The sequence below is a fragment of the Cololabis saira genome, chromosome 24 (genome assembly GCF_033807715.1).
Source record: "Cololabis saira isolate AMF1-May2022 chromosome 24, fColSai1.1, whole genome shotgun sequence".
NCBI lineage: Eukaryota > Metazoa > Chordata > Actinopteri > Beloniformes > Belonidae > Cololabis > Cololabis saira.
The window spans coordinates 24,019,993-24,092,081 of NC_084610.1; the positions used below are offsets into that span (position 1 = coordinate 24,019,993).

The window sequence follows — 72,089 nt, forward strand, 5'->3', positions numbered from 1 at the left end:
AATATTTTTTTCTTTTTGAAGCAACTTCTTTTTTGATTAAATGATAAAGACACAAATGTCCTACCCATAACAATATGGCCTAAACACAAAAAACACTACTTCAATCAAAAAAGTTGCTTCAAACAAAAAAACTTAACTTTTATCAAAGAAAACATTTCCAATCAAAGAAAAACGCATTTTTTCAAATGCATTTTTTTGAGTCTCAAATATGTTTTTGCATTCAAACACTTTTTTTCTTTGATTGAACATTTTTTTTTTATTAAAGTGAAATTTTTTTAAATTGAAAATATATTTTTTGATTGAAGCAATCTTTTTTTTTGATTGAACAATTAAGAAACAAATCTACCTCCATAGAAAAGGTCCATTGGGCCAAAATCAGTATGTCATATCCAAAAAGTGCATGTGTATGTGTATGTGTATATATATATATATATATATATATATATATATATATATATATATATATATATACATATATATATATACATACTTTGGTTTTTTGTATAGAAATTGAATAAATTTTGATCATAATGAAATCTTCTTTTAGGGGGTAGGATTTAATAAGTTCCTACTCCTTTTTTCGAGCAAGTTAATTATGATGGATGCATGTTATATATATATATATATATATATATATATATATATATATATATATATATATATATATATATATATATATATATATATATATATATATATATATATATATATTTTTTATTTTATTTTATTTTATTTTTGTTTCCTTATTTACATGTATTTATTATTGATTATTATTGTTTTTTTTATTAATGTTTCATGTTTGAAATAAAAATTTAAATTGAAATCAATGGAAACTAGTGGTCCTAAATCAGAGCTGGGTGGAGCTCCAGGGGGCGTGGCCTGGCCTTAGCCACGCCCCCTGCAGAGCTGCTGCCACACCCAGGTTTTCCAGCTGTAACAGGACACCAAACCCGCGGAGTTCACTCCACCCGAGACCCGAGGATCCAGGAATACCCCCCACGTCAGGCCGAGACCCGAAACCAACCCTAAACCCCTCAAACCCGCGTCCAGGATGAAGTTTTATCTGCTTTTTCTGCTGTTTTTGGTCCCAGCGTTCCGGGCGCAGGACTTCGGTGAGTTCACGGCCCCGAGCCCGCTCAGGAATTTCCACACTTTCCATGTCCGCTCCGCGGCGCCGCTGTAATTCACGCCTCTTACTTTTCAAACTCACGCAGGAAATCCAACTCGCGTTAATAATAAAGTCTTTCAGAGGTAAATGAAGCTGTAGAAACAGACCGAGCCGACATCGTCCCCTCGGATTCAGTTTGGAGCCGTTTCCCACGTCTGCGGAGGCTTTAATGAGCGGTGTTTGGTTTTTCCGACGGTCCGTGAAGGGGACAGAACATGTAATACTGAACAAGGAGTTAAAAGAGAGAAAAAGTTGGTCTGTTTTTGGGTTTAAATGCACCAAAGTTCGTGTTTTAAAGTTCGGATTGTTGATTAAACTTGTTAAACACTCTCTTAAAAACGTGTTGCGTCTTTCAAACCGTCTTTATGTAAAGTACCCATCATGCATTTTGTTGTTTTGTTGTTAAACTCTCATAAAACACTTATTATAAACACTATTACACACTTATAAACACTTATAAACTCTTAAACACGTATAAACATCACATGAGATAGAAAGTCAGCAGAGATTTGGAGGATTTTGTTTTTATCCACTTTTTTTTTTTTTTTTTTGGAAACAAAGTGAAATATTTTCCAGGTCTGGAAAGAATTAGTGTTTGGGTCGCGTGAGGAGAATCAGAACCAGAATCATCAGAACTAAACTGGTGGGTCGTATGAGGAGAATAATCAGAACTACAGACTTATTTGGGAGGAAATCTGATTAAACTGCTGCTTTTCAAACTTCAGATTAAACCACGAGTCCTGATTCTGTCAAAGTTTCTGATGTTTCTGGGTTTATGAAATCAGGGTCAACTCATTTTTAAAGTCAGGATTTGTGAGGTTTTAAATCCGGGATTTGCAAGGTTTTGATTTTTTAATTCAGGATTTGTGAGGTTTTAAAGTCGGGATTTCTGAAGTTTAAGATTCAGGTTTTAAATTAAGGTTTATTGAGATTTTAAATTCAAGATTTGTGAGGTTGTAAAATTCAGGATTTCTGAGGTTTTAAATTGGGTTTTGTGAGGTTTTAAAGTCGTGATTTGTGAGCTTTACATTCAGAATTAAACATTAAACATCAGTAGTGAGAGGGTTGTTTTATGAACATCATGTTGATTTTATCTACTTTTATTCTAGGAGTTTTTAATCAGTATTGTCTTGTTTTTAAATCGTATTTCTACTTTTATTGTAGTGTTTTGTTTGTGATGTTTTATTTTTTGTGAAGCATCTTGTGACATTCCGTAGTCTGTGAAAGGAGCTATAGAAATAAACTTTACTTAATATTTCTGAGGTTTTAAAGTCGGGATTCGTGAGGTTTTAAAGTCGAGATCTGTGAGGTTTTATATTCAGAACTTGAGGTTTTAAATTCAGGACTTGAGGTTTCAAATTCAAGTGTTCTAAGGTTTCAAATTCCGGTTTTATACGTTTTTTAATTCAGGTGTTCAGAGGTTTTAAATTCAAGTTTTCTGAGCTTTTAAACCCAGGATTTGTCAGGTTTTTAAATCCTGGATTTGTAAGGTTTTAAAGTCGGGATGTCTGAAGTTTTAAATTCAGGTTTTCTGAGGTTTTAATTCATTATGCAGGAGCTTTTAAAGTCAGGATATATGAGGTTTTAAATTCAGGACTTCTGAGCTTTTGAATTCAGGATATATGAGGTTTTAAATCCAGGATTTCTGAAGTTTTAAATTCAGGTTATATGAGCTTTTAAAGTCAGGATTTTCAAGGTTAAACTAAAAGAATGGTGTTTGAAGACTAAAAACAGAAGTGGTTGTCGTTGGTTTCCACGGAGGAAACGGGAAGTGATTGACAGCTGTGATTGACAGCTGTGATTGACAGCTTTGATTGACAGCTGTGATTGACAGCTGTGATTGACAGCTGTGATTGACAGCTGGGGGCATCAGTGAAATAATTCACCACATTATTCGAGTAAAACTGACATTAACAGAGAAACATGAAGCTGCTGCAGGACTGAAGCTCAAACTTCCCGTTTTTAGCTCAACTTTTATCTAAAAAAACCTCAGAAATTACCACAAATAAGAGCCAGACAGACTTGAGAAACCACAGGATGTGAGGAGTCGAACCCCAGACTTCCTGAATGATGCAGGGCGAGGGTTGCTGGTTCAACACTGCAGAGGAAAGGCTGCAGGGCTGCAGGGTTGCTGGTTCAACGCTGCAGAGGAAAGGCTGCAGGGCTGCAGGGTTGCTGTAGTGCAGGAGATAACCAAAACAATCGTTCAGTTTGTGATACAAGCATGAAATTTGGTACACACATTAGCCAAAGATATTCCAAAAATAATTGGACGTGGAGCCATCGTGAATTTTCAACATGGCGCCCATGGCAGCCATTTTTCAAAATGGCCGCCAGAAACAAGTGTTTTCTAATGAGTGATTAGTTGAAATGAGTTGCCAGTTTGCCCTGGCTCTTTTTTTCCCTCTTTTTTCCTCTTTTTTCCATATTTTTTCCTATTTTTTTCCTCTTCTTTTTCCTCTTTTTTCATCTTTTCATCTTTCATCTCTCTTTCATCCCTCTTTTTTTCCTCGGCTCCACGTCCATATCTTTTGGGGGTGGAGAAAAAAAATATGAAAAAATATTTAAAAAAATATGGAAGAAATATGAAAAAAAGAGGAAAAAAAGATGAAAAAAGATGAAAAAAATATGGCAAAAGAGGAAAAAAAGAAAGAAAGGAGAAAAAGATGAAAAAAGAAAAGCTGAAAAAAGAGGAAAAAAAGGAGAACAAGATGAAAAAAGAGAAAAAAGATGAAAAAATAGGAAAAAAATATGGAAAAAAGAGAAAGAAAGAGGAGAAAAAGATCAAAAAAGAGGAAAAAAAGAGGAAAAAATAAAAAAAAATATGGAAAAAATAGGAAAAAAAGAGAAAGAAAGAGGAGAAAAAGATGAAAAAAGAGAAGCTGAAAAAAGAGGAAAAAAAGAAAAAAAGAGGAAAAAAGAGGAAAAAAAGAAAAAAAGAGGAAAAAAGAGAAGCTGAAAAAAGAGGCTAAAAAGGAGAAAAAGATGAAAAAAGGAGAAAAAATAGAAAAAAAATATGGAAAAAAGAGAAAGAAAGAGGAGAAAAAGATCAAAAAAGAGGAAAAAAAGAGGAAAAAATACAAAAAAAGAGAAAGAAAGGAGAAAAAGATGAAAAAAGAGAAGCTGAAAAAAAGAGGAAAAAAAGATGAAAAAATAGGAAAAAAATATGGCAAAAAGAGGAAAAAAAGAGGAAAAAAGGAGAAAAAGATGAAAAAGATGAAAAAAAGAGGAGTGTAGACTCATTAGAAAACAGTTGTGTCCATGTTGAAAATTCCCGATGGCTCCACGTCCATATCTTTTGGGGAAACCTTTGGCTATTTGTACCAAATTTCATGCTTGAATCACAAACTGAACCATTCCTACACATTTTACAGATAAACAGCTGGACTGCTGGTTGAAGCTGCAGGGCTGCAGGATTAGAGCTGCAGGGCGAGGGTTGCTGGTTGAAAGCTTCAAGGCTGCAGGGCGGGCCTGCCAGGCCTGCAGTCACCGTGTTAACATCACGCTCTCAGTTTGAAGTAGATGGATGTTTCTATCATGACTCACAGCCGAGGGTGGAGCTGAAACTCATGTTTCTGCCACAATAATCCCCTGAAACGTTTGAGCTTAAGCAGAAAGAAAGAGGCCGTTAAAGAATAAACCTGCAGCGTTTGAGCTGAAGCAGAATAAAGGAGGCCGTTAGAAGAATAAACCTGCAGCGTTTGAGCTGAGAGCAGAATAAAGAAGAATAAACCTGCAGCGTTTGAGCTGAAGCAGAAATAAAAGAAGCCGTTAAAGAATAAACCTGCAGCGTTTGAGCTGGTTTCAGAGGAAACAGGAAGTGGTCGTGTTGAATCATCCGACTGCACGCGATGCTTCTAAAAACGCAATAATCTGCTTTACATAAACTACCTCATATTGTGCAATATTCTTTCTTTCATTCATTCATTTTCATAGTGTATATATATTTATATTGCCTGTTTCCTGTTTTGTTTTTACAGCCTTTTACATGGGTGCACTTTTATGGAGCTGCTGCTTAATCTCATTATAATATAATGAAAATCAAGGCTTTCTATTCTATTTTATTTTGTTTTGATTTGCTACAAATGAAACTTTTCAACTTAAAAAAGGGCAGTTTGTCTGAAAGTCATCGTTAGTGGAGCATTAACGCGCACAAACAAGCCGGCTGAAGTTCTGGTTCATTTGTTTGGGTTAGTAACGGGTTAGTAACGGGTTATCTGCACATATTTCTGCATTTTTATTCCTTTCAGGGATAAAAGAAGGTTTTAAAACTGTTATAAAACCTAGAAAATAAAAGCCTTCGCTATAGGCCTGTGTTGAAAAAAATACATTTTCAGATTCTAAATCGATTCTCATATTAATTTCAAAAAATCTGAATCTGATTAAAACATTTTTTATTTATTTATTTTTATTATCATTATTTTTTGTATTATTTTTTATTATAATTTTTTCATCATTGCATTACAACTTTTGGTATTTTTTAGTTTTTGCCCAAAAAAGGAATGTTTTGTTGGACACGAGAATAACTGGTTCCATGTTTTTGTCTTTAACTATGTTTAAAGGTATGAAAACATTAAAGTGTTAGGTTATAATTGCATAAATTGTCTATATTTCATTACTTTATATACTGTCTTGGGGGTTACATTTGCATAAAATGCTTAAAAAAAAACAAATTTCTCAAAAATTAAAAATAAAAAAAAGACCGAAAATGGAGTAACTAAAAACGGTATGTGGGAAAAACTAAAAGCTGATTGCTGTCCTGGATGTGTTTGGTAATTCTGACTTACATGATGTTTCTGCAAAGCATTCTGGGAGCTGATTGGTCCTTACAGCATCTTTAGCTGCAATACTTGCTGTTTAATCTCAATATAATACTAGTATTAATATGTTGCAGAACTACAGTCATATCATTCATGCAACAGCTGAAAAAACAGTTTTATTAACACTAATATATCAATATCGGATCGAATCGTGACAGTCGATTCTGAATCTTAAGAATGGGAATCAAATCTTGACATGTGAACTGATCTCCAGCTCTGCTGCCTGTTATTGTTGATGCAGGCTTTTATTTTGAAGGTTTTTTGAAGTTTTGGGGGTTTTCCCGGGGAGAGAGAGAGTAACTAAGGACGTCCTGCGGCCTGAGCTCGTCTCACGACACTAGAGGAACTAGAAAAGCCCAGGTTTAGTCAGAGCGGTGACTCAGAGCAGCATCAGTCAGCGTTGCCATGGCAACCAGGAAACAAGCTGCAACAGCCAAACACAGAGCACATGCGTTTCCATGACGACGCTAAAAAGTTAGAAAAGAAACCAAGGCCCCGTTTCCACGTATCAGAAACGGTGGTGTTTTCATGCGTTTTGTTCGTTCATTTACACGAAAACGAAGCTCAAAGTCTCCAAAAACTATAATTCCTGAAAACTCCGGCCAAAGTGTAGATTTTTAAAACCTCCGTCTTCACGTTTGCTTGTAAACGGAGAGAAACGGACATTTAGGCTTCAGAACGTCACATTATGAGACAGAAACGTCGCCACACTGCAAAAACTCAAAATCTTAACAAGAATATTTGTCTTATTTCTAGTTAAAATGTTTCATTTTTAGTAAAAAAAAAAATCTCATTACACTTTAAACAAGAGTCATCACTGGAAAAGAGTGATAATTTACTTGAAACAGGTGAAAATTGTCAAATAACAAGTTATTTATCTGGTGATGACTCTTGTTTTAAGTGTAATGAGTTTTTTGACTGAAAATGAGACATTTTAACTAGAAATAAGACAAATATTCCTGGTAAGATTTTGAGTTTTTGCAGTGTCATGAGTGGGACCTGTGTTTACAATTTGTTTGTAACCGTCAGAAAGTCGAAATTTTGAGAAAAGAGTCGAAATTTTGAGAAAAAAGTCGAGAAAAAAGTCAAAATCTTGAGAAAAAAGTTGAAATTTTGAGAAAAAAGTTGAAATTTTGAGAAAAAAGTCGAGAAAAAAGTTGAAATTTTGAGAAAAAAGTTGAAATTTTGAGAAAAAAGTTGAAATTTTGAGAAAAAAGTCGAGAAAAAAGTCTAAATTTTGAGAAAAAAGTCAAAATTTTGAGAAAAAATTCAAAATTTTGGTATTTTGATGGTATTTTTAAAAACGTAGAGGGGGAAGTATCCGTTTTTGTGGAAACGTGGCCTAAAAGGAGGTGTATATTTATCTGTTGTGGGAGTTAAACCATGGAATGACGCTAACCTAGATTTACGAACGTGCAGCTCATTTTCGGTTTACAAAATAAAGATTTGTAGAGAAATCTTTGAAAGCTACAAATGTTAATGTTTTTGTTTGTTGCTGTTCTCTGATATTTATATATATAAAAAAATGTCTTTACTAACAGGGTTCATACGTTTTGAAAAAACCTGGAAAAGTCATGGAATTTGAAAATATAATTTTCAAGGCCTGGAAAAGTTTTGGAAACACAAATTCACCCCAAAAGTTTTGGAAAAGTCATGGAATTTATTTTTCTCACTTAATGATAACATTTAGTAATAACAGCCTATAAGGTAGATTTAAAATGGATGAATAAATATTTCGTATAGAAAAGTCGGGTATCTTGCACATCATGCAGATCAGTTATTATTACAGTTATTACAGTTATTTTATATTAGATTACTATACTTTAAACAAATGTTTAATTTGTATAAAACCATAATTGTCATTAGATCTCCACTGTGGTGACTTTTTACATAGTTTTATTCCTATATTTCATTCATACATTGATATTTTAGAGGTCATATACAGGACTGTCTCAGAAAATTAGAATATTGTGATAAAGTCCTTTATTTTCTGTAATGCAAAAATGTCATACATTCTGGATTCATTACAAATCAACTGAAATATTCAAGCCTTTTATTATTTTAATATTGCTGATCATGGTTTACAGCTTAAGAAAACTCAAATATCCTATCTAAAAAAATTAGAATATTCTGGGAATCTTAATCTTAAACCGTAAGCCATAATCAGCAATATTAAAATAATAAAAGGCTTGTAATATTTCAGTTGATTTGTAATGAATCCAGAATGGATGACATTTTTGTTTTTTTAAATTGCATTACAGAAAATAAAGAACTTTATCACAATATTCTAATTTTCTGAGACAGTCCTGTATGTGTAAACCTTATTGGTTTTCTGGTTTAGTTTTGCTATTGTTTGTATGTTTGTACGTAGGACAGGCGTTAATATAAGCACTATGTTTCTGCCTGTTGCTTTTTCACTCACTATTTATAATGATAATGTTTGTGTTAATGTTTGTAGTGTGATGTGACAGAATAAAGAATTTCAATCAATCTAAAACTGCTGTGATGTCTCTGACCCCGGTGTGTCTGTCCCGCAGGGTTCGACCTGTCGGACGCCCTGGACGACGGTCCCAGTGAGTGACGTCTCCTCCTCCCTCCTTCTACCTCCTCCTTCAGCACGGTGATGTAGAATAAAGTGAAATAAATGCTGATTCATGTGTGGTTTTTTCTGCAGCTGAACCTCCCAAACCCAAAGAGGAGCCCAAGGCCCCGGGGCCCAAAGACGACGGTCTGTATCCAAACCCCCCACCCACACACGTAAACATTACAAACGTTACTGTCACGCAGAGCTGAGGCTGCCTGTCGTGGAGGCTCCGCCCCCAAAAGGGGGCGTGGCCTGGAGTTCCATCTGATCTGGAAAACATCTGAACATGTAGCCTGTAAACCGGTTAAAGTTCTCTATTTTCGGCACTATAAGGCTCATTTAAAGGGGATTTATTATATTTATTTATACATGCGGTGCGGCCGAAATGTACGGAAGAGTATCAGGGCCAGGCAGGGGAAAAATACAAATAATAGTTTGGTGGAGGAAGATTTTTTTTTCATTATACACTTCGAGAAAAAAGTACAAATGTTGAAAAAAAAGTCGAAATGTTGAGAAAAAAAATCAAAATTTCATGAATAAAGTCGAAATGTTGAGAAAAAAGGCGAAATTTCAACTTTATTCTTGAAATTGTATTTCAACATTAATTTCCACTTTTTTCTCAAAGTGCAGAATAAAAAAAAAAATCTTCCCCTCAAATATTTCTGGTAACAGGAGTTGTTACCATGGTAACAACTCCTGTTACCAGCAGCAGTACCAGCTGTTACCATGGTAATTCTGGTGTTTCAAATCCAGCATATATATCATTCTTAGATACTTGCATTCTTAGATACTTAAAACAAAATGTAGAACTCTGGACTGAAAATGAACATATGTATTACATTATTTGTCAAGTATTACATTATCAGTTTTGGAGAAAAAAAAGAAAATGTAATAAATTCCCAATAAGGTATTACATTATCAGTAAAAATGTTATTACAATATCAGTCAGGATATTTCATTACATTATTGGTGAAGTTATGACATTGTTGGATTTTATTACATTTTCAGCAAATCATTACATTATAGGAAATTATTACATTATAGGAGCTACAGGGACTCTTACCTGCACCACTCTTTATTAGTTATTGTGAACGCGTTGAATAAAGTTAAACTTATCTGGCTCTCTTGTTTCTCTTTATATACGTTTTATCATCTTATATCTTGTGTTTTATCAGTTTTCTGCTCTTCTGTTCCTCAGGTGAGCTGGACCTTCTGGACGCTTTTGAACCAGGTAAATAATCATCACATCCTGCTCATAAAACGTTTTAAACGTAACATTTCCTCCTCTTTAGAGGGTTGATTGTTGAAACCAGGAGCCGACTAATCGGAACGGGAGTCCCATAATTATTATTATTATTATTATTATTATTATTATTATTATTATTATTATTATTATTATTATTATTATTATTATTATTATTATTATTATTATTGTTCGGCTGCACACGTGCAGAGATAGGAAGAAGGCGACGCCTCACTCTCAAGTTTATTTATAAAGCACTTGAGTCGTAAAAAGTAATAACTGTTGACATTAGTCGATGATTAAATTGTCCGGCTATCTAATCATGCACGCCTATTTCAGATATTTCTCCTTTTGGACATAAATAATGACTTGGCTGACCTAAATAAGGTCATAAAAAACTAATTAGCATCCCATAAATAATTGGAACAAACACGGCTCTATTTCATAAAACATTTCTAACCAAAAACTCATCTCAATTATAACATTTCTAATAATTAATTCTAATAAAAAGGTAAAGTGTACTCTAAAGTTTTATCTAAATAATTTAAATTGACATTAAACTCAGTTAATTCATACCAAATATTCAATAAATCATTAATTGGTTGTGGTTTGTTGCGCAACATTCAGCCTATTCAAAAGTCCCATAGACGTTTAGGCGTAAACTAGGAAACATTAACAAAAAGCATATTTACGGGACAAATCTACAAAAACCAAAGCGTTTATTCAAAACTATAAACATTTAATATTAATTCGGCTACAATTTAACACACAAACAAATTATGTTTCAATGTATATGACCATTATTAAGAGTGACAACCGTGCTAATCAATACAGGCTTTGAATGAACGTCAGTCTGACCCGCCACAATAAAAGCTGAATCGTTTATGTACCATAAGTTACAGCAGATAAAAATATAACTGCAGTTGGTTCAAACCGAGTCAACGCTTGAGTTTAGGTCAAATAACAAACAATGGTTTTTATTGTCTAAATCCACATTATCCTTCCAGATGAGCCGCAGCCGGAAAAACCCAAGAAACCGACGCCTGGAGGTTCCGGTAGGTCCAATTCACGTTTACATTTACACTCCAGTTTGGTGAAGACGGTACGGAGGAGTATCAGGGCCATGAAGGAGAAAGTTTGAGAAAAAAGTTGAAATGTTGAGAAAGATTTCGACTTTATTCACGAAATTTTGACTTTATTCACGAAATTGTACTTCAACATTAATCTCAACATTTCAACTTTTTTCTCGACATTTTGACTTTTTTCTTGAAGTGCAAAAACTCAAAATCTTACCAGGAATATTTGTCTTATTTCTAGTTAAAATGTCTAATTTTTTGTCAAAAAATCTCATTGCATTTAAAACAAGAGTCATTACCATAAAAATAACTTATTTGACAATTCTCACCTGTTTCAAGTAAATTTTCACTTAAAACAACAAGCAAAAAAAATCTTGTTCCACTGGCAGATTTTTCTACTTATTTTAAGTGAAAATCTACTTGAAACAGGTGAAAATTGTTGTTTTTTCCAGTGATGAGTCTTGTTTTAAGTGTAATGAGATTTGTTTTGACTAAAAATTAGACATTTTAACTAGAAATAAGACAAATATTCTTGTTAGGATTTAGATTTTTTGCAGTGCATTTCGACTTTTTTCTCGACATTTCGACGTTTTTCCCGAAATTGTACTTCAACATTAATCTTGACATTTCGACTTTTTTCTCAACATTTTGAATTTTTTCTTCGACATTTCAACTTTATTCACGAAATTTCAACTTTTTTCTCAACATTTCAACTTTTTTCTCGAAATCGCACTTCGACATTAATCTCGACATTTCGACTTTTCTCGACAAACTGCAAAAACTCAAAATCTTACCAGGAATATTTGTCTTATTTCTAGTTAAAATGTCTCATTTTTAGTAAAAAAAAATCTCATTACACTTAAAACAAGACTCATTCCCAGAAAAATAACTTATTTGACAATTTTCACCTGTTTCAAGTAAATTTTCACTTGAAATAAGTAGAAAAATCTGCCAGTGGAACAAGATTTATCTTCTTATTACAAACAAAAACATCTTGTCCCACTGGCAGATTTTTCTACTTATTTTAAGTAAAAATCTACTTGAAACAGGTGAAAATTGTTGGTTTTTCCAGTGATGAGTCTTGTTTTAAGTGTATTGAGATTTTTTTGACTAAAAATGAGACATTTTAACTAGAAATAAGACAAATATTCTTGTTAAGATTTAGATTTTTTGCAGTGCATTTTGACGTTTTTCTCTACATTTCAACTTTTTTCTTGAGATCGTACTTCAACATTAATCTCGACCTTTTCGACTTTTTTCGCAACATTTCGACTTTTTTCTCGACATTTCGACTTTTTTTCTCGACATTTCGACTTTTTTTCTCAACATTTTAACTTTTTTCTCGACATTTCGACTTTTTTTCTCGACGTTTCAACTTTTTTCTCGACATTTCGACTTTTTTTCTAAACATTTCAACTTTTTTTCTCGACATTTCGACTTTTTTCTCAACATTTCGACTTTTTTTCTCAACATTTTAACTTTTTTCTCGACATTTCGACTTTTTTTCTCGACATTTCAACATTAATCTCGACGTTTCAACTTTTTTCTCGACATTTCAACTTTTTTCTCGACATTTCGACTTTTTTTCTCAACATTTTAACTTTTTTCTCGACATTTCGACTTTTTTTCTCGACGTTTCAACTTTTTTCTCGACATTTCGACTTTTTTTCTAAACATTTCAACTTTTTTTCTCAACATTTCGACTTTTTTTCTCAACATTTCGACTTTTTTTCTAAACATTTCAACTTTTTTCTCGACATTTTGACTTTTTTCTCGACATTTCGACTTTTTTCTCGACATTTCAACATTAATCTCGACATTTCAACTTTTTTTCTCAACATTTCAACTTTTTTTCTCAACATTTCGACTTTTTTTCTCAACATTTCGACTTTTTTTCTAAACATTTCAACTTTTTTCTCGACATTTCGACTTTTTTCTCAACATTTCGACTTTTTTTCTCAACATTTCGACTTTTTTTCTAAACATTTCAACTTTTTTCTCGACATTTTGACTTTTTTCTCGACATTTCGACTTTTTTCTCGACATTTCAACATTAATCTCGACATTTCAACTTTTTTTCTCAACATTTCAACTTTTTTTCTCAACATTTCGACTTTTTTTCTCAACATTTCGACTTTTTTTCTAAACATTTCAACTTTTTTCTCGACATTTTGACTTTTTTCTCGACATTTCGACTTTTTTCTCGACATTTCAACATTAATCTCGACATTTCAACTTTTTTTCTCAACATTTCAACTTTTTTTCTCAACATTTCGACTTTTTTTCTCAACATTTCGACTTTTTTTCTAAACATTTCAACTTTTTTCTCGACATTTTGACTTTTTTCTCGACATTTCGACTTTTTTCTCGACATTTCAACATTAATCTCGACATTTCAACTTTTTTTCTCAACATTTCAACTTTTTTTCTCGACATTTCAACTTTTTTTCTCGACATTTCGACATTTCGACTTTTTTTCTCGACATTTCGACTTTTTTCTCGACATTTCAACTTTTTTTCTCAACATTTCCACCTTTTTCTCAACATTTCAACTTTTTTTCTCAACATTTCAACTTTTTTTCTCAACATTTCAACTTTTTTCTCAACATTTCGACTTTTTTCTCAACATTTCGACTTTTTTTCTTAACATTTCAACTTTTTTTCTTAACATTTCATCTTTTTTCTCAACATTTCGACTTTTTTCTTAACATTTCAACTTTTTTTCTCAACATTTCATCTTTTTTCTCGACATTTCGACTTTTTTCTCGACATTTCGACTTTTTTCCCGACATTTAAACTTTTTTCTCAACCTTTCGACTTTTTTCTCAACATTTCGACTTTTTTTCTCAACATTTTGACTTTTTTCTCGACATTTCAACTTTTTTCTCTGCATTTCAACTTTTTTCTCTGCATTTCAACTTTTTTCTCGACATTTCAACTTTTTTCTCTGCATTTCAACTTTTTTCTCTGCATTTCGACTTTTTTCTCGACATTTCCACTTTTTTCTCGAAGTGCACAATGAAAAAAAAATCTTCCTCCTCTAAAATATTATTTTTATTTTTCTCCTGCCTGGCCCTAATACTCTTCTATAAGATGGAGATTTCACTGAGAAACATCTGTTAATATAGTTGCTCTACTGAGCATGTGCGGTTTTGTTGCTCTACTGAGCATGTGCAGATATTGTTGCTCTACTGAGCATGTGCAGATATTGTTGCTCTACTGAGCATGTGCAGATATTGTTGCTCTACTGAGCATGTGCAGCTCTCAGCAGAGATGGGAACAAGGCGACGCCTCACTCTTGACTGTAATTAAATCATGACTGATTTATGGTTCCAGCTTGTTTAGTTTGGTTTAAACAGACTTTAATTTAGGTCAAACAACAAACTAACAATGGTTTATTGTCTAAATCCCCGTCATCTCTGCAGAAGATCAGCCGGAAAAACCCAAGAAACCCAGTTCTGGAGACTCTGGTAAGTCCTGCCTTGTGATGTCACTTCTGTTCTCACGCGCTCTTTTGTTTAAAAGGGAATAAATCATTAAATTATGTGGAATTGGGACTTTTTTTTACTATTTTTTCTGAAGTATTAGGACTTATATCATTAAACTCCAGTCAGAACTTTACCAGCTTTAAAAAAACTAAATTCAGGACAAAATTAATGGAACGTTGTGTTTCTGTGAAAGGAAACAGTTTGTGGAACAATCTGGATACAGAAGCCAAAGAATGCAAATCAGACATTACATTTAAAAGAATAATAAAAGCCAGTTTGATGAAGAAATATCATGATAATTGTTAAGTTAGGTGGATTTTATTTTTTTCCTCTCTTTTTAGCACCATTGTCCTATTTTTTTTCTTTGAATCAAAAAAAGAATTCAACTATCTGTGTTTGACGACAGCTATTTTGTGTTATTTTATAACTTTGTTGTAGTTTTGTTTTTTTTGTTTTTTTTTTTAAATTACGTTTATTGGACTTTTTTCTCGACATTTCAACTTTTTTCTCAAAATTTCAACTTTTTTCTCTACATTTTTTTTTTTAAATTACGTTTATTGGAAAGTGTTTTTTTTTTAAATTACGTTGATTGAACTTTTTTCTCGACATTTCGACTTTTTTTCTCGACATTTCAACTTTTGTCTCAAGATTGTACTTAAATATTAATCTTGACATTTCGACTTTTTTTTTTAAATTTTAACTTTTTTCCCGAATTTCAACTTTTTCTCGACATTTTGACTTTTTTCAACATTTTTTTTTTAAAATTACGTTTATTGGAAAGTGTTATTTTTTTAATTACGTTTATTAGACTTTTTTCTCGACATTTCGACTTTTTTTCTCGACATTTCGACTTTTGTCTCAAGATTGTACTTAAACATTAATCTCGACATTTCTACTTTTTTCTCGACATTGTTTTTTTAAATTACGTTTATTGGAAAGTGTTTTTTATTGCGTAATTTTTTTTTTTTTTTTTAATTACGTTTATTGGAAAGTGTTTTTTTTTTAATTGCATTATTTATTTATTTATTTTTTTTAAATTACGTTTATTGGATGGTGTTTTTTTTTTATTGCGTAATTTGTAATTTTCTTTTTATTATTACATTAATTGAAATGTGATTTCTTAGGAAAAAGGGACAGATAAAATAAGCTTCTTTCTGTTCCCTTTCATTCAAGGAAAGAGATTTGCTGTAATTATATTGAACTGTTTTGTTTTTCTTTAAATGAATGAAATAAAGAAATAAAGAAGCTTTAATCCGGTTAACTGTATAATAATAAAAGTAGACGGGTTTTGGGGGGTCCAGTACGTATTGACGATGCTCTGATTGGTTTATTCTTTAATTTATTCTCGTCCTGCAGGAGGATTCGGGTTCGACCTGGAGGACGCGCTCAAACCAGGTAACGTAATGTGATCAAATCAAACTTTATTTATATAGCGCTTTTCATACAAATAAAAAATGCAACGCAAAGCGCTTTACATAAAACATTCTCGTAATTTTACGACTTTATTCTCATAAATTACGACTTTTATTCTCATAAATGACGACTTTATCCTCGTAAAATTACGACTTTATTCTCATAAATTTCGACTTTATTCTCATAAATTTCGACTTTATTCTCATAAATTACGACTTTATTCTCGTAAAATTACGACTTTATTCTCATAAATTACGACTTTATTCTCATAAATTACGACTTTATCCTCGTAAAATTACGACTTTATTCTCATAAATTACGACTTTATTCTCATAAATTTCGACTTTATTCTCATAAATTACGACTTTATTCTCATAAATTACGACTTTATTCTCATAAATTTCGACTTTATTCTCATAAATTACGACTTTATTCTCGTAATATTACGACTTTATTCACGTAATTTTACGACTTTATTCACGTAATTTTACGACTTTATTCTCGTAATTTTACGACTTTATTCTCGTAATATAACGACTTTATTCTCATAATTTTACGACTTTATTCTCGTAATATTATGACTTTATTCACATAAATTACGACTTTATTTTCGTAATATTACGACTTTATTCTAGTAAATTACGACTTTATTCTAGTAAATTACAACTTTATTCTTGTAATATTACGACTTTATTCTCGTAAATTACAACTTTATTCTCATAAATTACGACTTTATTCCCATAAATTACAACTTTATACTCGTAATTTTACGACTTTATTCTCGCAATTTTATTTTTGTCTTAGTTTGGCCCTAATACTCTGTCGTGCGTTACATACATACATGCGGTTTGTTGTAACAAAAGACTTGATCTTTTTTTATTTAAAATTTTTTTTTATTATTTCTTTAAATTTATTTATTTCTTTATTTTTTTTTAAAGACTTGATCTAATATCATCAATCTTGCTCCTGAAGTGGTCATGGTGAGCCGTTACTCACGCTGCGTTTGTGTCCTCAGGTCCCACCGAGAAACCAGACAAACCTGCCGTGAAGCCGCCGCCGGGCGGAGGAGGTGAGTGGATTCCTGCAGGTTCAGAAGAACCGGAACATGTGGAGACTGGTCTAGTCCTGGTCCTGATGTGACCTGATCCCCTGGTTCCGTTCTTTCCTCCAGGAGGGGGCAGCTTCGACGACTCGGACCTGTTTGACGTCAGCGAGGGCGGCTACAAGCCCGACGCCGGCGGCAAGAAGCCCAACTCTGGAGGATCGGGAGGATCTGGAGGATCGGGAGGATCTGGAGGATCTGGAGGATCAGGAGGTAAGACGTCACTCACCGGCTCCAGCAGGGGGCAGCGCTGAGCTCTGCACGTCCTTTATGACGGGGCTCGGCAACCTGCGACCCTTTAGCGCCGCCCTAGTGGCTTCTGGAGCTTTTTAGAAAATGTTTTTCCTTTTTTTTTCTTTTTTCTTTCCTTTTTTTCTTCTTTTTTTCCTTCTTTTTCCATTTTTTTCTATTTTTTCTTACTTTTTCCTTATTAATCTCGATATTTCGACTTTTTTCCTCAACATTTCAACTTTTGTCTCAAAATTTCGACTTTTTCCTCGATATTTCGACTTTTTTGTTTTTAACTTTTTAAGCACAAATCACATTTGAATACTTACATTTTTTTTCATTTTTTTTTTCTTGTTTTTTTTTTTCTTTTTTTCTCCCTTTTCCATTTAGTTTTTCTTAATTGTTTTTCCCTTTTTCATTTTTTTTCCTTTTTTATTTTTCCTTTTTTTCATTTTGTTTCTTTACTTTTTTTCTTTTTTCCTTTTTTTCCCATTTTTTTCAATTTTTTCTTACTTTTTCCTTTCCTTTTTAATCTCTATATTTTGACTTTTTTCTCTCGACATTTTGACTTTTTTCTCGACTTTTTCTCGACATTTTGACTTTTGTCTCAAGAAACTAATACTAAAATGTAGATTACAAAATAAAAACTGCTAAAAGTGTCTTCATTCTTCAGATCTCAGGAATGATTGTTTTTAACTTTTTAAGCACAAATCACATTTAAATACTTACATTTTCTTTTCATTTTTTTTCTTTTTTTCTCCCTTTTCCATTTAGTTTTTCTTAATTGTTTTTTCATTTTTTTCCCTTTTTTTCCCCCTTTTTTTCTTTTTTCCATTTTGTTTCTTTATTTTTTTTCCTTTTTTTCGTCTTTTTTCCCCATTTTTTCTATTTTTTCTTACTTTTTCCTTTCCTTTTTAATCTCGATATTTTGACTTTTTTCTCTCGACATTTTGACTTTTTTCTCAACATTTCGACTTTTGTCTCAAATTCGACTTTTTTCTCGACATTTCGACTTTTTTCTCGACTTTTTCTCGACATTTCCATTTAGTTTTTCTTAATTTTTTTTCCCATTTTTTTCTATTTTTTCTTACTTTTTCCTTTCCCTTTTAATCTTGATATTTTGACTTTTTTCTCGACATTTTGACTTTTTTCTCGACTTTTTCTCGACATTTCCATTTAGTTTTTCTTAATTTTTTTTCCCATTTTTTTCTATTTTTTCTTACTTTTTCCTTTCCCTTTTAATCTTGATATTTTGACTTTTTTCTCTTGACATTTTGACTTTTTTCTCGACATTTTGTCTTTTTTCTCGACATTTTGACTTTTGTCTCAAGAAACTAGACTAAAATGTAGATTACAAAATAAAAACTGCTAAAATGTGTCTTCATTCTTCAGATCTCAGGAATGATTGTTTTTAACTTTTTAAGCACAAATCATATTTGAATACTTACATTTTCTTTTCATTTTTTTCTTGTTTTTTTTCTTTTTTCTCCCTTTTCCATTTAGTTTTTCTTAATTTTTTTTTCCTTTTTCATTTTTTTTCTTTTTTCATTTTTTTTCTTTTCCCTTTTTTTCTTTTTTCCATTTTGTTTCTTTATTTTTTTCCTTTTTTTCAAATTTCTTTTCCAAAACTAGAACTCTGACTAAAACTAAACAAAAATTGACAATTCTGACTAAAAATAAGACTAAATGCTCAGACTTTTAGTCGACTGAAACTTGACTCGACTAAAAGGAGAATGAACGAGAATAAAACTAATAAAAACTAAAATAATAGCTGGACCTAAAGACTAAAACTGAAACTGAAACAGGCTAAAAACAACACTAGTATCAGCTTCACTCGGAGTCCTGATTACTGTAAAAACCGCAGGATTGCAGCTCTAACGAGAACCACATGGTTGCCGTGACAACAGAGGAGCCGCTCGTTAACTGCAGCTCCGCTCACAGAAACTCTGCTGAACTTAATTTATTTTTATTTAACCTTTATTTAACCAGGTCCCGTTGAGATACAATGACCTCTTTTCCGAGGGAAGCCTGAGAAACATTAAAGTGCAACAATTAAAATCAGACACCAACTCACTCAATGAAATAAATAAATAAATAAAATACTCAAGATAAATAAAAATGTGTGCTAAATTAAAACACAAGATTAAGAATTTATATTAAAACAATAAGTGTGAAAAGTAGCTGCTGTACGACGGAGTATTAGGGCCAAATTAAGACAAAAACAATTGGAAATTACGAGAATAAAGTCGTAAAATTTTGAGAATAAAGTCGTAGTAATACGAGAATAATCTCGTAATATTACGAGAATAAAGTCATAATGTTATGAGAATAAAGTGGTAATATTACGAGAATAAAGTCATAATATTACGAGAATAAAGTCATAAAATTACGAGAATAAAGTCGTAATATTACGAGAATAAAGTCGTAATATCATGAGAATAAAGTCGTAATATCATGAGAATAAAGTCGTAATATCATGAGAATAAAGTCGTAATATCATGAGAATAAAGTCGTAATATCATGAGAATAAAGTCGTAATATCATGAGAATAAAGTCGTAATATTATGAGAATAAAGTCTTAAAATTATGAGAATAAAGACGTAATATTACGAGAATAAAGTCGTAATATCATGAGAATAAAGTCGTAATATTATGAGAATAAAGTCGTAAAATTATGAGAATAAAGACGTAATATTATGAGAATAAAGTCGTAATATTATGAGAATAAAGTCGTAATATCATGAGAATAAAGTTGTAAAATTACAAGAATAAAGTCGTAAAATTACAAGAATAAAGTCGTAATATCATGAGAATAAAGTCGTAATATTACGAGAATAAAGTCGTAATATTATGAGAATAAAGTCGTAATATTATGAGAATAAAGTCGTAATATTACGAGAATAAAGTCATAAAATTAAAAGAATAAAGTCGTAATATTACGAGAATAAAGTCGTAATATTAAGAGAATAAAGTCGTAATATTAAGAGAATAAAGTCGTAATATTACGAGAATAAAGTCGTAAAATTACGAGAATAAAGTCGTAGAATTTCGAGAATAAAGTCGTAAAATTTTGAGAATAAAGTCGTAATTTTACGAGAATAAAGTCGTAATATTACGAGAATAAAGTCGTAAAATTAAGAGAATAAAGTCGTAATATCATGAGAATAAAGTCGTAATATTACGAGAATAAAGTCGTAATATTATGAGAATAAAGTCGTAATATTATGAGAATAAAGTCGTAATATTACGAGAATAAAGTCATAAAATTAAAAGAATAAAGTCGTAATATTACGAGAATAAAGTCGTAATATTAAGAGAATAAAGTCGTAATATTAAGAGAATAAAGTCGTAATATTACGAGAATAAAGTCGTAAAATTACGAGAATAAAGTCGTAGAATTTCGAGAATAAAGTCGTAAAATTTTGAGAATAAAGTCGTAATTTTACGAGAATAAAGTCGTAATATTACGAGAATAAAGTCGTAAAATTAAGAGAATAAAGTCGTAAAATTACGAGAATAAAGTCGTAATATTACGAGAATAAAGTCGTAATATTACGAGAATAAAGTCGTAATATTACGAGAATAAAGTCGTAAAATTAAGAGAATAAAGTCGTAAAATTACGAGAATAAAGTCGTAAAATTACGAGAATAAAGTCGTAATATTACGAAAATAAAGTCGTAATATTACGAGAATAAATTCGTAATATTACGAGAATAAAGTCGTAAAATTACGAGAATAATCTTGTAATATTACGAAAATAAAGTCATAATGTTACGAGAATAAAGTCGTAAAATTACGAGAATAAAGTCGTAATATTACGAGAATATCTTGCAATTTTACGACTTTATTCTCATAATATTACGACTTTATTTTCGTAATTTCCAATTTTTTTTGTCTTAGTTTGGCCCTAATACTCCGTCGTACTGCTGCAAGATAATTCATACGGCTTTTAAAGTTTCCAACAGTGATGAACTTAAAACAGCTGGTTCTGAATGCACCTTTGGCACATTTAGCAGATATAAATCATTGGAACGTGAGCAGTAATTGCTGTGGGTTCTGTAAATGTAGCTGCATAAATATGTGGGAGTAGACGGAGGATTGTTTTATAGATAAAAGTGTTTCTAAACCTTCTGTTTCCTGTCCTGCAGGCCATGGAGGAGGAAACCCGGCCAACGGCCCCCACGGTACGTCCTGATGGATTTATCAATTCTGTTAAAAAACACTTGTTTTTTTGTTTTTTTAACAATATCTTTATTGAATTTTTTATTCACACACACACAGGATATTATTATAAAAGGTATGGAAGAGTATCAGGGCCAGGCAGGAGAAAAAATATTTGAGAGGGGAAGATTTTTTTTTATTGTGCACTTTGAGAAAAAAGTCGAAATGACGGAAAAAAAGTTGAAATGTCGCGATAAAAGTTGAAATTTCGAGAAAAAAGTCGAAATGATGAGAAAAAAGTTTAAATTTCAAGATTGTTGAAATACAATTTCGAGAAAGAAATCGAAATTTCAAGAAAAAAGTTTAAATGTCGACAATGTTCAATTACGATTTCGAGAAAAAAGTCAAAATGTTGAAGAAAAAAGTCAAAAATTCTTGAATAAAGTTGAGATTATTGAGAAAAAAGGCGAAATTTCAACTTTATTCTTGAAATTGTATTTCAACATTAATCTCGACATTTCGACTTTTTTCTTGAAGTGCAAAATAAAAAAAAATCTTTCCCTCTCTAACATTTTTTCGAAGACTATTTTTTCTAAGAAGATTTTTTTAAGACTTTTCATTTTTTGCGGCTCCAGACATATTTGTTTTTTGTGTTTTTGGTCCAATATGGCTCTAAAACATTTTGGGTTGCTGACCCCTGCTCTAGCACATTAAAGATATACCTAAACAAAACTTACACTTTTGATGTCGCCCAAGACCCTTCCTAGGTTCACCACTACTCTGATATTTAGGTTTCCTGCCCTGCATTTTCCTCACGTGGAAGCACCTATAACTCCTTTTTTAATGAATTGTTTGAACGGTTTCCAGATTTCCTCGTACTTCCCGAGTTTGTTATTCTCTCCATTGACACACATTGTGGCATAACCTTGATCCAAGCACCGATTGTAGGTGTTTTCTTCCAGTTAAGAGTGATAATCCCTTTTGCCTGCAATAGCAACAGGAATAACAACGTAGGCTCCATTGGAATATTAATACAGGATAAACATGGTTTTATTAATTACCCCTTTCCAGAATTTTTTTATTTAGTCACATTCCCATTTGGACACAAATGTGCACAAATATTCCCTGAACCTCACTGCATTAGAAACAACTGTCAGGTATATTACTGTTATATTTATTTAATTTGACAGGAGTTTGGTTGACATGTTTAGTTAAACGACTAGTTAACTGGTTGACCCCCGTGACCCCTGTTGACCTCTGTTGACCTCTGGGGTCATTGTGAACCCTTAGTGACTCACCTGTGTCTCTGTTCCCTCAGGTGGCGGTGAAGAACCTCAAGGTAAGCAGTTCCTCTTCATCCGGCCGCCGTAGTTCACTGATACCTGAAACCTACGAGCCTACGATCTTTGAGTCGTAGGCTCCAGTTTTGGCAGAGATTGGTGCTTTTGCAGAATCATGTGCCTCTGAGACGATGACGGAGCTGAGAAACCGGCCCCACATGGGGCCGTTCATGGGTTTATGTTGGATCAATGTGAATTTATGCTCCAGTTCAAGGGGGAACTCACTTACTGGTCCAGGATAAGAGTCTTATATCCACTTTGGCCCCAAGTGGGCCTGCGTGGAACCAGCTGATGGGCCCGTTTGTCATTTTTAGATTTAAAACACACATACGGCGCACCGACCCAAAAGGCGCAGTCTACAGACACGGAGCTGCACACACGCGCGGCGCAAAACACACAGACAAGCACACAAGTGTGCTTATTTAAAAATAGAGCGGGAGCAAAACTTAGTTTGATTGTATTTTATTTCAGTTTTTACATTAATCAAGCGCGGACCCCGTCTTTGAAGCGAAAGCACCAAGACGGACCTCCATGAAAATGTTCAATTTTAATTTCTTCCGCCAGCGCTACTGCTTTCAGTTTGAGGATGGTCTCATTCACGTCTGCAACTCACGGGTGCTTCACACGCCCCCTTCTCCCTTTACCGTTGTCATGGTGGCCGTCCTCCTTACATTACCGTAATACAGGTAATAGATACGGCGCACCGTTTCATTGGGCGCGCAGCACATTTTTAAAAAGAAAAAAGAATTTTATGTGCGCCTTATGGTCGCGAAAATACGGTACATCTCAGATAGTTCTTGTCACAAACCGTCCCACCAGCACGTCTTCCACCGAGGAGACAGAGTCGTGGAATCTGGGGCATTTCCAGGTCTATAGTAGACTTGTAGTCAAGACCGCCTAAACCAAGACCAGACCAAGACCAGAGAGTATCAAGACCAAGACCAAAACAGACCAAGCCCAAGACTAGTTCAACTCAAGACTGAGACAAGACTTTATCAAGACATTATCAAGACCAGAGAGTAACAAGACTGAGATGAAGACCATTTCCGCTCCAGACCAAGACCAAAACTCGTTCAGCTCAAGACCGTTCCTCAGATCCAGTTGTCCCGACCAAGACCCTGCGATGCCTAAACTCACCAGACCCAGTGATGTCAACACTGACCTTGAATTCTCCGGCGGGGCTCCATCTAACGTGGTTACCGCGTCTCTAGGCAACCGTCAATTAACCCCCCGCCCCGTGAAGTGTTGTCCTCCTTCCTGTCTTGTGTTGTCCTGACCTTCCCGGGTCACGTGGCCATTGTTGGCTCTCCCCGATGGATTTCTCTTCACTGGGAACTTCCTGTTTTCTCTGAGAGGAGGGAGTGGGGGCTTCTGTTCCAACCCGTTGTTGTATCGTAGCCAGAATTCACAGCTCTGCGTGTTAGGGGGTTTTCCTGTTAACAGTCCTTTAACTCTCTGATCAGGTGTTTTCCTGGTGCTAGTCCAGCGGTCGGCAACCCAACATGTTTTAGATCCATATTGGACCAAAAACACAAAAAACTAATATGTCTGGAGCCGCAAAAAATTAAAAGTCTTGTATCAGCCTTAGAATGAAGAAACACATGCTGCATGTTTCTATATTAGTTAGAACTGGGGGAGGTTTGTTTTTCATTATGCACTTCGAGAAAAAAGTTGAAATGTCGAGAAAAAAGTAGGAATGTCGAGAAAAGTAAAAATGTTGAGAAAAGTCGAAATTTTGAGAAAAGTCGAAATGTTGAGAAAAAAGTCGAAATGTTGAGAAAAAAGTCAAAATGTTGAGAAAAAAGTCGTAATGTCGAGAAAAAAGTCAAAATGTCGAGAAAAAAAGTCGAAATTTCGAGAAAAAAGTCAAAATGTCGAGAAAAAAGTCAAAATGTCGAGAAAAAAGTCAAAATGTCGAGAAAAAAGTTGAAATGTCAAGATTAATGTTGAAGTACAATCTTGAGAAAAAGGTCGAAATGTCGAGAAAAAAGTCAAAATTTCGAGAAAAAAGTTGAAATTGCAAGAAAAAAGTCAAAATGTCGAGACTAAAAAAGGAAAAAAGAAAAAAAGAGAAAAAAAGAAAAAAGAAAAAGAAGAAAAAAAAGAAAAAAGGAAAAAAAAGAAAGAAAAAAGGAAAACATTTTTTTTTTTTTAAAGCTCCAGGAGCCACTAGGGCGGCGCTAAAGAGCTGCAGGTTGCCGACCCCTTTACTACAACCTCCTTTAGCTCTGATCAGGTGTTTTTCTTCTGTTGGGGATCGTTGTCTGGTGGTTTCCTGTCGTTGCCGGTCTCCCCTCGGCTCGAAAAAAGTCGAAATGTCGATGAAAAGTCGAAATGTTGAGAAAAAAAGTCAAAATTTCCAGAAAAAAGTAGAAATGTTGAAAAAAAAAGTTGAAATGTCGAGAAAAAAGTTGAAATGTCGAGAAAAAAGTCGAAACGTCGAGAAAAAAGTCAAAATTTCAAGAAAAAAGTCGAAATGTCGAGAAAAAATTTCGAAATGTCGAGAAAAAATTTGAAATGTTGAGAAAAAAGTTGAGAAAAAAGTTTAAATGTCGAGAAAAAAGTCGAAATGTCGAGAAAAAATTTGAAATGTTGAGGAAAAGTCGAAATGTCGAGAAAAAAGTCAAAATGTTGAGAAAAACGTTGAGAAAAAAGTCGAAATGTCGAGAAAAAAGTCAAAATGTCAATAAAAAAGTCGAAATGTCAATAAAAAAGTCGAAATGTCGAGAAAAAAATTCGAAATGTCGAGAAAAAAATTCGAAATGTTGAGAAAAAAGTTGAGAAAAAAGTCGAAATGTCAAGAAAAAAGTCGAAATGTCAAGAAAAAAGTCGAAATGTAGAGAAAAAAAGTCGAGAAAAAAGTCGAAATGTTGAGAAAAAAGTTGAAAAGTCGAGGAAATATTCAAAATTTCGAGAAAAAAGTCAAAATGTCGAGATTAAAAAGGAAAGGAAAAAAGAAAAAAAGAAAAAAGGAAAAAAGAGAAAAAAAAAGGTCAAACATTTTTGAAAAATCTCCAGGAGCCACTAGGGTGGCGCTAAAGAGCCACATGCGGCTCTGGAGCCGTGGGTTGCCGACCCCTGATCTAGAACCTCCTTTAGCTCTGATCAAGTGTATTTCTGCTGTTGGGGATTGTCCTCTGTAGCCGCCCCGGGTCTGGTTCCTCTGGTGGCTTCCTGTAGTTGCCGGTCTCCCCTCGGCTCTAGCCGCCCCGGGTCTGGTTTCTCTGGTGGTTTCCTGTAGTTGCCGGTCTCCCTCGGCTGCAGCCGCCCCGGGTCTGGTTCCCCCGGCTAAAACCCTGCTCCGATTGTGTCGTTGCAGGTCCAGACCTCCTGTGGGGCCAGATCCTGAAGCAGCTTAGTGCTCTCATGCCAGAGGAGGCGTATGTGTGGATGTCCCAGTTAAAGCAGATCCTGACGCCGCTGTTAGAGCGGGCCGTGGACTTCCTGAGGGCCCTGCCCTGAGCTCCCGGCCCTTTGGCTCCCGGCCCGTTTACCTCGCTCTCAGATCGTTTTACGAATGCTGGGATGTCGTAGTCCGGGTCGAAAAGCTAAAATCCGTTAAAAATACTGTAAATGTGTTGAAACTTTCCATGAGAATTATATGAAATTGATGGGAATTAGTTGGACGTTAGTGGGGGCAGAGTCCCTTGTTTACATTCCACAAGGGAGATTGTGACTGGAGCGATCGGCCAAATCGCTCTGTCAAGGCCAGATTATAGAATCAACATTTATATTGCAAAGAACAGACAGACTCAGTAATTTTCCGTCTGCCTTCAGTCTCTGGTTCATCAATGGCGACTCCAAACAGACGAATTTGTGATCAATTCCCGCCAAGCCGAGCTTTCAGATTTGAAATGTGATGGTTTTACCGTGTCGGCCTGAATATAAGAGTGTTTTTTGCATTGAAATAAGACTGAAAAAGTTGGGGTCGTCTTCCGTTCGGGGTCTAGACCAGGGGTCGGCAACCCGCGGCTCTAGAGCCACATGCTTTTTCTCTCCAATATATTGTTATAATCATTTGTTTCAGATTATTTTCTGTATAAAAATTTAATTTGGTGTTCAAAAAGTCTTTTTTCAAACTTGAGTCTTGAAAAAGAGGGGGTCGTCTTATAATCAGGGTCGTTTTATATTTGGGCCAATATGGTAATGCAGATTATACCGACAGAAAGCTCTGAAGTTCCCATTAAAGACTATTCTCTCAGGTTTCTCTTAATTCCCATGGAAAGTTTCCGTCTTTGATGGTTGTGCCGGCGAAAGCCGGACAGTTACTGGGGACGTAATGTCAGTCGTTGGGTTTACTCTCCGTTCGTTGGGTTTGCTCTCCGTTCGTTGGGTTTGCTCTCCGTTCGTTGGGTTTACTCTCCGTTCGTTGGGTTTACTCTCCGTTCGTTGGGTCTACTCTCCGTTCGTTGGGTCTACTCTCCGTTCGTTGGGTCTACTCTCCGTTCGTTGGGTCTACTCTCCGTTCGTTGGGCCTACTCTCCGTTCGTTGGGCTTACTCTCCGTTCGTGGGGTTTACTCTCCGTTCGTTGGGTTTACTCTCCGTTCGTTGGGTTTACTCTCCGTTCGTTGGGTTTACTCTCCGTTCGTTGGGTTTACTCTCCGTTCGTTGGGTTTACTCTCCGTTCGTTGGGTTTACTCTCCGTTCGTTGGGTTTACTCTCCGTTCGTTGGGTTTACTCTCCGTTCGTCGGGTTTACTCTCCGTTTGTCGGGTTTACTCTCCGTTCGTCGGGTTTACTCTTCGTTCGTTGGGTTTACGGGTGTAGAAGTGTTTCTGTCCCACGTTGAGGCCGTGAAGTCATTGACTACGTTTACATGCAGTCAGAATTGGGGTTATTGCTAATATTCCGGTTACTGAAACATTGGGAATATTCCGTTTCCATGGTAATTAATCATTTGGGATATCAGGATCAAACCAGCGACGCACGGAGAACGTCATGACACAATTCCCACCATTTCTTCTTCTTCTTCCTGTATCCAAATTCAAAACAAATGCTGCTTCGCGCAACTTTTCTCTCACCTTCTTGTAAATCTTCTATCCCGGTACTTTCTACCGTCTACAAATGCAGAAATGTTCATATCCTTCATTACATTTATGAAGTGATTAGTCTCCTCCTGGTCTTGTTTCTCCGTGTTTATAAGAACTTCCTGGACTCAAAAGACCAGGATTCCTTGTGAACAGAGCATGTGCAGAAAACAACTTCATGTTCCGTTTGATGGGGATATTCCGTTTGGCGTTTACATGACCCAATATTCAGGTTTTAAAAGGAGTAACCCAGGGCTCATATTGGGGTTTTTTAAAAACCGGAATATGAGCAAATTCCAGTTATTCAAAGGGGTTATTGGTGTTTACATGGCCGTGTAACCGGGTTATTGCTAATATTCCGGTTAGAAAAGGGTTATTGATGCTGGAAACGCAGTCATTGGGTCAGCTCTTAGTCCAGGAAATATTCAAAATTTCGTGAAAAAAGTTGAAATGTTGAGAAAAGTCAAAATGTCGAGAAAAAAGTCGAAATGTCGACAAAAAAGTCGAAATGTCGAGAAAAAAGTCGAAATTTCGAGAAAAAGGTTGAAATGTTGAGAAAAGTCAAAATGTCGAGAAAAAAGTCGAAATGTCGAGAAAAGTCGAAATGTCAAGAAAAAAGTCGAAATGTCAAGACTAATGTTGAAGTACAATCTTGAGAAAAAATTTGAAATGTTGAGAAAAAATTTGAAATGTTGAGAAAAAATTTGAAATGTCGAGGAAATCAGGATATTCCGTTTGGCGTTTACATGACCAAATATTCGGGTTTTAACAGTAGTAACCCAGGGGTCATATTGGGGTTTTTAAAACCTGAATATGAGCAAATTCGGGTTATTCAAAGGGGTTATTGGTGTTTACATGGCCGTGTAACCGGGTTATTGCTGATATTCCGGTTTTAAAAGGATTATTGATGCATGGGAACGCAGTCACTGTGAAAGTCCTTTAGTCAGCTCTTAGTCAGCGAATCGTGTGTAATGGTGTGGGTTTTGGAACACACCTTGTGTTTGTGTGTACATGTGTCCACATGTTTCCTCGATGCTCCACCCAGCCTTCCCTGGTTAGAGGAAACTGCTCTGACTTCCTTCCTCCAGTGTTTTGTGTGGGTTTCTGGTGACGTCTGTTGATGATAATTGATGATTATGATGAAGATGAAGAGATGTCTGTTGTGGCCTCTGAGAGTTACTTTGGTTTTCCTCCTCTAGGATTCTAAATCAGAGCTTGTTTGCTGATTCTCCGGTCGGCCGTTGATGTCGTACCGTAGTCAGCATTCACAGCTCTGCATGTGAAGGAGTTTATCTGTTACTAGAACCTCCTTTAACTCTGATCAGGTGTTTTGTTTCGGTACTTGAAGTTTATCTTGTAAAGCTAGAGTCCGTGTGGACGGTCCTTCTGTTGCACAAATGTTGGCGATTGGCTCCTTTTAAACGGACAAAGACAATAAAATTGGGTCTGACTCTTCTTTTGTTGTGTATTTTTTATCGTCTGTATTACATTAGTTGATACCGTCCCATAAAAATTTGATCCAATGACAACCGGGAGCAACCGGGGGATTCAGTGTCTTGCCCAAGGACACTTTGGTGGACACAGGCGGAACTAGGGTTTGAACCACTGACCTTCAGGTTCATGGGCGAACGCTCTACCAACTGAAAATGCCGGGCGCAAAAAAAAATCTGGATCAATAAAACCATGTGCACGCAATCTTGCACGCAATGTTCTCTTTATAAATCACAGTCCAGCTGGAAGGTTGCGCAGCTGAATCCGCCTCATATCCCGCCCTCTACACGCCCACTTTTTACCATAAATGCATATGAATGAGCCTACTGAGCATGCGCAGTGGCTTCCTGCAGCCTGTTTGGCGTCAGAATGAATGAGACGGGGGCACGGTGGCGCAGCAGGTAGTGCAGCCGTCTCACAGCAAGAAGGTCCTGGGTTCGATTCCCGCCGGGGATGCTGTGGGCGCTGAAGTGCGTGTTAGTTCCCCCATGACTTCAGTGCCCACACCCTGGGTGGGGTTGGTGAAAGGGCCTTTCTGTGTGGAGTTTGCATGTTCTCCCCATGTTCCCCTGGGTAGCTAATGGGAGCTACCCTCACAAAAACATGCAGACAGTCCTGGGCTATACATGCCCCCCCTCTGGCCAACAATAACGTGATCCTTCCACGCGCTACGTCCGGCCGGAGAATCCTCATCCTGTCTGGTGAAAAGAAGCGGCCTGCTCACTCCTCAGGTTAAGGAGGAGACCTGAGCTCAGTGCAGGGCCCTCCCGGGGTTGGTAGAGGATGGCAATGCACAGGACTGCTAGGTACGAGCACTGGGTGATAAAAATGGGGAAAAAACCGGGATAAAAATATAAAAAAAAAAAAAAAAGAATGAATGAGACGTGTCGAGCCACCGTGACACTGACTTTCACGGAGACTTAGATCTAGATGTTGTAGATGATGTGGAGGACAGGAAAACCACATTATTTGGTGGTCACAGTAAAGGTTAGAATAAGTATATAAATAGTATACAATAAAATAAAGCGAGTGAGTGGCAGCACGCCGTTGCTGCCCGTTAGTGCCACGACGCAATTTCCACTGGGGACCCACTGGGGACCCCCACACTGGGGACCCCCCACACACACTTTTCAAAATCATGTATTTGTCCCCCCCACTTTTTACAGTTTTAAAACTAACGGTAGGCTCAGCCTGTGATTGCAAATCCTCAAGACTCTGTGAGAAGGCGGGCGATGCGAAGACGGGACGGCAGCCCCGCTCCCCCTCCTCCTCCCCCTCCTCCCCTCAGAGCTGCTCAGGGCTGATTTATGGTTCCACGTCACACCAAGGCAGAGCCTACGGCGTAGGGTACGCGGCGACGCGCACCTACGCCGGACCCTACGGCGTAGGCTCTGCGTTGGTGTGACGCAGAACCATAATTCCGGCTTAAAAGTAAACACAATGCGCGCACGTACCCGTGCACGACAGGCAGATACACACGGGGAGAAGAGACTATTTCTTTAATTTTTATTTTTTTTTTAAACTTTATCCTTATGAACACAATTGTTATATAGTCCAACTTTCCTTATTTTAATCAGAACACTTTCTTTTTTCCTCTTCGGCGTGGAGTAGTGGGCTCGGAGCGGCAGCCAGACCCCCCCCCCCCCCCCGCCGCCGCCTGCTCCGTTATCAGCACTATTTTATTATAAGTCTGATATATGTTGTGATATGTGATGACATTATTAAGAGTATGATATGAATCTGGCTTCATTTCACCACCTCACAGCCTGCGTCACCAGTTCCCCAGATCTTAAGTAAGTTCCTACGGGAGGGTCGGGGTTGCCGTAGGGATACGCAGATTTTTCGGTTAGTTTTTTCTTTTTAGATCCGAGGCTTTGCGTAGATGGCGGCTTCCGCAACTTTCAGGCGCTTTTTTTGCGCAAGCAAACTTTATAGATGAGGCCCCTGGTCCTGAGGCGGTGGAACAAGCCCAAACCGTGACGCTCCCTCCACCATCGGAACCTGTTTGGTCCACAAAGTCAACCTTTGGTTCCTCTGTGGTGGAGCTTCCTTTTGGACTTCAACTACTTCCTCTGGTGCTCGTCCTAGGACTTCCTGCTCCTCCTAGGACTTCCTGCTTGAACTAGGACCTAGCTCCAAACCAAACCCGTCTCATCAGCTGGACGGGTTCACTTCCTTTTAGCACTGTGGCAGGGTGGAGGAGCAGCCACTCAGCTGATTGGGCACACCTGTGCCTAATCAGCCTCTCCACCCTGCCTGCCTTCATAAAGAGCGGCTGCACACCAGCAAGAGGTCTCTGCTTGGAGGAAGCTGCTGAAGGTTCTGCTGGTGCACGTGTGTCTGGGTAGAATAAAGGAGTTCCTGCACTAAACCCTGTGTCCTCTGTCCTGTCGGGTGACCCCCTTAGCACTAGCCCTTGCTTCAAGCACTTTTAATGATTCCAGTCTGCAGCTTACGAGAGAACCCGTGTACCTGGAGGTCCTGACCGGTAATCAGGTGTTTCATGATGACACCTTTCCTCTGGATTAGTAGCCAGAGAAAAGGTGTCATCACTTTTCCACATGCTGCCAGACCTCAAGCATGAGAGGAATCCCTGCTTCCTCGTGTTTGTTTGCGGTGGCGTTGGCAGCGTATCGTTCCCCTTTCATCCCGTTTTAGCGCCGGATCACATGATTCCTGCAGCCGTGACTCATGCAGTCATTCGGCTTTAATCTGCCCCTCCCTGCAGCTGAAGGGAGTGTTGTCTCTGGTCCTCCCTGCAGAAGGGAGTGTCCCCGGGTTGTTGTCTCGGGTCCAGCCTCGTCTTTTCCTTCTCTCTCTCGTGTACTTTGGTCGTCTGGCCTCCTCCCTTCTTCTGCTCTCTTACGCAACTCGTCTACGGTGGTTTTCCACCCACAACTCCGGCTCCAAGGCGGCCTTGAATGAGCTCTGCTGCCACCTGGTGGCGAGATCGTGCCACTGCGGCTTCAGACCGTTTTAATCACACACCCGCCTGTCACAACTCAAACCTTTCTTAAAGGCACAGCAGTGGAAGTAGTCAGCCAGTATAAGTATCTAGGAACCATCGTGGACAACAAACTATCTGTAGGAAGGCAAATCAGAGATAGTTTTATCTGAGAAAACTGAGATGTTTTAACGTTGATAAGAAGCTTCTTAAAATGTTTTATTCATCTTTTATTGAGTCTATTTTAACTTTTGCTTTGATCTGCTGGTTTGGTAACCTCAGAATTTTAAATAAAAACATGCTGAGGAAAGTGGTCAAACTCTGCCAGAAAACAATTGGCATTAGCCTGAATGATCTTATTGATATTATATTATTACTAGGGGTGTAACAATATATCGTGCCACGAAATTTTGCAAAAACGTCACAATACGTGTCGTGCAGGTGACAAACTGTATCGCAATATTGGGTTATTATTATTAATCTATTGTGTTGACAAGAAACGCTCATCTGACAGCGCGTGCCGACCCTCGACCCGCGGACCAAAATCTTCCTCCGCTCAGAAGAAACTAGTACCGTTTTGGTCCCGATCACGGGACTCTTGCAGGGTTTGAGCTCAGAACCTTTACTTATGTACGGCTGGTGTAGAGTTCAGCCTTACCTTATTAAATTAAACCTTTTTGGGGTGGTGAGTAGATAAACACGGGGAAACTTCTGCTGAGTTCCAGTGTACTTTAATGTCCCTCAACAGCGTAGGATTTTAGAACATCAACACAGCACCTAGTGCCGTACTGTGGCGTATCACTCCGCCCAATCTAAAACACACTAATCACTACAGATAAACTGACTAGTGTCATTATAGTCCCTGATTTACATCAGAATATAAAGAATATATTTATAAAATAATGAAATAACCTTCTTAACAAAAATAAATCTCCTCTTACACTTATAAGGTGAGCATGAATCAATCTTTTTTATGATGTAAAATTGTATGTATTTATTTACTTTTATTTATTTATTTAATTTTAGTTGTTAAATTTCTGGAAAAGAAAAAAATCATACATGAGAGAAACAATTCAGTTTGTGTCTAAATATTTGTACTTGTATGAAACTGAAGATCATAATGCAAACCTGACATTTACTTTTAGTACAGTTTGTAGAAAATGGTTGGCCTGGCTTTCTCTTTAAAACTTAAACAGTTATAAAGCATTACAAACTGTAACAATAGGACAAACGTACAGTATTGTTTTGTATTTTGTGTCTTTCAAATAAAATAAAATTTTTTCCAGTCATATGTTCCTCATTCAAGGTTGTTAAAAAAATACTGCTATAATATCGTATTGTATCGTATCGTGAGATTAGTGTATCGTTACACCCCTAATTATTACCGTATTTTCCGCACTATAAGGCGCACCTAAAAGCCTTTAATTTTCTCAAAAACCGGCAGTGCGTCTTATATATGATCATTACGGTCATTTCCGTTTTTCTGTTACTGTAGTCAGGGGGATTGTGGGTAATGTAGTCAGGGGGATTGTGGGTAATGTAGTCAGGGGGATTGTGGGTAATGTAGTTGGTGTCGCTGAAGTAATGGCGCTAAAAACGTCAGGAATCGTCACAGACGTTCAAGATGACAGCAGCAACTCTGACTCGCATAATGGTGACGTTCACGAGACGGAGCAAAGCTGGTTTTTATTTTGTTAATAAAGTTTGACATACGGTACTTTTCTTCTTGTTTTTTTTTTGCATTTGCTGTAGGATTTTGTAGCATTTCCTGTAGCAGCTCCATCAGGTAGATACGTAACTCAACCCCAGCCACTATAGTACGGTATTTTACCAGATATTTAGTGCGCCTTATAATGCGGTGCACCTTATATATGGAAAATACGGTATATAATATTATATAATATATTATATTATCTATCAAACTAGAGCCACTCGGAGGGCAAAGGCCATTCTGGCAAACCCTCACCATCCTCTTCATGCTGAGTTTCAGATTCTCCCGTCTAAGAGAAGGAACACTTTTCCCTCTAGGGCCAAATCAAACAGATACCTCAAATCATTCATCCCATCTGCGGTTAAGTTTTTAAACAGCCTATAGGGGGAACAATTCACCTGTTTACTGTGATGATGACTGTATTTACTATATTTATTTTATTTATTGTATTGTGTGTTTGAAGTGGGATATGTATGTTGTCCTGTTGTTGCAAACCAAATTACCCTTTGGGGACATTAAAGATTTTCAAATCAAATCAAAATCAAATCTGCGGCGGCCTTGAATGAGCTCTGCTGCCACCTGGTGGCGAGCTGGTGTCACTGCGGCTTCACACTGTTTTAATCACAGAAAACAGGATTTAAACTTCTTGTGAAACAAAAAAAAAAAAAAAAAAAACATTTTGAAATAAAAAAAGAAACAAGATGACACTCTTCTACTAATACTTGTAGACTACTTAATATTATAGATCATTCGAATATTTATAAACAGGAAACTACAATTATATCTCTAGATGCAGAAAAAGCATTTGATCGGGTTAAGTGGAAATTTCTATTTGCAACTTTACACGAATTTGGATTTGGCAAATCCTTTATCGACTGGATAAGGATATTATACAGCTCGTATGCAGCAGCTTGCAGCCACGGCTGCTACGTTTGTAGCCACGGCTGCTACGTCTGTAGCCACGGCTGCTACGTCTGCAGCCACGGCTGCTACGTCTGCAGCCACGGCTGCTGCGTCTGCAGCCACGGCTGCTGCGTCTGCAGCCACGGCTGCTACGTTTGCAGCCACGGCTGCTACGTTTGCAGCCACGGCTGCTACGTTTGTAGCCACGGCTGCTACGTTTTGTAGCCACGGCTGCTACGTTTGCAGCCACGGCTGCTACGTTTGCAGCCACGGCTGCTACGTTTGTAGCCACGGCTGCTACGTTTGTAGCCACGGCTGCTACGTTTGTAGCCACGGCTGCTACGTCTGTAGCCACGGCTGCTACGTCTGTAGCCACGGCTGCTACGTCTGTAGCCACGGCTGCTAAGTTTGTAGCCACGGCTGCTACGTTTGTAGCCACGGCAGCTACGTTTGTAGCCACGGCTGCTACGTTTGTAGCCACGGCTGCAAACATTCAAACACATTCCCAGCTTGTTGTTGTTGTTTTCTCTGCAGAGGCCGGGTCCGGCCCGCTAGCGGGGATCGTCAGTGCCGTGGGAGTAGCTCTGCTCGGAGCCGCCTCCAGCTACTTTGCCTACCAGAAGAAGAAGCTCTGCTTCAAACTGCAGGGAGGTGAGTCTGACCCGGGGGTGGAGCCACGCTGGTACCGGTACTGGTACTGGTACTGGTACCGGTACTGGTACTGTCCTGACCCCAGTGTGTTGTGTTCAGGTGCAGATCCAGAGAGCGGGAAGGGACAACAGGGAACCTACTCCGAGCAGCAGGGTAAGTTCCACTTACTTATCTTCACATTAAAAAGAATTTTTTTTGTGACGGTGATTCACGTTTTGGACCTTTATGAAGAATATTAATGTATGAGCATTTCATAAATTTGACCTGACCTGGTAGTGAAGTTGCTTTCCTCAAGGAAAATTATGACTAAATATCGTCGTCAACGGACCTTTATCACCTGAGGAAAATGAGACGCAACGAAAATGCTGGTGATGTGACGATAAGGATAATTAAATATATAATGCAATATTGTAGAGGAATAAAAACCAGACTAAAATGTAGATTACAAAATAAAAACTGCTAAAATGTGTCTTCATTTTGGTTGACCAAAACGAGACAAAATATTCTAACAAAGATCCTTAATGTCCATGTTTTCAGTAGTTTCCTACATAGACGTGGAAAAGAAAACCCAATGTGTTATTGAAAAAGAAAAAGATAAAAAAAAATAAATATGTTGTAAACTCAAATGAGAGTCTTCTGTATGTGGAATGAATGTATTCTTGAGTCTATAAGGAAACAATAATATAATAATAAGATAACCTTGTTTGAATTGTAAAATGGGTTTGACTAAATACAATCTTTGACTAAAATGGACAATTCTGACTAAAATAACAACAACACTATGTTCATCCATCCTTTCATCGTTCCATCCATCCATCATCACCATTCATCCATCCATCCTTTCTTCCATCCATCCATCCATCCTTCCTTTCTTCCATCCATCTGAGACTCTTACTTCCGGCTCTCGGGGAAGGCGGACGCTTTTCTGCTCCCTCTCCCTCCCTATCTGCCATTTTTTGCCGGATACGTGATGGATTCATGGAAACATTGGAGGATCATGTGTCTGTGAATTCTGTCCGTCGAAGACGTTGAAGATGCCTACATAATTGGATTAATGATAACAAGATTTCTGCTTTTTGGAGCTGGTGGATTCCTGGTCTATCGACAAACGCGTAAGTCGTCAACAGCTGTTCCGGCCCTTTCAGAGCTGCCGGACGTTGCTGAGGGGACAAGCTCTGCGACCAACACTCAGACTTTAACGTTGGGAGAGCTAAATCGCAAGCTGGATGCGATTCTTGAACAGAATCGCAGGCTGGCGGCGGTCTTTGAGCTCATTGGCAAGTTGGAGAAGACTGTGGAGAAGTTGGAAGCTCGACTTGGCGGGAATTGATCACAAATTCGTCTGTTTGGAGTCGCCATTGATGAACCAGAGACTGAAGGCAGACGGAAAATTACTGGAATCCGCCTGTTTTTTCAATATAATTGTTTATTCTATAATCTGACCTTGACAGAGCGGTTTGGCCGATTGTTCCAGTCACAATCTCCCTGGTGGAATGTAAACAAGGTGACTCTGCCCCCACTAGCCCTCCCCTCTCAGGAACATCTGTGGACCTGTTTCAGAACTGACTGAGCCGTCTGATAACATCAAGGACAATGGCTGAGGAGCAGCTCTGAGCGAAGTTCACAGACTTTCTTCCATCCATCCATTCTTCCATCCATCCATCTGAGACTAAAATGTCATCAGTTTTCGTCAATTAAAATAAGCCTAAAATCTCAGAAATTTAGTCGACTGAAATTGACACGACTAAAAGGAGAATGAACGTGACTAAAACTAATAAAACTAGAATGATAGCCTGACCCAAAGACTAGAATAAACAGAAACGACACTGCCCTCTGCTGGCCGGCTGCAGGAAATGCACCAGCTCTTCACCCCTGATTGTTCCCCTCTTTCCGTTCCAGCTCTCAGCAACATGTGATGCACCAGAGCAACTACAGCGTCCTCCGGTCGCCATGGTGACGCACCCTAGCAACTACAGCGTCCTCCGGTCGCCATGGTGACCTCGTCGGCCCGGGGACGACATCACTTCCTCCTCCACCAGATCCACCAGATCCACCGGTTCCTGCTCCCGAACAGAGACTTCAGCTTTAACCGCTCGCATGAACGCTACCCTCCTCCTCCTCCTCCTCCTCGTCTGTTACCACGGAAACACAGCCCCGCCGGGGCCGCAGTGTCTCCTCCTGACCACACGAGGGCAGCACACGCCGACACGGCGGATCTACACCCCCCCCTCCCCCCGTGTGGCCGGGAGTGGTACTGCAGCCTGGAGCGGCTTCTCACACTGCAAAAACTCAACATCTTAACAAGAATATTTGTCTTATTTCTAGTTAAAATGTCTCATTTTTAGTCAAAAAAAATCTGATTACACACAAAACAAGAGTCATTACCAGAAAAAACTACAATTTTCACCTGTTTCAAGTAGTTTTTCACTTGAAATAAGTAGGAAAATCTGCCAGTGGAACAAGATTTATCTTCTTATTACAAGCAAAAAAATCTTGTTCCACTGGCAGATTTTTCTACCTATTTCAAGTGAAAATCTACTTGAAACAGGTGAAAATTGTCAAATAACAAGTTATTTTTATGGTAATGACTCTTGTTTTAAGTGTAATGAGATTTTTTGACTAAAAATGAGACATTTTAACTAAAAAATAAGACAAATATTCCCGATAAGATTTAGAGTTTTTGCAGCGTAGCTCTCCTCGCACCAATGAAGGACTGTTTTTATCTCATTTAAATGTTTTTACTTTAACGTGTAAAGAATTGGAACTATTTTGGGAGTGTAGCAGCCTATAATGTAATAATTTCCTGAAAATGTAATAACATTTACACTTAACTCAATCGAAAATGTAATAAAACCCAATAACTTCCCCAATAATGTAATAAAATATCCCGACGGATATTTTAATAACATTTTTACCGATAATGTAATACCTTATTACATTATTGGGAATTTATTACATGGAACTCAAAGTCTATAATTTAACCCAATAGTCATTCTGGTGTTTCAAATCCAGAGTATAAAACATTCTTAGATTCTTAAAACACAAAATGTTGAACTCTGGACTGAAAATTAACTTTATATGTTACATTATTTGTCAAGTATTACATTATCAGTTTTGGAAGAAAAAAAAAAGACCCACCTGAAAATGTAATAAATTCCCAATAATGTAATAATGTATTACATTATCGGTAAAAATGTTATTACAATATCAGTCAGGATATTTTATTACATTATTGGTGAAGTTTTTACATTATTGGATTTTATTACATTTTTGAATGAGTTAAGTGCAAATTTTATTACATTTTCAGGCGTTATTACATTCTAGGGGGTAAAGACGTGATTCAGGGCTTGAACAGGAAGCGGGTACGACGGCTCGTGATTGGTGGAGGTGAATCCCCAGAAATACTTTTATTAGTTATATTTTTATACAAACTGCTGATTGTGACGTAGATGTGGGTGATCGTGAGCGCTTAGGCCTCGTCGAGCCGCATTTAGTAATAAACGTCCAAAATTTAATAACTTTGTCATTTCATTTTGTAATAAACTGCCCCAACGCATTTTGTAATAAATTTTGCCACATTATGTAATAAGTTATTGCATTTTGAGAAATTACAAAATGCACTTGCAACTTTTTTATTCTCTAGAAAATGTAATAATAATAATAATAAAAAATTGTATTTATAGAGCGCATTTTCACCTGAAGAACAAGTCTCAAAGGGCTTACAATAAAGATTAGAAAAAAAAGAAAAATAGAAAATAAAAATAAAAGAAATAAAAATTAAAAAAAATAAATAAATAAAATTAAATAAAAAAATAACATGGTGCATTATGTAATAAGAAATTGCATAAAAACAACAGAAGTCACTCTTGTATAAACTCATTGTTAAACAAACAATGATAGTTATTATTACATAATGCAGCATGTTATTACATTTCCTAGAAAATGAAAAAGTTGCAAGTGCATTTTATAATAATCTCAAAATGCAATAATTTATTACATAATGTGGCAACATTTATTACAAAATGAAATGAAAAAGTTATTACATTTTGGAAGTTTATTACAAAATGCACCGTTATTACAAAATGCGGCTCAACAGGCCTTTTATCTGTGTGGTTTCCCAGAATAATAAGTGTTTATTGTCGTGATGTTTGGGGGGGTTTGGGTTTTTTTGGGGGGTTTGGGGTTTTTTGGGGGTTTGGGTCCTGGGTTTTCATGTCAGTCCTTCCGGACTCGTTCTTCCGTTTTTTTCCCTTCATCAGTGTTTGAAATCTGTTTTAATTTGACTGCACTGACATGTTTTATTGAGAAGCCGCGCACAAACTTTACTGGAGTCTGAGCTGGAACCGTCACGAGGAGATGGACCTAAACCCAGCAGGATCCAGGATCGACCTTCCAGATCCTTCCGGACCTGCGTTTCTCAGTTTCACCAGAACTCTTCCAGGTTGACGGTCAATGGGTTGAATTTGTTCATGTTCTCAATAAAGTGTTGTACAGATTCCTGCGTGTGAACCGGCTCTGTCCTTCAGCACCCAGGATTTATCGAAATGTTGAGAAAAAAGTAAAAATTTCGAGAAAAAAAGTCAAAATGTTGAGAAAAAAGTCGAAATGTTGAGAAAAAAGTCGAAATGTTGAGAAAAAAGTAAAAACTTCGAGAAAAAAAGTAAAAATTTTGAGAAAAAAAGTAAAAATTTCGAGAAAAAAAGTCGAAATGTCAAGATTAATGTTGAAGTACAATTTCGAGAAAAAAGTCAAAATATTGAGAAAAAAGTCAAAATTTAGAGAAAAAAGTCGAAATGTTGAGAAAAAAGTAAAAGATTTTGAGAAAAAAGTCAAAATGTTGAGAAAAAAGTAAAAATTTCGAGAAAAAAGTTGAAATGTTGAGAAAAAAGTCAAAATTTCGAGAAAAAAGTGGAAATGTCAAGATTAATGTTGAAGTACAATTTCGAGAAAAAAGTCAAAATATTGAGAAAAAAGTCAACATTTAGAGAAAAAAGTCGAAATGTTGAGAAAAAAGTCGAAATGTTGAGAAAAAAGTCGAAATGTCAAGATTAATGTTGAAGTACAATTTCGAGAAAAAAGTCGAAATGTCGAGAAAAGAGTAAAAAAAATTGAGAAAAAAGTCGAAATGTTGAAAAAAAAGTCAAAATTTTGAGAAAAAAGTCAAAATGTCGAGATTAATGTTGAAGTACAATGTACAAATTTTTTTCTCCTGCATGGCCCTGATACTCTTTCGATCCAGGATCCAGGAAACGACCTTCGGGATCCTTCCGGTTCTATGTTCAAGTGTTTTTCAGTTCCACCAGAACTCTTCCAGGTTGACGGTCGCTGGGTTGAACTTGTTCATGTTCTCAATAAAGTGTTGTACAGATTCCTGCGTGTGAACCGGCTCCGTCCTTCAGCACTGACACAGAACCGGAACAGATGTGTGAAAAACTTTCAAATGTCTTATCAGCTTTGTTGTGTTGAAATTCTTTTACAACATTCCTCCTCGGGATGTCTCCTTTGGACCGACATTGTAAAACTCCCACAACAGCGAGGCCATTTTCAGTGTTGATGTTTAGAGTCGGCCACGCCCCCTCAGGAGATTTGGGCCTGAGTTGTGGGAACGCAGCGCTGGCGGCGGTTTGTTGTTGTAAATGTCATCTGATTGGCTGCTTTGTCTATTATTATTTTGTCCATCGCTCCTGTAGTTTCTTGTGCCGGCCCCCCTTTTTTCTCTTTTGTGCATGTTTGCAGGCCGGAGCTTCAGGAGCTGCGTTCTGGCCTTCGGTCCCACCCCAAACCCCCCCTCTGGTCATCCTGTTGCTGCTTCCACCTGCCCGCGGTCCCCCCACCCCAGGCTTTTCTCCCACTAGGGGAGTTTTTAACTGCCATTGTTAATGTAATAATTGCATGGGGGTTTATGTTCATGTTCTGGTTCTGGAAAGATCCTGGAGACAACTATGTTGTATTAGACGCTATACAAATAAAATTGAATTGAATTATTATTTTGAGAACCAGAACTGAAGGAGCATGAATCAATGTTTTTTATGATGTAAAGATTGTGTCGTCCCCAAAGGTGGGAGGATGAAACGATAACGGGGTTCACCGTACGGCCTCAGGCTGGAGCAGGTGAAGCTCTGAGCTCTGGCACAAGATAAATAACAGTCATGTTGCATTTGGAGTTTGGGACTTTTCATAGTTTATTTATTTACTTTTAGTTGTCGAGATAAGTACAATTTCGAGAAAATTCGAAATTTCGCCTTTTTTCTCAACATTTCGCCTTTTTTCTCAATATTTCAACTTTATTCACAAAATTTTGCCTTTTTTCTCGAAATTGTACTTCAACATTAATTTGACATTTCGACTTTTTTCTCAACATTTCCACTTTTTTCTCGACATTTTAACTTTTTTCTCGAAATTTCAACTTTTTCCTCGACATTTTAACTTTATTCAGGAAATTTTGACTTCTTTCTCGAAATGTTGCCCTTTTTTCTCAATATTTCAACTTTATTCACAAAATTTTGACTTCTTTCTCGAAATTGTACTTCAACATTAATTTGACATTTCCACTTTTTTCTCAACATTTTAACTTTAATCAGGACATTTTGACTTTTTTCTCGACATTTCGCCTTTTTCCCCTCAATATTTGAACTTTATTCACAAAATTTTGCCTTTTTCCCCAACATTTTAACTTTATTCAGGAAATTTTGACTTTTTTCTCGAAATTTCGCATTTTTTCTCGGAATTTCGCCTTTTTTCTCAATATTTCAACTTTATTCACAAAATTTTGCCTTTTTTCTCGTCATTTTGACTCTTTTCTCGACATTTCAACTTCATTCACAAAATTTCGACTTTTTTCCTGATCGGTGCATCTCTAGTTTCTGGGCTCAATCAACCCCCCCACACAACAAAGCACGGTGGCGGCAGCATCATGGTCAGGATTTAGACTGGGATGGGGGGGGGGGGACTGATTACTGCAAGTCCTTGACCCGGCTCCTCCAGAGGCCGACCAGCGCTGGTCGGACCCCCACCGAGGCCCAGCGGCTCTTCCACCCACCCGTCTGTGGACGAGGGGCTCCGATTGTGAAGGTCGTGTCGTTGCACAACAGCAGGAAAAGCTCCGGCTCCGCCGGGTCAACGACCGGCTGCTCAGACGGGTCAGGGAGAGGAACCAGCAACCCCAGCACCGCCGCTGGGGTGAGGCCTGGCTGAGACCGGACCGGAGACGGGCCCAGGGAACCGGGAATGTCAGGTCGGTGGATTTAGGTTAAACCAACAGAAGCTGCAGCTGAAAATGCTGCAAAAATAACCAAAGATTGACAAACCTCGTCGTTTCAAGTTGTCCTTCTCTCTTTTATGGGCAGATTTATCACATCTGGGAACTAGTTCCTTGTCGTTATTGTTTTTAAGAATTCAATTCAGGACTAAAAACCAATCTAAGAGACAGATTAAAAGGGAACGAAAAGGAAAAATAAACTCCTACCAGCTCAACATCAACGTTCAGCTCTGTCCATTTTCATTTGAAGGTCGAATAAAAACACCTGACCTGTAAAAGGTCAGAGCAATACTAAATCAATTCAAATATTATATTAATTCAAATCAGTTTACCCGTAAAAAATACATACACACTTTAAATATCTAATAAAGCAGTCCAGTAATCATATTGGGGGTTTCAATGGCGTACTCCATAGGAAAACTGATTCATTTAACTGCGCAGTTACATTCAAAAATTCTACTTCCTATTGGCATCTCAATCTAAAATTGAGTCAAAAAATACAGAAAAAGAAGCCAAAATCATTTTGATATCAAAGCCGAATGCAAGAGCATATGTATACAAATTGATTAAAGTGCATATTGTTTATGTTGAATTTAATTATACGGGTTGAAGTAAACTTCAAATCTGAAAACAACCTTTTTCTTAATGAGGTTCCGCGATCGCGGTAGCAACGCTGCAAACAAAGCATTTTAAACAGCTAAACGAATTTAATTCTGCTACTAACGAAAGTATACAAATCTTACCACTGAGTTAAAGGTATGGTTGAAGGTTTAAATGTATTTTGAAGAGCAGTTTGTGGTAATTTCTACCTATAACTCCAGTCTTCACCGCCGCAGCAACAGCAGGAGCGATCAAGGCCACGCCCCCTTGGTCAGCTGACTCACGTGGTTTTGATTTTCCCGCGAAACAGTGACGACCAATCAGGGAGGGTTTCCGTGGTCATGTGACATTTGTTTATAAGGTCATGGGTTACACGTGTGTTTCTGGGTCTGTTCGTGACACAATTAAATTAAATTAAATTAAATTAAATTAAATTAAATTAAATTAAATTAAGTTAAATTAAATTAAATTCTAAGTTTAATTCAATTTAAATTTAAATTTAATTTAATTGTGTCACCAACAGATCCAGAAACACGTGTAACCCATGACCTTATAAACAAATGTTGAATTGAATTTTAATTTAATTTAATTTAATTTAATTTAATTTAATTTAATTTAATTTAATTTAATTTAATTTAAAATGAACCGAATGAGCTGCTCTTCAGTGAATGAGCTGTCATGTGACATTTGTTTCTAATGTCATGGGTTACACGTGTGTTTTTGGGTCGTGACACAATTCAATTTAATTCATTTTAATTTAAACTTAATTCTGTTTAATTCAATTTCAATTCAAACTCAATTCAAATTCAATTTAATTCAATTAATTTAAATTAAAATTTATTTTAAATCAATTAAATCTCAATTACAATTCAATTCAAATTTACATTTGATTCAATTTAAATTTAATTTGAACTTAAATTGAATTTAAATTGAATTTGAATTAAATTAAATTAAATTAAATTAAATTAAATTAAATTAAATTAAATTAAATTAAATTAAATTAAATTTGATTTAATTTAATTCAAAATGAACCGAATGAGCTCTTGTCGTTAGTTTGTCTCACTTTTTGCAGATGATACATTTCTGTTCCACTGACTGTGACTTAAATCTGGATTACTGCGTTTCTGTGGGTGTTTGGTGGCGTGAGGAGACTCTGTCCTCTCTGTTTCTGTGGATGTTTGGTGGCGTGAGGAGACTCTGTCCTCTGTTTCTGCAGCTGCCGAGGCCTTCGTCACCCTCGTCACCTCAGACTCCTCTGTTTCTGCAGCTGCCGAGGCCTTCGTCACCCTCGTCACCTCAGACTCCTACGTCCAGGGAGCCGTCGTGGTGGCGCGGAGTCTCCGGAGACACGGGACCACCCGCCGCATCGTTGTCATGGTTACGCCCAACATCTCAGAGCAGTCCAGGTGGGACTCCGTTTCTTCAACACACGGGTCTGCAACCATAAATGTTTTAGAGCCATGTTGGACCAAAAACACAAAAACTAATATTTCTGGAGCCGCAAAAAATGAAAAGTCTTGTATCAGAATTAGAATGAAGAAACACATGCTGCATGTTTCTATATTAGTTAGAACTGGGGGGGATTTATTTTCATTATGCACTTTGAGAAAAAAGTCGAAATGTCGAGAAAAAAGTTGAAATGTTGAGATTAATGTTGAAGTACAAAACTGAGAAAAAAGTCGAAATGTCGAGAAAAAGTTGAAATGTCGAGAAAAAAGTCGAAATGTTGAGAAAAAAGATGAAATGTCGAGATCAATGTTATAGTACAATCTTGAGTAAGAAGTCGAAAAGTCGAAATGTTGAGTAAAAACTCGAAATGTTGAGAAAAAAGATGAAATGTTGAGAAAAAAGTGGAAATTTCAAGAAAAAAGTCGAAATGTCGAGGTCGAAAAGTCGAAATGTTGAAAAAAAAGTCAAAATTTCAAGAAAAAAGTCAAAATGTTGCGATCAATGTTGAAGTGGAATCTTGAGAAAAAATTTAGATTAAAAATTAAAAATTTAGAGAAAAAGTCGAAATGTCGAGAAAAAAGTCGAAATGTTGAGAAAAAGTCAAAATGTCGAGAAAAAAGTCGAAATGTTGAGAAAAAAGATGAAATGTTGAGAAAAAAGTCGGAATTTCAAGAAAAAAGTCGAAATTTAGAGAAAAAAGTCGAAATGTCGAGAAAAAAGTCGAAATGTTGAGAAAAAAGTCGAAATGTTGAGAAAAAAGTCGAAATGTTGAGAAAAAAGTTGAAATGTTGAGAAAAAAGTCGAAATGTTGAGAAAAAAAGTTGAAATGTCGAGAAAAAAGTCGAAATTTCAAGAAAAAAGTCGAAATGTCGAGGTCGAAAAGTCGAAATGTCGAGAAAAAAGTCAAAATTTCGAGAAAAAAGTCAAAATGTCGAGATCAATGTTGAAGTAGAATCTTGAGAAAAGAGTTGAATTGTCCAGAAAAAAGTCGAAATTTAGAGAAAAAGGTCAAAATTTCGAGAAAAAAGTTGAAATGTTGAGAAAAAAGTTGAAATGTCGGGATTAAAAAGGGAGGGAAAAAGGAAGAAAAAAAGTGAAAAAAAGAGTAAAAAAAATAAAAAGGGAAAAGAAGCAAAAAAAGAGAAAAAAAGAAGAAAAAATAAAAAAAGAAGGAAAAAAAGGAAAAAAAGGTCAAACATTTTTGAAAAAGCTCCAGGAGCCACTAGGGCGGCGCTAAAGAGCCGCGGGTTGCTGAGCCCTGGTCTAACAGGAAGCATTGTTGAACTCCCTGAAAGCTTTCCCTCCTCCAACCCTCCAGACTGGCCCTGCGGAGCGTGTTTGACGCCGTGGTGGCGGTGGACGTGATGGACAGCGAGGACCAGGTCCGTCTGTCCCTGCTGGGACGTCCCGAGCTCGGATCCACCTTCACAAAGATCCACTGCTGGACGCTGGTCCAGTTCAGCAAGTGTGTGTTCCTGGACGCCGACACACTCGTGAGTTTCCTCGACCGCAGGAGCAGAGCGCTAATACAGATGCTAATGCAGACTGACCGCTAGGAGACCGCAGTTCCTCGACTCACTAGTCCAGGGGTCGGAAACCCGTGGCTCTTTAGCGCCGCCCTAGTGGCTCCTGGAGCTTTTTCAAAAATGTTTGACCTTTTTTCTTTCCTTTTTTCTTATTTTTTTTCTTTTTTTCCTTTTTTCTTATTTTTTTCTCTTTTTCTTTTTTCCCGTTTTTCTCCCTTTTTTCTTTTTTTTCTTTTTTTCATTTTTTCTTCTTTTTTCTCTCTTGTTCTTCCCTTTTTTTTCTTCTATTTTCTTCTTTTTATCTCTTTTTCTTCCTTTTTTCTTCTTTTTTTTCTTTTTTTCTTCTTTTTCTCTCTTTTTTTCCTTTCTTTCTTCTTTTTTTCTTTTTTTTCTCTTTTTTTCCTTTTTTTTCTTTTTTCCTTTTTTCTTATTTTTTTCTCTTTTTCTTCCTTTTTCTTCTTTTTCTTCTTTTTTTCTTATTTTTTCCCATTTTTCTTCCTTTTTTCTTTTTTTTCCTTTTTTCTTCTTTTTTTCTCTTTTTCTTCCTTTTTTCTTTTTTTTTCTTCTTTTTTCTTCTTTTTTCCGTTTTTCTTCTTTTTTTCTCTTTTTCTTCCCTTTTTCTTCTTTTTTTCTTCTTTTTTTCTCTCTTTTGTCCTTTTTTTCTTCTTTTTTTCTTTTTTCTTTTTTTTCCATCTTTTTCTTTCCTTTTTACCGCTAGTAGACACCTTTTTCCTCGACCGACCACTAAGAGACACAGTTCCTCAACTGACCACTAGGAAACACAGTTTTTCGATTGCAGGAGCAGAGCGCTAATACAGGCCGACCACTAGGAGAGACGCGGTTCCTCGATTGACCACTAAAGCCTGGGATATACTTGCAGTTCAGAACGCGTACGCATCATGGCCGCCACGCATATCCTGTGTTCATTTGACGCGTTGACGTGCACGTTCTCAAAAAGACACTGAACGCGTAGCGACCTGCAGTTCTCGCTCTGATCGCGACTGGCGCTGGTGCCGGTCTGATACCAGCTAGTGACGACGTGGAGGTCGCTGGCGCCGTTTCCTTTGCCGAGATCACAACCAAAGCAATCAGAATCAGAATCAGGTTTATTATTGGCAGTTTGGAAATACTGTACATCCAAGTACATCCAAGTGATCGCCGCGGCTTCGTCCACAGGTCCACAGATGTTCCTGGTGAGGGGAGGGTTAGTGAGGGCAGAGTCCCTTGTTTACATTCCACCAGGGAGATTGTGACCAGAGCGATTGGCCAAACCGCTCTGTCAAGGCCAGATTATAGAATCAACAATTGTATTGAAAGAAAGGAAACAGACAGACTCAGTAATTTTCCGTCTGCCTTTAGTCTCTGGTTCATCAATGGCGACTCCAAACAGACAAATTTGTGATCAATTCCCGCCAAGCCGAGCTTCCAACTTCTCCAAGGTTTTCTCCATCTTGCCAATGAGCTCAAAGACGCCGCCAGCCTGCGGTTCAGCTCAAGAATCGCATCCAGCTTGCGGTTTTGCTCTCCCAGCGTTAAAGTCTGATTGTTGGTCGCAGAGCTTATCCCTTCAGTCACGTCGGGTAGCTCAGAAAGGACCAGAAGAGCTGTCGACGACTTACGCGTTTGTCGATAAACCAGGAATCCCCCAGCTCCAATTAGAAGAAATCCTGCTATCATTAATCCAATTATGAAGCATCTTCAACGTCCTTGACAGACAGAATCACCAAACACAACGGCCTCCAATGTTTCCAGGAATCCATTGTGTATCCAGCAAAAAATGTCCCATCGGGGCAGGAGGGCTCCCTCACCCCCTGACTTCTCGTCGCAAAAATTTGGTCAATTGTGCTGAGAGACCAGTTAATCAATTCCATGATTGTAGAATTTCGGAGGAGTGAAAAAGAGAGGCTCTGAAGACAAGACAGGACAAAAAGCAGCAGCAGGGCAGATAAGAAGGGAGAGGAGCAGAAAAGTGTCCGCCTTCACCGAGAGCCGGAAAAGATATTTGACGGACGAGAACGGACGAGAACGGACGTGAACGGACGTGAACACAAGCACCAACAGCAAGTATATCTCGGGCTTATGAGAGACCTTGTTCCTCAACTGACCACTAGGGTTCAACACATTCTCTCAGTAAAACCAGACGTTTCTCGTTGACCTCAGACAAGAACTTTTATCAGAAGCGGTAAAACGACCGTAACCCCAGAGGAATTCACTGATCTGCTCTGAAACCAGGTCCGGTTTTCTGAAACCAGGTCCTGTTTTCTGAAACCAGGTCCTGTGCAACGTGGACGACCTGTTTGAGCGGGACGAGCTGTCGGCGGCTCCGGACCCCGGCTGGCCCGACTGCTTCAACTCGGGCGTGTTCGTCTTCCGGCCGTCCCTGCAGACGCACGCCGGGCTCCTGGAGCACGCCCTGCACCGTGGCAGCTTCGACGGTAACGCCCGGACACACGCCCGGAACACCTTAGACCAGGTCCACCCCAACGCTTCACCTACACTCCCAGAATCTGTCCTTAACTCATGAGACGATGCTAGGTAAAGGTTCAGTCCCAATACACCCCTTAGCCCGGGGTAGTGAGCATAACGAGGGCTAGTGTGTATGAATCTATCCCTTCACAGCGAGGGATTTCAGATACTGACTCACTGACCGAGGGCTAGAGAAAATTTCCCAGAATGCTTTACGTCATCATTTGCAGACTGAATCAAACAAAAAACATTGCGGACATTTGTCATTTTTAGTGAATATCCAAAGTAAAGAAACGTTTTGCACACCGGTTCTGCAGAAAGGTGCGTCGGAGGAGGAAAGCCGCAGCCAATTTTAAAAAAGAAAACTCCCACACACGTCCTTCTCACCAAACTACAGTATTTATTGGGCCAACGTTTCGGTCATCGACCTTTCTCAAGGCATCACATGATTTGACTTTGATTACATTTCTAGCGATAACACTTGCTTGCTCGTTGTTGCGTTGTATCTTTAGATGTCGCCATAATAAAGGCTGATTTATGGTTCTGCGTTAAATCGATGCAGAGCCTACGGCGTAGGTTACGCGGCGACGCGCGCTGTACGGTGCGTGTCGCCGCGTAACCTACGCCGTAGGCTCTGCGTTGGTGTAACGCGGAACCATGAATCAGCACCCGAGCCGGCGGCTCTTCTCATCCCCGAAAACATCGGATCAAATTTCTTAACAGGCGTTATTTGGATAAACTGAGCCCAGGTTGGGGATCTTAACGGTTACTTTTACACCTGAAAAATATTAAAACTTAATAAAGTGGCATATTAACAGCGCTACAGCTGAAATTAAAACAGCATTTAGCTCTGGGCTTCCTGATATGATGTGACGTTTGTGCAAACGTAACTACACAGTCGCTTACGTACCCGAACGTAAACCACGCAGTGACGTAGCGAGTGGTGTTCCAATCCCTAGGGAACATTACAAGGGCCCTAAAGTTTGTGGCTTCATTTTTAGGGCTAGTGGTAGAAAGTAGGGGGGGGATTGGGATTGGCCCTTGCAAGTCTGATCGGGCTCTTTTTCCCCAGGAGGAGACCAGGGTCTGCTGAACTCCTTCTTCGGCTGGCCGGCCGGAGACATCCGCAAACGTCTGCCGTTCGTCTACAACCTGAGCGCCAGCTCCGTCTACAGCTACCTCCCTGCCTTCCACCAGTGAGACTTTCCTCCGGACTCAACCCTACGACCCCGCAACTTCACTTTACACCTGAAAAAATATTAAAACTTAACCCTTGTGCTGTCTTCGGGTCAAAATGAACCTTCCTTCCTTCCTTCCTTCCTTCCTTCCTTCCTTCCTTCCTTCCTTCCTTCCTTCCTTCCTTCCTTCCTTCCTTCCTTCTTTTCATTCTTCCTTCCTTCCTTCTTTCCTCCCTCCCTAACTTCTTTTCATTCGTCCTTCCTTCCTTCCTTCCGGCATGACCGGTGCGCTGATCCTACTAATCCTGCCCTCCTTCTGCTTTTCCTGCAGGTTTGGTCACGACGCTAAGATCGTCCACTTCAGCGGGGCGGTGAAGCCCTGGAGCTGCTGCAGGGAGAACCCGTCACCAGAGACGGGAAAGTTCGTGTCCCTGTGGTGGAAGGAACACCTGAGTCACGAGACAAAACCTGCTCCAGAGTCCCGGCCCAAACACACCCGGAAGAAACCACAGGTACGAGGTTTTGGGAGGAGCTGGGCCAAGTCAAGACCTGGACAAGGTCTGGACTTAGAACTCTGAGCACTAAAGCACATTAAAGAACAATGGGGCGGTGTAATTTGCATCAGCACTTCACAAACTCTTGCACTTAAGCACTTAGCACTTTAACTTTATGGTCACTTAATTACTGGTTTATCAATGGTAACATGTTTTTATTGCTTAATGATGATGATATGGATGTCATATCTCGTCTCGTATGTCTGCTGGTGTCCAATTCTGTGTTTGGCATTAATTTGCCGCGGGGACGAATGGTTGAAATTAGCCTCTGGCTACAACCGTGAATATTTACACATGTGTTTATTAAAATGTACGGTCCCCGTTCAACAAATAAAGTAAATTGAATTGAATTGAATTGAATCAGAGGGGAACACAGTTCCTCGACGGACCGCTAGGAGAAGGGGGTTGTCCACTTATTTTACATTATTTTACACCGTTGCAGATCCAGGAACGAGAGGACGAGACGCCGTTCAGACAAAACCTGGACCACTCCACCTCGTTGCTCGCTCATTTTCCTGCACCGTCGGAGACGCCGCCGCGGGCGCCGGCCGACACGACCACGGTACGATGAAACTCCCAGAAACTCAAATCCATCAATGATCGGACTGAAGTCCGGACTCAGGAGGTCGTTAGAAATATCTAACGATAAATCAATTCATTAACTAAATGAAAAACCCTTATTAGCATAGCTGCTTGCGTTTCCAATTCATCATGGGGATTTTTCTGCGGTGGGTAATTAGGCAGCGCCAGCAGATGATAATTAATGGGATTCGCGCTTCACGGCGCTGGACCTTTAGAAAGTATCTTAAGGGTGAGATATACAGTACTTGCTGTTGGTGCTTGCGTTCGCGTCCGTTGGCGTACCAGACCGGGACCAGCGTCAGCAGCAACAGCAGACATCCACACAGGCAGGTGGAAGCAGCAACGGGATGACCGGGGATGGGGGGGGGGACCGGGACCGCAAGGCCAGAACGCAGCTCCTGAGGCTCCGGCCTGCAAACATGCACAAAAGAGAAAAAAGGGGGGTCTGCACAAGAAACTACAGGAACGATGGACAAAAATGATAGCTATGAGATATTTATAATAAATAAAAATGGTAATGGAGAAGAGAGGAAGGGAAGAGGAGAGGAGAAGAAGGGTGAGAGGCACCGCCCAGCGGATCATGTTGGTGCCCCCTACAGCAGAGGCCTATAGCAGCATATCTACCACCAAGCTATATTTGACACTAACTATTATAGTCTTGTTCTATAGCTGCAACTATGACTACTGACTCTAACACACTAGAGTTTACACTACCTAGAGATTTACCAACACCAGCTAGAGGTTTACTAAACACTAACTATAGGCTTTACTAAACACTAACTATTATAGTCTTGTTCTATAAGTGTAAGGTGGTAAAGACATTATTTCATTACCCCCCTCCCCCTCCCCTACTAAATTTTGACTTTTTTCTCGACATTTTCTTCGTTTTTCCGTGCGTTTTTTCGTACGTTTTTTTCGTACGTTTTTTCGTACATTTTTTTCGTACGATTTTTCGTAAGTTTTTTTCATAAGTTTTTTTCGTACGTTTTTCGTACGTTTTTTTCGTACGTTTTGTTGTACGTTTTTTTCGTACGATTTTTCGTACGATTTTTCGTACGTTTTTTTGTACGTTTTTTCGTGCATTTTTCCATACGTTTTTTCGTGCTTTTTTTGTCGTACGTTTTTTCGTGTGTTTTTTCGTGCGTTTCTTCGTACATTTTTTCGTACGTTTTTTCGTGCGTTCTTTCGTACGTTTTTTCATACGATTTTTCGTGCGTTTTTTTGTACGTTTTTTCGTACGTTTTTTCGTGCATTTTTTCGTACGTTTTTTCGTGTGTTTTTTTCGTACGTTTTTTCGTACGTTTTTTCGTACGTTTTGGATTATGTCGGTCCCCCCTGCAACATAGGCCTATAGCAGCATATCTACCACCAAGCTATATTTGAGACTAACTATTATAGTCTTGTTCTATAGCTGCAACTATGACTACTGACTCTAACACACTAGAGTTTACACTACCTAGAGATTTACCAACACCAGCTAGAGGTTTACTAAACACTAACTATAGGCTTTACTAAACAGAAAGGTTTTAAGTTTAGTTTTAAAGGTGGAGGTGGTGTCAGCCTCCTTAACCCAGATTGGAAGTTGGTTCCAAAGTAATGGTGCCTGATAGCAGAACGCCCGCCCTCCAAATCTACATTTAGATACTCTAGGAACTACGAGTAAACCTGCACTCTGAGAGCGGAGAGCTCTGCCAGGAACATAAGGCACTATCAGGTCTTGTAAATACTGCGGAGCTAAGCCTGTCTTCCTTCCTTCCTTCCTTCCTTCCTTCCTTCCTTCCTTCCTTCCTTCCTTCCTTCCTTCCTTCCTTCCTTCCTTCCTTCCTTCCTTCCTTCCTTCCTTCCTTCCTTCCTTCCTTCCTTCCTTCCTTCCTTCCTTCCTTCCTTCCTTCCTTCCTTTTTTTTGACGGTAAATGCTGAACGGTAAAATATCACCCATTCCTAATGCGTATGCGTACGCGGTCTGAACTGCAATTATATCTCCAGTCTTAAGGCTCTGGCCTTCTTCATGTCCCGGGTTCTGTCGCTTCGTTTCAGCTGGAAATCTTCAGGCCCTCAGGGATGAAGGCGGTGGTTTAGTAACTTGTCTCTGGTGTCTGAAGTTTTCCCACACAGAGACAGAGGACGAGTCGGGATCACGGGGGAGCGTAGAGGTCCAGGACCCGCCTCCAGGACCAGAGGAACCGGACCCCGGTCCTCCACCCGGACCTCATCCCGTAAGCTACTACAACTCTTTAGATCATAGCTTTCTTCTAACCCGGGGGTCGGCAACCCGCGACTCTTTAGCGCCGCCCTATTGGCTCCTGGAGCTTTTTCAAAAATGTTTGACCTTTTTTTTCCTTTTTTCTTCTTTTTTTTCTCTTTTTGTCCTTTTTTCTTTTTTTTCTTCTTTTTCTTTTTTCTTCCTTTTTCCTTTCCTTTTTAATCTCGACATTTCAACTTATTTCGAAAACATTTATGGTTGCCGACCCCTGATCTAACCTCACAGAAAAGTTGTTTTCTGACATCATAAATATCAAATATCAGTCCCCTGCAGACGGCGAGACGCAGCGGGAGCGTCGGCAGATGTGGGAGTCCGGCCGGGCCGACTACCGGGGCAGAGACGCTTTCAGCAACATCCAGAAGATGCTGGACCGATTCCTGGACTGGAAGATCCGCGCGTGACGGAGGCCCCGCCCCCTTTGACGGACAGGCCCCGCCCCCTTTGACCTGTTTGATGTGTGTTTTAAGTATTTTCATTACCACGAAATAAATCTTTGAATGTTTAGTCGTTTCCTGAAGGAGCAGGGGCCTCATTTATAAAAGAGTGTGTAGGATTCATACTAAAAGTGCACGTACACCCAAAAGCCACAAATGGCGGGTGCAAAAAAAAATCTGGACCAATAAAACCATGTGCACGCACACTTGCACGCAATGTTGGCTTTATAAATCGCAGTCCAGCTGGAAGGCTGGGCAGCTGAATCCGCCTCATATCCCGCCCTCTACACGCCCACTTTTTACCTTAAAAGCGTAATGCAAAGTAGTTCATGACTGTATTTGCATATGAATGAGCCTACTGAGCATGCGCAGCGGCTTCCTGCAGCCTGTTTGGCGTCAGAATGAATGAGACGCATGATGAGACGTATCGAGCCACTGTGCCACTGAATTTCACGGAGACTGAGATCGAGATGTTGAGGATGAGGTGGAGGACAGGAAAACCACATTATTTGGTGGTCACAGTAAAAGTTAGAATAAGTATATAAATAGTATAAAATACAGCGAGTAAGTGGCAGCACGCCGTTGCTGCGCTAAACGCCGTGAGTGCCTGGGGACAGGGGGGACATGTCCCCCCTGTCTTTTCAAAATCATGTTTTTGTCCCCCCAACTTTTTACAGTTTAAGCGAAGACGGAACGGGAGCCCCGCTTCACCCCCCTCTCCCCTCAGAGCTGCTCAGGGCTGATTTATGGTTCCGTTACACCAAATGAATCTGGCTTCATTTCACCACCTCACAGCCTGCCTCGCCAGTTCCCCGTGTCTTAAGTAAATTCTTACGGGAGGGTCGGGTTTGCCGTAAAGATAAGCAGATGTTTCGGATAGTTTTTTCTTTTTAGATCCTAGCCTTTGTGTAGAAGGTGCTTGCGCATCTTTCAGGCCCTTTTTGTGCGCAAGCAAGCTTTATAGATGAGGCCCCTGGTAGAGGGTGTTTCAGGTTGTTGCAGTTCACATTTCCTGCCACCGGAGGTCACTGCAGCCTCTCAAGGCTGTAAAAGAAAACACTCAAGGGTAAATGCCTTTACCGCGATTTACTGCGTCTATCTGTGGTTATCTGTGTCGGTTCGTCTGTTACTATTAAAAAAGACCTTTCAGTGTTGTAGTTTCTCAGAATGTGAACCACAGAAAAGCTCATTTACAGCATCTAAAAGGTTACAAGTTACGTTACCAACTGATATAAAAGACGACAAACTGTAACAACAACAACAACACGATCTCAAATCAGCCTGCGGACGTTAAACCTGCAGCTTCATCAGATTATTTACATTAGAGGGTTTTAAGAAGCTTCTACACTGAAGAGACGACCAGGGATCAAACCTGTCCTCAGGTCTTCAGGAGGACATGCTCATCACTGCTGAACCAGAGTTTATGTAATAACTGCTCGGGGGTTTATGTTTATGTTCTGGGTCTCTGGAAAGCGTCTAGAGACATCTGTTGTATTAGACGCTATATAAATAAAATGTAATTGAATTGAATTGAATTGAATTGAACTAGAAGAGGACGGGTCAGAACTGCGGACGGACTCCTCCAAGACCACCGTCGGCCTGGATTCTGTATCGGTGGACGACTTTCTGGCTCCTTTTTGTCTTTGGAACGGACCAGATCCACGTTTCCACAAGTGGGAGACGATCTGATCCTGGAACCAAAGTTGATCACAAACCTTTGGTCCAGGTCTTCCTGGTCTTGCAGGACATCCAGGGCGTCCCAGGATGTCAAGGGTGTTTCAAGGCGTCGAGGTCTTCCAGGGTGTCTTGGATGTCCAGGTCTTCCAGGTCCACCTATAAACCTCTTCATGTCCAAACATGATCAAATCCAACTCCTGTCCATCGTTTCTCCTCAGAGACTCGTCCCTTCCTGACACCAGATCATCTTTACCGTCTCCTCCATGAAATAAAGTTATTTTAAATTAGCTGAACATCTAAAAACACAAACATGGATCAATATTAATAAAAGATCTTATCTTAGCAGAGGAAATGTTTGATTTATGCCTGAACAGAAGTAAACACCACCGTTAATGATCTTGAAATCTTATATTTTTTATTGCCCTCAATAAAGATATCTATACAAAAAAGCCACGATTAAACAGTAAATAACAAATCAAATGAAATAAAATGATAAGAAAAGAGGTAAAATGATAAAATGGTAAGAATTACGTTTCTACACTGCAAAAACTCAAAATCTTAACAAGAATGTTTGTCTTATTTCTAGTTAAAATGTCTCATTTTTAGTCAAAACAAATCTCATTACTCTTAAAACAAGACTCATCACTGGAAAAAACTACAATTTTCACCTGTTTCAAATAGATTTTCACTTAAAATAAGTGAAACAGGTGAAAATTGTCAAATAACAAGTTATTTTTCCAGTGATGAGTCTTGTTTTAAGTGTAATGAGATTTTTTGACTAAAAATGAGACATTTTAACCAGAAATAAGACAAATATTCCTGGTAAGATTTTGAGTTTTTGCAGTGTATACGGTCAAAACGTCCAAAGACCAGTATTACAAAAGTAATATATAACAACACTGCAAAAACTAAAAATCTTACCAGGAATATTTGTCTTATTTCTAGTTAAAATGTCTCATTTTTAGTCAAAAAATCTCATTACACTTAAAACAAGACTCATCACTGGAAAAAACAACAATTTTCACCTGTTTCAAGTGGATTTTCACTTAAAATAAGTAGAAAAATCTGCCAGTGGAACAAGATTTTTTTGCTTGTAATGAGAAGATAAATCTTGTCCCACTGGCAGATTTTTCTACTTATTTCAAGTGAAAATTTTACTTGAAATAGGTGAAAATTGTCAAATAACAAGTTATTTTTCTGGTAATGACTCTTGTTTTAAGTGTAATGAGATTTTTTGACTAAAAATTAGACATTTTAACTAGAAATAAGACAAATATACCTGGTAGGATTTTGAGTTTTTGCAGTGTATACGCTCAAAACGTACAAAGACCGGGTCAAATACAGTATTACAAAAGTAATCTGTAACAATTCGTACGGTGAATTAAACCAATTTGACAATTCTACATCACAATGCAGAAGTAAAAACCAGCGTTAATGAGGGAATGACCGGTTAGTGTTTCCTGTTATTCCACCTGACGGAGGTCGTCCATCTTTCTGACGTTTCAACAGCAGAACCTTCAGACTGTGAGAGTTTGTGTCTTCAGTAACGGTGCTATTGATGGAAACCACGTCACATCCTGGTTTTTTGTTTGTTATCTCTAGTAAATTGTTTTCAGACGTGATGTGAATGCAGATTTTCCAAACGTGCAGGTGTGCAGATGTTCCAGCAGGGGGCGGTGTGGATCTTCCCTCAGGATCAACACAACCATGTTCAGGTGCAGTCCTTGCAGCAGCAACTTAATCCAAAATGAATGCCCACGTGTCCACAGTACCAGGTTTGGTTAAATTTGGATTATTACACCATCAGGTATCGGACAAAAAGTGAATTTTGGACACAACTCACGAATTTAAGCGGTGCATTAACTTTGAGACACGGGTGAGTCTGTGTAGACTGATGACCATCATCATCTAGGGTTTCCACCTTTCAGAAATAGAAATAAAGGACGCCCCGATTTCAGCAGCGCTGGGGCCAAAAAAATCCCCAAAACTTCTAAACTGAATAAAAATGTGTTTATTTTATGTGAAAAAACGTGTTCTTTAATAGCATTGAACTTGCATGACTGTACAGACAGCCAACCATATAGCAACTGAAATAGCCTCCTATGCTACGTATGTAACATCAGCCCAGATGTAGAATATACATACAGGTGAAGAATATGGTGTAAAAGTTAATTTATTTCAATAATTCAACTAGAATATGGTGTAAAAGTTAATTTATTTCAATAATTCAACTAGAATATGGTGTAAAAGTTAATTTATTTCAATAATTCAACTAGAATATGGTGTAAAAGTTAATTTATTTCAATAATTCAACTAGAATATGGTGTAAAAGTTAATTTATTTCAATAATTCAACTAGAATATGGTGTAAAAGTTAATTTATTTCAATAATTCAACTAGAATATGGTGTAAAAGTTAATTTATTTCAATAATTCAACTAGAATATGGTGTAAAAGTTAATTTATTTCAATAATTCAACTAGAATATGGTGTAAAAGTTAATTTATTTCAATAATTCAACTAGAATATGGTGTAAAAGTTCATTTATTTCAATAATTCAGCTAGAATATGGTGTAAAAGTTAACTTATTTCAATAATTCAACTAGAATATGGTGTAAAAGTTAATTTATTTCAATAATTCAATTAGAATTTGGTGTAAAAGTTCATTTATTTCAATAATTCAACTAGAATTTGGTGTAAAAGTTCATTTATTTCAATAATTCAACTAGAATTTGGTGTAAAAGTTCATTTATTTCAATAATTCAACTAGAATTTGGTGTAAAAGTTAACTTATTTCAATAATTCAACTAGAATATGGTGTAAAAGTTAATTTATTTCAATAATTCAATTAGAATTTGGTGTAAAAGCTCATTTATTTCAATAATTCAACTAGAATTTGGTGTAAAAGTTCATTTATTTCAATAATTCAACTAGAATTTGGTGTAAAAGTTAATTTATTTCAATAATTCAACTAGAATTTGGTGTAAAAGTTAATTTATTTCAATAATTCAATTAGAATTTGGTGTAAAAGTTAACTTATTTCAATAATTCAGCTAGAATATGGTGTAAAAGTTCATTTATTTCAATAAATCAACTTAAAAGGTGAAACTAATATATTACCTAGTCTTATTACATGCAAAGCAAGATATGTTGAACCTTTATTTGTTATAATTTTGATGATGGAATTGTTTATTGATTTCATAAAATATTCTCTAATGTATTTTTTATTTGGGGTTTTCATAAACTGTGAGCCATAATCAGAGAGCAGCGTCTTGCTTCTGCTGGTAAGTGCTGGAAGCAGATGAGTGACGGACACTGGCTGATTTATGGTTCCACGTTGCACCAACGCAGAGCTTACGGGGTAGGATAAGCGGGGACGCGAACGTACGGTGCGGGTCGCCACGTACCCTACGCTGTAGGCTTCGATTTAACGCTGAACCATAAATTAGGCTTGACGCGCGCGCACTTGTCAGTTTTCTTTTCGTCTTTTCAACTGAGCAGCAAACACATAAACTGAGGGTGCAATGCCGATGCTCCCTCGTAGAACCGTGCCTGCGTAGCGCGGTAGCAATGACCTGCAGACATTGTTCTACGGCTACAGTTGTTATTGGTGGCAGTTCACCAGAGATCTGCTCCTTGGTTGGATGAGTTTTCCAGGAGATGTTTCTGACACACATGAGGAGTCTTGTGTTTGTGCCGTTGAGCCGGTCTTGTAGTTCCTTCTTCATAGTCCAGGTCTCGGCACCAGATAATAGGATGCTTTAACACAGGCCCTGAAGAGAGAGACCTTGATGGAGGTTGGAGTTCCTGACTGCCAGACTCTGAGGAGTTTGTTGCAAGCGTTCCAGGCTTGTCCCTTTCTGGCAAGAAAGTATTTTCTGCTGTCAGACACATATGAACCCAGATATTTAAAATCCTTGACTTCTTTGATGTGGACACAACATGTCTAAAACAAGACTCATCACTGGAAAAAACAATTTTCACCTGTTTCAAGTAGATTTTCACTTAAAATAAGTAGAAAAATCTGCCAGTGGAACAAGATTTTTTTGCTTGTAATAAGAAGATAAATCTTGTTCCACTGGCAGATTTTTCTACTTATTTCAAGTGAAAATTTGCTTGAAACAGGTGAAAATTGTCAAATAACAGAAACGAGAAACGACCGCGTTGGCCGACCCAACCCCGCAAAAAAACGCTTAAATCAGACTTCAGACGAGAAAAAAGTCGAAATGTTGAGAAAAAAGTCGAAATGTTGAGAAAAAAGTCGAAATGTCGAGAAAAAAGTCAAAATTTTAAGAAAAAGGTCAAAATGTCGAAAAAAAAAAGTCAAAATGTCGAGAAAAAAGTCGAAATTTCAATAAAAACGTCAATGTCGAAAAAAAAAGTCGAAATGTCGAAAAAAAAGTCAAAATTTTAAGAAAAAGGTCAAAATGTCGAAAAAAAAAAGTCGAAATGTCGAAAAAAAAGTCGAAATGTTGAGAAAAAAGTCGAAATGTCGAGAAAAGTCTTTTCTGGTAAGTCTTGTTTTAAGTGTAATGACATTTTTTGACTAAAAATGAGACATTTTAACTAGAAATAAGACAAATATTCCTGGTAACATTTTGAGTTTTTGCAGTGTATACGGTCAAAACGTACAAAGACCGGGTCAAATACAGTATAACAAAAGTAATCTGTGACAATTCGTACGGTGAATTAAACCAATTTGACAATTCTACGTCACAATGCATTCAGGGCTTATCCATAACTCTGCGTGGTTTTCAAAAATCCTAGAGTTGGGTTCTTGGCGACGTCTGGATTTGGTAAAAACATCCATGAAGCCGATGACCAGCAAGAATTCTGACTATTATCTGTTGATAACATTTCCAGATTTTGAAGGAACTGAAGGAGTTGGTTTTACTAAAACGTGTTTACGACGTCGGCCATAAAAGCTCAAGCCAAACCTTTAAAGACTTTTCTAAGAACAAACACAGTTATGGAGTAGCTTCCCGTTGGACGCTCCGTCTCTCTGAAGGTCCAGCGTTTTCCTCGTCCAGCGTTTTCCCGTCCGGCCTCGTCTTAGCTGTGTTTGTCATCATGCAGTTTTTCTGCCCCGCCAGCAGAATAAAAACCCTCCACCGTCACTGTGTCCGGTCGTAACATTCATGGGGAACATCTGTCAAACATATCGCCTGTTCGTCCTCTGTCACTTCCTTATGTCATTTCCAGCCACGAGAGCTGCTGGTCCAATAAAACCACCGCGTTGGCCGACCCAACCCCGCAAAAAACGCTTCAATCAGCCTTCAGACGAGAAAACAGTCAAAATGTTGAGAAAAAAGTCGAAATGTTGAGAAAAAAAGTCGAAATGTCGAGAAAAATGTCAAAATTTGGAGAAAAAAGTAAAAATGTCAAGAAAAAATTCGAAATGTCGAGTAAAAAATTCAAAATTTCGAGAAAAAAGTCAAAATGTCGAGAAAAAAGTGGAAATGTTGAGAAAAGTCAAAATGTTGAGAAAAAAGTCGAAATGTTGAGAAAAAAGTCGAAATGTCGAGAAAAAAGTTGAAATGTTGAGAAAAAAGTCAAAATTTTCAGAAAAAAGTCAAAATGACGAGAAAAATTCGAAATGTCGAGAAAAAAGTCAAAATTTTCAGAAAAAAGTCAAAATTTCGAGAAAAAAGTCGAAATGTCAAGAAAAAAGTCAAAATTTCGAGAAAAAGGTCAAAATGTCGAGAAAAAAGTCGAAATGTCGAGAAAAAAGTCAAAATGTTGAGCAAAATGTCGAGAAAAAAGTTGAAATGTCAAGAAAAAAGTCAAAATTTCGAGAAAAAAGTCAAAATGCAGAGAAAAAAGTTGAAATGTCGAGAAAAAAGTCAAAATGTCGAGAAAAAAGTTGAAATGTCGAGAAAAAAGTCAAAATTTCGAGAAAAAAGTCAAAATGCAGAGAGAAAAGTTGAAATGTCGAGAAAAAAAGTCGAGATCCAAAAGAAAAGGAAAAAGGAAGAAAAAAGAGAAAAAAAGGAAAAAAGGAAGAAAAAGGAAAAAAAGAGAAAAAAAGAAGAGAAAAAGGAAAGAAAGAAGAAAAAAAAGAAGAAAAAAAAGGAAGAGGTAGAGGGGGGCCCCTTATACTCTACCTGTGTTTTTTTTTCCTTTAACAGTATGTTAGTTTTTTATTATTTGTCTTTTTGTTTTACCATGGTCAAGCACTGTCAAGATATTATGCCAATCTCGGTAATAACGTTTAATGTCAGAGGCCTTGGTCACCCAATTAAGCGGAAAAGAGTTCTTACATTCTTGAAAAAGGAAAAAATAGCACTGGCCTTTCTACAAGAAACGCATCTGTCCAATGAGGAGCACAAAAAACTTAAGAGAGACTGGGTTGGGCAGGTATATTTCTCTAGCTTCACTAGCAATAAAAGAGGAACGGCAATACTGATTCACAAAAATTTGCCTTTCATTTTTAAAGACCAACATACTGACTACGAGGGTAGGCATATACTAATCCGAGGGATGCTATATGGGCGAGAACTAACACTGCTTAACATCTACGCACCTAATGAAGATCGCCCTAAATTCATGTTAGATATGATCACCTTATTCAACCAATATAACACAGACTTTGGAATGATCTCTGGAGACTTCAACTGCTGTATGGACGGTAATCTGGATAAATCCTCACCCACATTGTCCAATCCTAATGCATCAAAGACTTTGAGGTTAGCCTCGAATGATGTAGGTCTTGTTGATGTGTGGAGGGAACTTAACCCCACAGTGAAAGATTACACTTTCTATTCGGCTAGGCACAAATCGTATTCTCGATTAGACTTTTTTCTTTTACCCCAGGAACATCTCTCATCCGTGATTTCGTGTAATATAGGGCCCATTCTTATATCAGATCACTCTCCAGTCCATCTTAAGCTATCCCTCCCTCAACAGACACACCAGACTAAACATTGGAGATTTAACTCTTCACTTCTCACAAGTATCGAAGCCTGCAATAATATTAGAAGGTGGCTGGAACAGTACAGACAGGATAACGCAGCCTCCCCTGTTTCTTCAGCAATAATGTGGGATGCAGCTAAAGCTGTAATCAGGGATCAACTGATCTCTTACACATCTGCAAAGAAAAGAACTATCGTTCAACAAACAGAACAACTTAAGAAGGAGTTAATCAATCTGGAACAATCCCACAAACAGTCTCCTACGGATGAAAATATGAAGAAAAACTAAATGCAGTCAGAACTAGTCTTAATCTCGTCCAAAGTGAACATGTTAAAAAACTCATGTTCTTCACTAGACAGCAATATCACGAATACGGTAATAAGCGCAGCAGACTTCTAGCCTATCAACTTAAAAAAGAATGCGCGGATAGAACAATAAAATGCATACGTAATGCGACAGGCCAATTGAAATATGATACACAAACAATACAGTCGTCATTTTTTGACTTTTATAAACAGCTTTACACGTCAGAGAAACGGACATCCATACATTCCTGGATGATTTATCTTTATCTTCTATCTCGGAGGGCAAGAAGGAACAGCTCAGTGCTCCATTCACCTCAGATGAGGTGCTACACGCAATTAAGTCAATGCCATCCGGAAAAACTCCAGGTTTGGACGGATATTCTGTAGAGTTCTATAAGGCCTTCTGGCCGCAAATTGAGCCCCTTTTTATGCCCATGCTCACAGATTTTTTTGAAAATGGAACCCTTCCTGAATCCATGAAGACAGCGATAATTACACTAATACATAAGAAGGACAAAGACATTGCTGAATGCACCTCATTTCGCCCAATTTCGCTACTTCCAGTTGACTTTAAGATAATATCAAAATTAATTGCACACAGGCTTGAGGACCTCTTACCCCAGATCATCAAGGCTGACCAATCTGGCTTCGTGAAGGCACACTACGCCTCTGACAATGTTCGGAGGTTACTTAATGTGATTGACCACTCGGCCCTATACAACAAACCGGCCCTACTGGTATCACTTGATGCAGAAAAGGCATTTGATAGGGTCGAGTGGTCATATCTATTTGCCGTCCTGGAGAAATTTAATCTAGGTGAGAAGTGCATTGTGTGGATTAGGGCTATGTATAGCAACCCGCAAGCTCAGATATGCATTAACGGCACCCTCACTGAAAAATTTGGTTTATACAGAGGCTGTCGGCAGGGATGCCCTCTATCCCCGTTTTTATTCAACATGGCGATTGAACCACTAGCAGAAGCCGTACGGGCTAGTGAAGAGATTATCGGTATTGATATTGGGAAAACAAATAATATAATTTCACTGTATGCTGATGATATAATCTTATACCTGACCAAGCCGGAGAGATCGATCCCAGCAGTGTTAGACCTCATCACCAAATTTGGAATGATAATGGGCTATAAAATAAATCTGACAAAATCCAACGCTTTATTATTGAACTCCCCAGTCTCTCACAAACTCAAGACTGTCTCACCTTTCACCTGGGCTCAGGATGGCTTTAAATATCTCGGTATAAATGTGCCTCCCAAACTCAAAGATCTTTATAAGGTAAATTTTGTCCCATTACTTAAGAAGATTAAGGACGAGTTAGAACATTGGACTATGCTCCCCATTTCATTTCTCGGGCGAATTAATGTAATTAAAATGAACATATTACCACGTTTCAGCTATTTATTTCAGTCACTGCCCTGCTATTTAAATAAATCGTTCTTTAAGTCCGTAAATAAAATGCTGACCTCCTTTATCTGGAAAAACTCTTCTCCTAGGATAGCTTTTAAAACTCTAACAAAGTCCAGAGAGAAGGGTGGGCTGGGACTGCCAGATTTTCAGATGTACTACTGGGCTGCCCAGACGAAGGGCCTGATTGGTTGGGTACAAAAACGTGATAATGCTCACTGGATTGATATAGAAGAAGAACTCTGTCTCCCTACACCCATAACCTCGCTACCATTTATCAACGATATAAACACACTAAACCCGGGGCCTGTACTACGAAGCGGGATTTGGGGTTAGCGAGGTAACTTCAGGTTTAACCCTGGGTTTTCAGGACTACGACGGTGGTTCACTTCTTACCGGGGTACATCGCCATGGTAACTTATGCTGAACAGCTAACCTGCTCCGGAGCAGGTTATGTTCGAGATACAGATCGCCGGGTATAAAAGCACCGCCCACTGACCAATCAGCTCTCTTGAAAAATGGCATGCCCTTTCGAAGAGAATCCAGTGGAGCTCGGTGCGCGGATCGTGAGAGGATCCCTCCGATCTTCTTCTTGTCATTTTTTTTTCTGTTTGCTGCAAGTAATGTCAATGCTATTTCATTGTGCTTTTGTATACTGATATCATCCTAAAACAGAGAGTGATAGAAACACTAAAGCCTTGTACTTGTTGTACTTCTAAGATATGAAAGTGAGCCTACTTACCGCTTTGAATTATGTTTTTATATTTATTTTTTATTTGCTCCCATGTGCGTTTCACTCCGCTGGGGTTGCAGCTGAAGGAATGAGGCTACAATTGTCATACACGCCATACAAATACATCTAAGCAACACATGCATTTAACAGAATAGACAACTGTAATTATAGTCAGATCTACTTATGCCCTAATGATGGGGCAGTGATGTTTATATCCCTATGAACTTACGCATTTATACAGTCAGCGATCTTTTGCCAGCTGTCTTTCCTGCATTTTGCAGCTGCAACTGTGTTGCTTTTTGCCTGTATTATATGCCTATACTCATCATATTTCCGTAAAATTATTGTTTGCTCTTCGCTACTGAAATAAGCAGCTCTGACAGCGGACTTCTCCATGCTTGCGATTGGTCATGCGCTGAAAACACCGCCCCTTTTATGTGCACGCGCTCATATCCAGATTGGAGAAACCTGGGTTGATATACCGAGTTGATAACCACCGTCGTGTGACCGCTTAGCGTGATTGCAATTGTCCGGGTTAGTGAATCTGGATAAGGAAAAGATATCCTGGGTATGTTGAACTTGCTTCGTAGTACAGGCCCCCGGTAACAAGAACCTATGTAATCTGTAACACTCTTAGGGCGTGGCAAGATGTGAAAAAGTTCTGTGGAGTCTCAGACAGAATCTCTGGGCTTGCCCCTTTATCGTTAAACCCAGGTCTGCCACCATTGATTGGAAAATCCCTGTTTGCAAAGTGGAAGGAGAACGGTATATATCAGTTCCGACACCTGTTCACCAAAAGCACACTCAAATCCTTTCCAGATTTAAGATCAGAATTTGAAATCCCGAAACAAGATTTTTATAAATATTTGCAATTACGCCACTTAATTACCACTCTGAAAGGGGAGGGTCGACTATCTTTGGGGTTAACAGACCTAGAGGAGATCTTGGTGAACTCCATATCATTAAAAGGTAAAATGTCTGTGATTTACAGTGTTCTATTAGACCATCATAGCTCTTCTCTGACCTCACTCAAAAATATCTGGCAAAAGGACTTGGGATGTGACCTCAGTGAGGATCAGTGGGATAATATGTGTCAGAATGTCTTTATTTCACTGTCTTGTAACAAGATAATTGAACAGAATTATAAGTTTATGCACAGGATGTACTTTATGCCACTCCGTCTAAGTAAGATGTTTCCTAACTCATCCCCTAGATGTCATCGCTGCAAAGCATGCATAGGGTCAACTATGCACATCTTTTGGGAATGCAGAAAATTACAGCACTTTTGGGAGGCTGTGCATGACTTAACTGTCAAGGTTGTACAGACCCCTCTTGACTGTACACCTATACGTTACCTTTTTGGTACAGAACTGGACAAGACACTGGATCCCACACACACGAAGAGGATTGCTATGATATCCTACATAGCGAAGAAATGCATCCTACTCAACTGGAACCAGCACAGGCCCCCTACATTTAACCTGTTTAAACAAACCTTGAATGACACTTTGCGTTTGGAACAACGCACGTACACTCTAAAAAATAAGGGAGAAGTTTTTCTCAGAATATGGCAACCGCTCATGGACCTCTGACATTCATCCGGCATGGCTGGCCATGCCAGGATTCTGTGCACAAAAGAGACATGTATGCACTGTGACCATGGTTTATTTGATTTGATTATTTATGTATTTGATTTACAAGTTGTCCTTTTACTTTGGGTAACCATTTCGTCCTTTTTTCTTTTTGTCTTGATTTTGCTTTGTTGTCTTTGTCCTGTATGTCTTTAAAATGCTAATAACAAATAAAAATATAATTGAAAAAAAACAAACAAAAAGCATCAGAAGGATCTTCAAAATAATCTGAGAAAAGAAAAGTTTTGGTCCACTGTTGTGGAAAAACCCACCAAATCCTCTTTAGAAGGTTCTTTCCAACCTGGTGAATAATGGACTGAAACTGAGCGTCCAAGTTACCAAGAACCAGACTTGATAGATGATCCAAATTCAGGAGATTTAATGAAACAGTTGCATGTAAACGGGTCAGAACCTGAAACAGGTCATCATGCCGTGTTTTCTGCCCCGCCAGCAGAAAAAAAAACCTCCACCCCGTCACCGTGTCCGGTCGTAACATTCATGGGGAACATCTGTCAAACATATCGCCTGTTCGTCCTCTGTCACTTCCTTATGTCATTTCCAGCCACGAGAGCTGCTGGTCCAATAAAACCACCGCGTTGGCCAACCCAACCCCGCAAAAAACGCTTAAATCAGCCTTCAGACGCGGCTGCCGCTGAGTAAATCCTCACATCTATATAACTCCACTCCTCCTTATGAACATAACCCCCAACACACGTCACGTTAAGCCCTTATAAAACCTTACACTGTTATCGTTGGACTCCTTTCAGCCAGACTTCACACATTTTTGTTTTTCGGAGCCACAGACGACTCAATTCTAGCGATTTGCACCTCACGTTGACTGTTTTACAGCCGGCTCTGTTGTGTCTGGAAGCTTTTTACAAGGGTGCAGACACATGTCCACAGCGTGAAGGAGATCATGGAGGTCTAAGGTGGGGATGGGAGTCGCTAATATCTTTGGAAATGGCCAATGGGAGCATTGATCGTTGGTTGTAGAGGCCTCAAGATCTTCGATCGAGGTAGGATCGTCAAATCCTGATTCTGGCTCATAACTCTGGGGCTCACGGTCCTCAGAAGTGAAGGGTTGTCCAAAAGTGATCCCAGCATTGGAGTAGAAATGGAGGCAGGGCCTTCAGTAATCACGTTCTCCTCTTGTGGAACCGGCTGACGGTCAGTTTCTGGGATGCAAACACCCTTTCTACCTTTTAAGATTAGGTTTAAAACCTTCCTTTTGTTGGTAAAGCAAGGAAACCTGAACCATCACCTCAGTTACGCTGCCGTATCCGGGCAACAGATGTATCTGGGGCTCATCTGAATGGGTTGAATATTCTGGGCCCTTGTGGGATTTTGTATGTCTTCCATGTTGACCCTTGTGGGATTCCCCAAGGCTTCAAAGTTGGCCCTTCGTGGAATTCCCCAAGGCTTCCATGTTGACCCTTCGTGGGATTCCCTATGCATTCAATATTGGTCCTACATGGGATTTTCCATGGCTTCAATGTTCGCTCCTTATGGGATTCCCCAAGGTTTCCAAGTTGCCCCCTTGTGGGATTCCCCAAGACTTCCATGTTGGCCCCTTGTGGGATTTCCAAAGGCTTCCATTTAGCCCCCTTGTCGAATTCCCTATGGCTTCAATATTTGTCCTACATGGGATTCCCCAAAGCTTCCATGATGGACGCATGTGGGATTCCCCAAGGCTTCAAAATGTGCCCCCTTGTGGGATTCCCCAAGGCTTCCATGTTGGCCCCTTGTGGGATTCCCCAAGGCTTCCATGTTGGCCCCTTGTGTTCCTTATCTAGGTTGTTTTTTATGAACTTTGAACCTGGACGTTAGAAAGATAATCTATAGAGCGACACATTGGTAGAAACTCAGAGGAAAATGAGCTCCAGGTAGAAAGATAAACACTCACTGATTTATTGTTTCCTCCCATCAAACATGAACAGCTTGTTTCCATGTTTAAACGTTGTCTTTTATCCATCATGTGGTTTATGGTCTCTGCCTGGGGCTGTCGTCGCCGGCTCTCTGCGGTCCGACCTCAGCTTGTATCACTCGGTCCGACCTCTTTTATCACTGGGCTGAGAGAATGTGTAAATACCGAGAGAGGAAGGTGGTAAACAACTCTGGACTTCACAGGCAGAGACTAAACTGCTCAGAGTTCCCACTCAAACAGACTTCAAACATGCGTCGGTGTGTCGGTGATCGGAGCTGGGTCTCAGAGAGGCTTTTGTGAAGTTAGGAGGTTGTGAAGAGACACTGTTGTGTATTATTATGTATTTTTAGGGCCCGAACACTTACAGTGCGAAGGCCCTATTGCACATGTGTCAAACTCAAGGCCCACGGGTCAGATGTGTCCCGCCATGTCATTTTATGTGGCCCGCATATAAAATGTCCCTTGAAATAAAGAATTGTTACTTGCATTTTGTTTTGTGTTTGGGTCAAAGACGTATAAGGCCTTTGAGTAGCCCATTTTTAAAATACTTAAAATAAAGATATTTTTGGCCATTTTCCAAACATTTGAAATGTAGTGTACACATACATGTATGTGAAAACTTCAAACAAAGGTATTTTAGTGTTTTTAAACCTTTAAACCGTCATTTGGGGCGACCATTTATCTCAAAATTAATAGATTTCCATAACAAAATTTATATTTTAATAAGTATCAGTAATTAAATTAACTGTTCAAGAAAGATAGACACATTTTTCCTTTCATTTTTTGAAAACCATTTTTAAATACATTCTATCCATAATGGCAGTGTCACCCTCTTACTTACTCTAAAATTCATAAAACTGATCTAAAATGTGTACAAGGTGTATCCACTTATGCATGCTATACCAATAATTTATATTTGAACCAAAACTGATAGACATTCAATTTTGAATTTGATACAGAATTGCCATTTGTTGGTTACCCCACATGGTGCTTTCAAGTTTAATCAAATATAACAGGCTAACAGTTAGCTATATGATCTAAGCTAGCTACTTCTCACCACATATCACTAACAAATTTACCTTCAAAATATAGATTTGCAAATAAAACGAATTATTTACAGTTTTAGGGTGGTCACCCACATGATATCAAAATGTGACGTATACACTGCAGCAGTTAGAAAGAGGATTTATTTGTAAAGGAGAGAGAGACTACTGACCTGCAGGTTGTCTCTCTGGGACCCTCATGGAGTAACTGGCTGATGCAACATCCTCTTTGAGATGATTGTCAATATAAAAGTCCCTCAATTGTATTTTTTTCATGGTCACCCCAGATGATAATTCAGACAATGAACATATTCGGACAAGATTAGTTTGTGTATTATGATTGAAATGTGTGTACAAATGTTCCATAACTTTGTCAATAAATCTAAAACAAGTTTGAAAGTTTGCCCAATAGGGCAAGCATTATTTTTAAAATGTTTTAATGTGATTTAAAACCAGTTGTCCAAACAGAAGTCAAGGCCGGACGGTCACCCAACATGATGTTTTCACACTTCAGATGGCAGGAAATGACCAATAACCAACATGTTTAAATAAAATAAGAGTGGCACATGTAGAAGGAACGTGTTAGACATACATGTTATATTTTTTATTCATTTTTATGTTTATTATTAGGTAAAAAGTTCCATCGGACAGAAAAAGTAAGCGTCACGTCTTTGACCCGTTTATCATTTACAGAACATGATCAATCGATAGTAGAGAGAGAATCCACTTGGTGTGTTCAAGAACGGGCAACATCTCCTCATCAAAGACTAACCGAAAAACTTACCGAAAAAATAGTTGTGAACTGAGTCAACCTTTATTTTGGTATTTTTAGTTGATTACATATTATTTATGTGTAGCTGCTGTTGTAATTATTTATTTTTTGCAGGTGTTATGTGTGTATGCAGACAAATCAATCAAACCATCAGTTGGATGCAAGGCTGTGCAGCCTTTTTTGTAAAACAAAAGTTACATGTCATACATGTTCTTTGCTGCTCAGTTTTGTTATTTTTTCTTTATTCACTTGGACAGTTTGATCCTTCATTAATGGAGTTATGTGGGTTTCCATAAGCTGACACAATTTAAAAAGATTCATGTTAGAGCAACAAGCAAACATATATTTTCTATGCAACTGTAATTGTCACCTGAATAAGTTATAAAAAATAATAGGGTTCCTACACATTTTTCAAGGTCAAATTCAAGCACTTTCAAGGGTCATTTTCAAAATCTTCAAGCACCTTATCGCTGGGGTAAAATATCTACATCTACAACTACAAATATCTATCGTGCTGTAAACATCCAGTTATGTTTCATAATAGCAAAATGTTTAGAAATTAAAGGAGAACACAAAATTGTATCCAAAAAAAGGTAAGTGATTGGCATTCTTCAGGCACACTCGCACTTAGACAAAGAGAGATCTGAGAATACCCTGTAATTTTCTTTTTTGACATAAATTTCTATGTTTCAGAATGTGTCACCTATCTGCAAGAAGTCTTGGTTTGCCATCTAATCTGGCAGTCAATATTAAAAAATAAATCACACAAAAAATTTCAAACTTCAATTCAATTTCAATAATTTCAAGCACTTAAACTAAAATTCAAGCACTTTTCAGGCCTTGAAAACACTACATTGAATTTCAAGCACTTTCAAGGATTTCAAACACCCGTAGGAACCCTGAATAATGAGTTATTTAACATTAAGGATTAGTTATATTTATTTTACATTACATTTAGTTACATTTGTAAGTTACATCTGGCCCTTGGAGGACAGCCATTATGCTGATGTGGCCCTTGGTGAAAATGAGTTTGACACCCCTGCCCTATTGTATCTGTAGGAATTTTTCGTCTTTCTTTATTTTTCCAACGAAATGAGGGCCTTTTTTCCCCCTAAACGTGCCCCAAAAGTCACCAAATTTTGCACCAAGTCAGGCCTGGTGAAAAATGTGATATTTAATAGTTTGCATTAATGGGCGTGGCCTAACGGCTCAACAGCGCCCCCTAGAAAACTTTGTGCCTCAAGCCCCACAATACGGTTTGACGTACATGCACGAAAATCACTACACACCTGTATCATGTCGCAACTTAAAGAAAAGTCTCTTGGAGCCATGGCCCAAACCCAACAGGAAGTCGGACATTTTGAAGTTAAAACTCAAGTGTCCCTGACCTGGAAGGGAGGAGCTGACTCCTCCTTCATCTTACTTGTCTTGGCCCTACAGGGTGAAGTACCAGAAAGAACTACGTTTCCCAGAACACCAAGGGCAAGATGGCCGCCGATTGGCTGATTCAAGGCAGCTGTTAAGAAATGGAAGTCTCACTTCATTCACTCCTAAGCAAACGAACAGAGTGGAAAGCAGCCAGAAAGAAAGAATCTACAAGATCCATGTTTAAAAAGACTCCAATGGTCGGTGAATATATCTGTTCTTTTGCTAAATGCTAATACCTACCTTGATTGGTTTACTTAGCTGTCCTGATTTGTTTGTTAGTGTTTGTTTGTGAGTTCAAGCTGAACCACAGTAAACTTATGCCAGTATTGAGCATTGATTGAGTTCGGTTATTTGCTCACTTTAACAGTTACAGAAGTTACAGAATTGAATGATCATTATGTTGAACAGTTTAAGCTTAATGTTAAAAATATAAAAGATAATTGCAAAGTTGAAGGATACAAATGTTAAACTTTTGCTTTAAGTTAAATTTAAATTTCTTAATTACCTTTTCTTACCTTTCTCATTAAGCTAATTATACTTAACTTTTTTACTTTTACTCCATTTGGTGGATTTAATCAGTTTCAGCA

The 72,089-nt window shown here is 38.2% G+C and overlaps 2 protein-coding genes across 2 annotated transcripts; both read left to right on the forward strand.

Moving 5' to 3' along the window:
• The first annotated feature begins 914 nt into the window (after positions 1 to 914).
• On the forward strand, positions 915 to 37,553 carry cd99 (CD99 molecule). Its single transcript, XM_061715795.1, has 14 exons — positions 915 to 1,112; positions 8,526 to 8,561; positions 8,663 to 8,716; positions 9,771 to 9,803; positions 10,823 to 10,870; positions 14,317 to 14,361; positions 15,736 to 15,774; positions 16,808 to 16,861; positions 16,964 to 17,107; positions 21,233 to 21,307; positions 22,603 to 22,623; positions 35,235 to 35,351; positions 35,451 to 35,504; positions 37,251 to 37,553. Exons 1-14 carry the CDS (start codon positions 1,052 to 1,054, stop codon positions 37,265 to 37,267), a joined length of 798 nt encoding a protein of 265 aa, XP_061571779.1. The 5' UTR covers positions 915 to 1,051; the 3' UTR covers positions 37,268 to 37,553.
• A 4,960-nt stretch (positions 37,554 to 42,513) lies between these two features.
• Positions 42,514 to 53,687, forward strand: gyg2 (glycogenin 2). Its single transcript, XM_061715796.1, has 9 exons — positions 42,514 to 42,585; positions 44,477 to 44,615; positions 45,977 to 46,151; positions 48,457 to 48,619; positions 49,723 to 49,846; positions 50,160 to 50,340; positions 50,825 to 50,944; positions 53,067 to 53,180; positions 53,491 to 53,687. Exons 1-9 carry the CDS (start codon positions 42,579 to 42,581, stop codon positions 53,626 to 53,628), a joined length of 1,161 nt encoding a protein of 386 aa, XP_061571780.1. The 5' UTR covers positions 42,514 to 42,578; the 3' UTR covers positions 53,629 to 53,687.
• The last annotated feature ends 18,402 nt before the right edge of the window (positions 53,688 to 72,089 follow it).

Bases quoted from the DNA above. Each gene is read 5' to 3' on its own strand.
- gyg2 (XM_061715796.1), top strand. The intron at 44,616-45,976 runs GTGGGACTCCGT...CCAACCCTCCAG, and splicing joins AACATCTCAGAGCAGTCCAG to ACTGGCCCTGCGGAGCGTGT. The intron at 48,620-49,722 runs GTAACGCCCGGA...CTTTTTCCCCAG, and splicing joins GCACCGTGGCAGCTTCGACG to GAGGAGACCAGGGTCTGCTG.
- cd99 (XM_061715795.1), top strand. From the start codon at position 1,052: ATGAAGTTTTATCTGCTTTTTCTGCTGTTTTTGGTCCCAGCGTTCCGG. The intron at 1,113-8,525 runs GTGAGTTCACGG...TCTGTCCCGCAG, and splicing joins GTTCCGGGCGCAGGACTTCG to GGTTCGACCTGTCGGACGCC. The intron at 21,308-22,602 runs GTACGTCCTGAT...CTGTTCCCTCAG, and splicing joins CCCGGCCAACGGCCCCCACG to GTGGCGGTGAAGAACCTCAA.